This window comes from Aquila chrysaetos, chromosome 2, assembly GCF_900496995.4.
Source record: "Aquila chrysaetos chrysaetos chromosome 2, bAquChr1.4, whole genome shotgun sequence".
Lineage (NCBI taxonomy): Eukaryota > Metazoa > Chordata > Aves > Accipitriformes > Accipitridae > Aquila > Aquila chrysaetos.
In genome coordinates, this window is record NC_044005.1 from 22,739,689 (window position 1) to 22,811,777 (window position 72,089).

The following is a 72,089-nucleotide window of genomic DNA, read 5'->3' on the forward strand; positions in this document are numbered from 1 at the left end:
CACATTCAGAAGTTAAAGCAAGTGCCTGTATCAGTAGGCATTAGAGGTGAATATTAACCACATAAGCAAGCCTTGTAAATACACTACGAAGATCATTAAAAGTTGGCATGTTTTTCCTTGCCCTGGTGACTCCCGGCACGCAGGGGAGCGTCCCCGAGCGTAACCAGGCCGCCGCTCCACGAGGAGCCAAGCCAGGCCCGGCCCTGGCCGCCCGCGGGGCGGGAGACCAGGCAGGCCCTAAGGCGAGGCCTGCCGGGCTCGGCCGCTCCGCACCGCTTTTCTCGCCTGCTGAAGGCGGCACCACCCCACTTTCCCCCTGTCCTCTGCCGGCTGTAACACCTACCTGTTCTCCCGGAGCCACGTACTCTACACCCTCGCTCCTTTCCCGGGACTAAACCTGGGTGCCTGCTCCTAGTTTTCTTCACAGAACGGGGCGACCTGCTGTGCTGGGCCCTTAAAGGCCCGCTACCCCCTCTGCGGGGTGTTCCCTTCCCGCCAAGCACAGTGGCCTGGGGTATGGTGTAACGAATTAAATCATTAAAAAAGGAGGAGCCCTCTAAAAGGGATTATAATGAGCTATAATCACTATGGAAAACTTCAGGCTCAATGATTATTTGCTCAAGTAACGGTATCCTAAAAGCTGAATAATCTCTTCCATCCGCACTCATATGGAACACTGGATACCGAAGCCATCGTGGCTTTTTCTAAAACATGAGGAAATAGACGGAAAAAACCCAACAGATTGCTTGCCATTCGAGGGGGGTGGATCCCTGAGGTAAATTATTAAAAAAAATAAAAATCAGAACCTTTATTAAAAAAAACATTTCAGGGAGAAATCCTTCTGGAGACAGTCAAACTAAATAAAGAGCTTTTTCTTCTTTGACTCCTGATAAAGATAATAGAGCCTGTATTACTATTATTGTTATTGTTCCTGTTGAAGAAAATAGAGGCTCAAAGTGAAAATTAAGTGTCTTTTCATAAAGTGGGTAAGCGTCTCTGTTCAAAATATTTTGTACTTTGAAAGGAAAAATAAGGTAGACAATGGCTAGAGGAAAGGAAATTTTATTATGCTTATTTGCAGAGAGAAAAGTGATGCACAAAGAAATCAAACTCCTTTCTTAAAGTCACAAAGGAAGTTTATATTAAGGAACAAATGAATAGAAATCACGTGAGTTACACTGGAAGGTCTTTTTCTCTTTACAGTAAATGATATGACCAGGAAAAAAAGTAACTCTGTCACATGCACCCACTTGACTTCCACTGCCCATATAGCTTTCCCTAGCTGCTGTAACAAGGTAAAATTTTCAGAAAATTCACATCTGAAGTTTTCTAATGTTTCTTTACTTGTATTTATTTTATTTAGCTAAATTATGAGCAAAAAAAAAGTCCTGTAAGTATTTCCAGAGAACACACACTACTCCAAAAATAGAGGCATGCTTAGCTAGCTGCATAGTTTACTCCTGAAGAGAGGAAAAATTTTCCTTTCCATTTGTCAGTATTTTTAATGGTTTTGCTTCAAAAAGATTCAGCAAAGGTTTGCAGGAATAGCTTAACCTGCAGACAACTGTCTGTGTTTCAGAGTCTTGTCAGTTTATCAGAAGTCCTTGAAAGGCAGATTAGAAGATTAGTAATGCCCATTTTGGCTATTTGAACAGGCAAATTTAGAACAGCGTGTTCTCCATCTCACTGAGTTTCATAGCTAGAGGTGTATGATGGATGTGCATCCAGTAACAGAAGCTCTGTATAGATAAGCACCCCAGATTTGGACATATCCCTAACTTTCTCAAAAGTTTGTTTAGAAATCAGCCTGGACCCTCAAATTAAAGGTTTCCCAACATCTCTCAGTTTTTATTAGTGAGAAATGCAAAAGGAGATCTTATTCTATTTTTGGTAATACTAATCACTGTTCCAGACACAAGCAAAGAGAGAAAATTAAAATAAAACAAACAGAACAATGTATTGAAGTTTTTGTGAACAGCAAACAGTCATCCTCACTTTCACTACATTTGAAAGACTAAGCTTATCTTTATTAACTGCAGATTAATAAAGCATCCTTTCATTTTTTTTGATATTGTGCAACGCAATAGTTGGGACTATTCATACTGCAAGAGAAAGTACTTTCCAAAACTGACTACAAGCAATATATGAGGGGGTTTTGTAACTGGGAATTATCCATAAATAAAAAGATGTGGTCAAATTACCCATCTGCCTTATTCATATTATTCAAAATTACCTGTTTCATAACTTTTTTGTAACTTTTTAGCAATACAGAACAGTATAAATCACATAAATAAAATAAAAATGGTAATACTATTTCCTGAAAGAAATACCTCTGATTTCAGAAATAATTTTATTTTCCTGAGCTTTCACTATAATCAAGGTATTTATTAGCATGATTTGTTTTGTCCTTCACCAGCTAAAAGGGCAAAACTGACAAGGCTAGTGACAAGACCATTAGTTTATTGTTTCTTCAGCTATGATAAACTGTAAGTGGAGAAATTACACTAATCTGAGAACTTAGTTTTCCTCAGCCAAAAGTTATAATTTCAAAATGTTTTGATATTGACATACCTGGAGTTTGATAGTCATTCAGGGTGAAAAAGGTCATTTACCAGATGCAGCAAAATGATTGTTTGACTATTAATATTCAAAAATGACCAAATGAAGTAGTAGTCCTTTGTTTTTGCAGCAGGTTGTTCACTGGTTTGTTATTTGTCACTGTTACATAGTTATAACTTTAAATCTTTTCATTAATTGCTGGCAACATGGATAGCTAAAAATGAAATAAAACACAATATGATACTATTCATTCATTCTGTGGTACTCAGGTGGCATGGACTAAACAAAGATATCAAATAAAGATTATTTAGTGCTCTCAGCACCAGAAAGTTTAAGCTGTTGAGCAAAAGTGTGAGCCAACTCTTAAGGAATTTCTTCCTTGGACTGACTGGGTGAATACATTGGCTGGTCCAGCTACAGGATGAAGAAGAGGACTATAGATAATCAGGATAGAGACAGATGGTTCATAAGTCGGGATGAGTCAGGTTTCTTAGTATCATTAATTTTACCCTTGATTAACAATATGTAGCTACCATATTTACTCATCCATCTGCCTGCAATACAATCAAGTAATCATCAAGAAAAATAACATGCTACGGGACATTGTTTATTTTTATTAAAGTGTCAAAGATCAGTGCTCTGAGTGCATTCTGGGGGTTTGGCTGCTTAGGCTTAGGACTGAGTTAGGTAATGGCACAAGTGTCCAACTTTGGAGAGACCTGTGTGAGAAAGGTCAGCTAGGAAGTCATAGCAGGGTCACCCCAATGAGCAGATATAGGAAATTCCCCACGTCTGTGTACTGAACAGAGGATGTGCTTGGTTTTACATACGGGCTATACAAAAAAGCACAATGTCTTGTCATATCAGTTGCTTGTGAAATGTCTGTATCATCCTTTGCCTGCTTATCCTGTGCCACAGTATCTAGAGTTTAGTTTTGGTGCTGCAAGGCAGTGTGGCATAAATGTAATTTTAAATGCACAAAGGTTTTCATGGACTTCAACAACACTTTTCATATTCTTGAAATCATACACATGCACAATCAACTTATTAAAAGATGGCATTAGAAATTAAATTATTACATTCAAAGGTAATCCCAGGAATGTTAAACTTAAAATCTGTAGGAAGAAATTTAAACCCTTCCTAATTACCAAGTCCACCATGCCAGCTCAGCAACCTTTGAGGAAATCCAGCAACCTTCATAAACACTGTGTTCCAGCAACCTGAGGTCTTGTTTTTTCTGGAAGAAATTTGCCAAGCTCACGGAAAATTGCCTGAATAGTCATCTTTTTAAAACAGAAGGATAAAATGTAATAATAACAAGGGCTTCCTGTCCCCTCTTCTATATATTTGAGTTTTATGGCGTTAAAGCTATTTAGAAACAACAGCAACAAAACATTTGGGCAATATATGCTTAACTATGCATATATTCAACTGAAAACATGTAATATATGGATGGGATTATAGAGTTCTAAAAATGCTGGAAGTAGCAATCTGGTAGTAGAAAATGTAATTTTCCTAGACCAATATCATTGAACTGTGGCAAAAATGGATGTAGACAAATCCTAACATTTCAGGCCTGATTCAGGATTCTGCTAAACTGAGCTGCTGGTCTGAAAGAAATCAGATAGATACAATCAATCAGGTGAATTCCAGCTTTACATGGGCTTTCTTTCTCCTGGGGGATATAAGCAATCCTTTTGCTCATATTTGTAGCTGAATCCTAAAGGACTGAAGCAATCTCACTGTGAGGAAACAGGCAACTCAGATGAATTTAATAAATTGAATTGGCTTATAGCAGGATAGTAACACCTTTTCTAGAGGGTCTTTCCAAGGACAAACAAAGCAATTCACATTTGGCTCAATAACATTCACTTAGATAGCAGGAAAGAATAATTACCCTATTGCAGGAATGAGAGGTGAAGTTCAATAGTTTAAGTTATTTTGTGGGTCAAATAAGATGATCATGGTAGTTCTTTTTGACCTTAAAATCTATGGATCTGTGTTTTAAGCTGTAGAGGCCCCTCTAGATTTTTTATATGTGGACTAAAAGTTGAACACTGTTTGGAAAGATTAGAAACATTGTTTTTTTCCTCTCTAGTAAAGACATGGTAGGATGCAGATGCTGATTTTACCCACCCTTTTAAAAATCTCTGATTTCATTTCAGACACAGTGTCAACAATTTCTTTATCCCCTCAGACTAATTATGATTTTAAAAAGCTTCTACGATGTTTGACTGAATTGTTTTTCAGTAGATTTAAAAGTTACATCTAATGAATATAAGTATGTATCATTCATTGATCTTTGCAGCACATACTGTATGGCAAAAAGTAATGAATACAAGACACTAAACAGTATTTCATAGGTTCACATCAGATTAGTATGATAACAAAGAAATGCTGAATTATGCAGTTTGATTGCCTACAAAACTGGGTGAAAGGAATGATTTTCATTTCCATGACAATACTTCAAGAGCTAAGTGTAAGTGGTAAAGGGCTGACTTGTATTCTTTCACTCCTGTGAAAATACTTAGCGGCTCTCAATTTCTGTGAATAGCAAAAGAAAAAGCAGAGACAATGGGCAGATTGTGTTTATTTTTATGGATTAGTTTTCCAACTCAAACTGTCTGCTGTCTTCCAAAAGACTGTAATTTGCTAGAAATATTTCCATAGAATAAAAGTATGAAATACAAAAGTAGTATCACCCAGTGGTCAGGACATATCTTATTTTTATGCTCAAAACAACAAATTCTTTTCCTGGGAAATGCCATACTTCTTTTGGCTGGAGTGTAGTATATTCTGTTTCAATGAAAGGACTCATCTCTACTTCACCAGCATTATTCTTCATAATAGCTTTTGTTTTTTCATGCTCAGTAATTTTGCCATTGATTTTGGGACAATTTCTTTCTGTGAGCAAAGTGGTTTTGAGCAAGCAATACAAGTTCTTGGTTGTTTGTAAGGTAATTAATTCCTTAGAGGACACATCTAAAGAAAAGGTTGCATATAAAGAAAAAAAACAAGTTTCCCTCTATTCAAATTTCACATTTTCTTATCCTTAGCTAAAATAGGATCTTTGGAAATCAAATGATTCAATGGTTTACAATGCTGATGTGACTTCACTTCAGTTTAGCTCAGTTTCCTACATAGCTGTTGTCCCAAACTTCCTCTACCTTACCAATGCATATTAATCTATACATATGAAATCCTCACCAAAATCTTGTGATTCTTGTGGTGAAAATTGCTGACACAGCTTACAGCATAGTTAGAAACCAGGTGGATCCTTTGCCTTAAGTTGCTTTTCAGCTCTGGGTGAAGATAAACTGACAGTTCTCCAGTGTCTTCCAAATTAACTTTGTATCACCGAGTGTGTTCTTTCACCATTCACTGCAAAAGAATTATGGAGCAACTGAACACAGAGACCCATCCTCCAACAGTAGCTGGTGAAAACAGCTCACCTGTAGGTGAAATACAAGAGTCAAACCTGGTGAGTTTATCAGAAGGATGGGATCAAACAACAATAAAAAAAAAGGAAAAAAGCTTCTTTTTTTTCCTTTTTTTTTCTTTTATTTGACCTGTGCTAAATATGATAACAACTATTACCTCCCACATTATCATAATAACTGATATTATGTATAAAAGCCAGCAATCAAAATATTTGGGGGAATGCCTGACTCCACAACAAGGTGCTGTCATGGGAAGTTTTATACTTCTTTTTAAACACAACTAGGATTTATCCCAAACAATAGTAGCTGTACGTGACAGTTCTTTAAGTGAAAACACTATAGCAGCTATAGGTGTTGCCTTCTTCACTACAATGAAATGGTGATGTATTTTTGCCACATCTTGCCTTTAGGTCAAAACCCTTCCTATTTCATCAGCATGACAACTAATGTTACAGGCTAAAACTAACTGTATTAAGAAGGCCTTTACAAAACCTCATATGAGTTATACTAAATCAGAAAAAAACTGAACTAGAAATAATTACTTCCATGAAAAAATTAAAAGTATTTATTTACCTAAAGTCTGCACATGTCCTCAAATTTCATGCATGCTTTGGAATGTTTAACATTTTCATTGTAGATTGTACGAATAGTGAAACAAAAGTCAGGAAAGAAGCAGTCTAGTGGATTGTTTGAATTTAAACTATGGTGAATTCCATTTATTTGAAAAAAAAAAAAGGATACTACCAATATTAAGCAGCTAATTATTTTGGGTTACACTCCACTGTTGATCAGTTTGGTAATCAGTATGCTTAGCAGTTCCTATTAGTCAAAATATGTCAGATAAATAAAATAAAAAAAATAATAAAAAAACCCCCACAGAACTCCAAATTCAATTGAAATTACAGTGAAAAATATATGAAAGCTGAAGATATTTTATGTCCAGTTATTTTCAAGTATAATTAAGAGACATGCAAATAAGGTAGAAGGGAAGAGAATTATTTAAAGCTGTGTTCAGATTTGGCTTACAAAGCCATAAAAATATGTATTACAACGACTGCATTTTCAACTTCATCAGAAGAGCTCAGCACCATTACAACTGGCTCATGAAGGCCAATTCAGTATTTGTGGAATAGAAACAAACTGTCTACTTAGTGCTTTTCTGCTAAAACATTCTGTCCTGCAAAGGCAAAAAACTAACTTCTTACCCTGCTAAATATGATAAGCAGCATAATTTTTCAACAATTATAAATGACTGCAAATGCTTGTTAAATCCTTATTCAGCTCTACTTTAGGAGACAGACTGTACCCTTACAGCAGAGCTGTCTGCCTTTGAGACTAATACTCTGCAGCCAGCTCTAGATTAGCTCCTTTCCCCCTTCCCTTCCCTTCCCTTTCCTTACAAGCCAGTGCACCAATCAAAGTAACAAGGACATTTTTTCAAATATCTTCCTCTGTGGATTTAGCTCTTCAGATTGTGCTATTTGATTGTCCACTAACATAATTTATAAGCATTTGAGAGAACCTAGACTGTATTTGGTTTTGAACTTTGTATCTCCTTAGTACAGAAAATAGGAAGTAATTTCCTTTCATAAGTGATGATCAAAAGTGATGACAAAGTATTCTGGTCTTTTTATCCTATGTATGTTTCTGAGATGAACCTGGATGCCATTTGACTACATTATTTTGTGTGTTTGAGGAGAAACTTATTCTGGAGACCATTTCACTGAAATTAACACCAAAACTAAACACAGCAAATATTTGAAAATACTGTACAACTCAAGCAGATGACGAACTGAAGAAAGAAATTACATGCAATTAAAGCTGCAAAACGTATTTAGCCTGATTTCAGTGAGCTAAAGTACTTATAATTCTTGGAAGAAGGTCATGGGATTTTAACATGCTTAAGAAGTTTGTTGTGTTTATGTCGTGGTTTAACCCCAGCCAGCAACTAAGCACCACGCAGCTGCTCACTCACTCCCCCCCCTCACCCAGTGGGATGGGGGAGAAAATCGGGAAAAAGAAGCAAAACCCACGGGTTGAGATAAGAACAGTTTAATAGAACAGAAAAGAAGAAACGAATAATGATAATGATAACACTAATAAAATGACAACAGCAATAATGAAAGGATTGGAATGTACAAATGATGTGCAGTGCAATTGCTCACCACCCGCCGACCGGCACCCAGCTAGTCCCCGAGCGGCGATTCCCCGCCCCCACTCCCCAGTTCCTATACTAGATGGGACATCACATGGTATGGAATACCCTGTTGGCCAGTTTGGGTCAGCTGCCCTGGCTGTGTCCCCTTCCAACTTCTTGTGCCCCTCCAGCTTTCTCACTGGCTGGGCATGAGAAGCTGAAAAATCCTTGACATTAGTCTAAACACTACTAGCAGCAACTGAAAACATCAGTGTGTTATCAACATTCTTCTCATACTGAACTCAAAACATAGCACCGTACCAGCTACTAGGAAAACAGTTAACTCTATCCCAGCTGAAACTAGGACAGTTCATCACAGCCTACTAGAACATGAGCTTACCAGTTAATTCCCGCATAAGGCTGTTAGTTATCAGAACAATTTCGCTTCTATTTTTTCTCATTTCTGCAGAACTGAAAACAAGTTTTCTGGAAAACTAGATCTTAAGAAATATATCCTATTTTTTAAATGAAGAAGATACATTCAAATGTAATACACTTGCTAATGTCATGAATCTTGCTATTGAAATGACATTTCGAACATGTATTATTGATCTTAATATAGAATTTCCATTTCAGAGGTCTTTGCCATCTTGGTTTTCAGAGTTTGTGGAAAAAATGTTAGAAGGTGGAACAGTATTTTGTGAGATAGCTTTTCCTGGAACATGTCTTAATAGAGTTCAGATTCCTGACCAAACAACAGAGCCAGTCAGTCTTTCTTGCTTAGCTGGATAGTAAGTGATAATAAACTTTGTAAAATTAAAATGAAATGAAATAGAAATTAAATATGAACAGGATGGATTGCATCAAATATGTACTGCACTGTTCTGAGAATCTGAGTTCAAGCAAAGTTCAGTGGCTTACTGCTTTGGTGAAGAAAAACATGGGCATGGAATCAAGCTTGCATTAGCAGAAACCTATCAGAGGTATCTTCTGGCTTCTAAACTAACATGATTTAATATATGTACAATACTAAAAACATGGGCAGTGGATATGAGTTCTACATCTTGCTGAGTGCATTCAACTCCTCCACAGTAATTTAAGACACATGAAGATAATTCTGAGAAGAAAGCTTTTCAGACCAGAATGTGTTCAAGAATGAAGACAAAAAATCTTTTGTGCATACTAAAAATAGTAGATTCGGGTTCATATAATTAAAATCCACATTGTAAGCTAAGCTCAACTGACTATGTCTATATATTAACTATGTTTAAAGAAATGTTTAGAGAAAACTCAAAGTAGTTCAGTAGATCCATTTGTTTGGAGATTACCATCTTCATCATACATCCAAACAGAGAATAAGTACTATTTAACAAAGAATAAATAAATAAATTTTATAAACTGTTTTTACCTTGCTTTGGAGAAGTAACTTTCAATGTCTCAAATTTCTAACAGTGCAAAGACCTATTCTGGGCCTCAGAAATAGGAACCTTCAAGAACCACCTTCAAGTCTGTGACTGAGATATTGTTGCAAATGTTTCAGTGATAAGCTGCCATGTATTTGGTACTTAAAATTGTAATTAGTTACTCTATCCCCTTGTGTCCCAGAAAATAATAAAAAAAAGACATTCAGCAGATTTTGAAAGTACCACAAAGCTTGTTCTAATTTACACTTCTGTAACAATTAAAACAGGCTCTGGTTCATTTCATCACCAGTTATGACTGATGAATCCGAATTCCCTGCTGTAGCTTTAGGGGGAGGAATCAAAACCTTATCTGAATGGTGTAGAATTGCCCCTCACCAAAGCAAGCTATCATCTTCTATGCTAATTAATGAACATTCCTCTCATCCAGGGCTGCCAGAGGGATTTTGTTTAGAAAAAAAAAACCCAACAATTTATTACAGTCTCTTCACCCTCCCTTCTGGCTGCAAATTCCTCTTCTCAGACATGCTCAGCAGTCCCTGATTCACTTTCTTTTCATTGTTCTGTAAATATATTGATGATGGCTTTAAGTGAAGCCTTTGAGATGAGGGTTAGTCACAGTTTCTATCCCTCTTCAATGTGTTAGAAAGCCTCCTCACAAGATGAAGTCAAGCAGATAAGAAGTAGTAAGAAGAAACTGAATGGAATCTGTTGGTGAAAAAAAAATCAGTAAGTAACAGGGAATGGCAGTTGACTGAGGGGAGCAAGAGGTCAGGAACTCAAGGAACCTGGAAGGAAAAAGACATTGTGGTCTGATACACTAAAGCAAGTGGGAGAACTCTGTTGAACTTTTATCATGACTCCTGGCAAAAACTCCAATGACAAATACATTCCAGACAATATAAGAAAGGTTCAAATTTCCACATAATGTAGATGTAGTTATATAGTCATGAAAAATGATTCAATGCATTTTTCTTAAACCATTTATCTGTCTGTTGTATGCATGCTTATAGCATATGAACATACGCATGTATTTAACACTTGAGACCTATTGTTACTCTTTTTAGTAAAATTTGTCTTTAAAGGTGACACTTTGCAGTGTTTTATATGTGTAATATTCTGGTGTTCTAATCATCTAAGGTCAGATTGTTTTCTGTCCAAATGACTAGAATGAGTTAATTCCAGAAAGGAATTTTGACAAAAAAGAAGAAGAAGGTGAGAGGGAAATACAAAGTCAACTTTTTTACCTGAAAGCTTATTTCAAATTTTTGTTTCAAAATTTTTATTTTGTTTCAGAAAGCTGAAAAAAGTAAAATAGATTGTAAAAAAAATGTGTGTTCACATACTTCACATTTTCTTTGCCTTCAACTATGCTACAGTAATTTCTCTGATTCTTTCCATCACAGGTCAAATAACCCTTCCAACAACACCCAAAGTTACCTCCGGCATCATCAAACACACTGTTGTTGCTTTTGATGATCCAGCATTCCAAACAGAACTTCTAAACTCAGACTACATTTTTTCTCAAATAATAGAGTTCACCTTATCTACCCATCTAAAAATTTTCATATATACTGAAACAGAACAGAATATCCATGCAACTGGAACCCTTCCTATACCTTTTGTTAAGGGCTGAATAATTTTTTCAGAAGTTATTAAGCTGGAACTGATAGATGGAAAAACAGACTCTGGAATGAGCAAAAACACTTCTTTAAGAAATCAACTTTAAATGATCTCTTCCCTACAAATGGAATATTTCACTAAAAAATAGGAATCTCTATATTTCTAATTAAAAACTTTTTTCTCTAAACGGATTATATTCCTGAGAGAAGAAAGCACAAGTACTTCAAAACTACATTTGGAACAAAACTGTTTGTTTCAAGAGGAGATAGAGGTTTGAACATTGCTTGATATGAAAATTTTGCATTTAAGAAAAAATATATAAAGTATAAATGAATATTTATTAATACATCTATGGGAAAAAAAAAGGAAATAATGTTTGCAAAAGCACTTACATGACTCATTTTTATTCTCATTCTCTTTCCTCAGTGGAGAGAATCACTGAGAGTATATTAAAAAAAAAAAATTGTGAGTACTTCAATTTAAACTGGCTTATTCTCCATTTTCTGTTGCGGGCTGGGTCAATATATTTATGCTTGAAAACTGTGTTCTACTGTTTGGGGACAGGTTATTCTTTTTGTGGTAGAACCATCTCGCCATCCATCATTATGTCAGTCCTTGGCTTTACTCAGCTGGTGACTATTTTCTTGCCTTATTCAGGAGAGTGAGTTGACCCATTTTAATATGGTTTCAAGGGAATCCATCAGCTGTTTTCTCTGTTGTATTATTAATGGGGTCTATAGGAGTTTTTTACTGAAGAGCTGAGTCTTTACCTACTAAATAGCTAGACATTCATTGGTTTTGCTGGATACAAGAGTGACTTCTGCTTACTTTTCTGTGCTTAGCTGTATTTTTATTATGCATTCATAATCTTCTTTATTGTGACACTGACTTAACAAAATGTGCTCATAATGGAGCAATCTGCTTATAAAGAGGAAAATTTTTTATTATTTTCATCTATTGAGATCAGCATGAGTTTTACTTGTGACTTCAACTAAAGTAGACCATCTCTGTCTGCTAATTTACTATTTTTACTTGCTTTAAGTTAAAACAAAAAGATTTACAGAAGTGGTAAATTTGTTACAATTACAGAATTGCCTCATTACATGGTACTGCTATGGGGAAATGTTATCAAAGATGCTTTCAACAAATACCCTGGGCTGATTCAGTATTTAGCACTTTTAAGCAGTCACCCTTCTGTATCTTTCTATCTACTCTCAGTTCGTAGTATGAATGAAAAAAGATTGAGGCCTTGTAATTATAGCTCACCAAAAAGCCAACATTTTCAGTCTGGAGGGATGCAAATTCCCTTTTGTTTTGATTCATATGGTATTTCCTATCTTGGAGTTTGCCTTCAAGCTCTCAACTTTAAACAAACTCAAAAGTTACAAGTGAAATTCCATGCAAATCATCAAGTTTTGCCTCTATAAAAATAAAAATATTAAGCTCGCTGTTTTTCTTTGGGGGAGAGGATTTATATTATTATAGCATAAAATGGTCATGTTAACTTCATTGTTGATGCTGAAATGGAAATTTCTACCTAACTCATCTCAAGCAAGGGAAGTAGACACAGGGTGGGAAATTAACTTTAGACAAAATCTTGTGTCTGAATTTCACTAATGCTTTACACAATGCCTCACACCACATGACTGAATTTAAATACCCCAAACTTGGAAGGAATGTAATTTCAGCCCAGCCCAACTTTTTGTAATTCTAACCTATTTTAAAACTAGATTGTGAATCGGGTACTAAGGAAAATGGATACTGAAACATAGTATATATTGCATGTTTTGGCATTTCTTTTCCAAACACTTCCACACAGTTTTACTGGAAGTAAAATTTAAATTTTGCATATGAAGAAGAGAGTAAATGAATTTTCCAGCAATGAAGAACCTGGGAATGATGGAAGAGAAAGTGTTCTGTCACTGAAAGTGGAGGAAAGCATAGTGACCTGCATTATGTAATTATGTTGCATGTGCATGGTATGTAAATCCTCACTGCATATCAAACTACTTTTTAATAAGAAAACATGAGCCTCTCTACTAGTTGCCCCTTATCACTGTCATTCCACAGTTGAATCTTTGGTTGTGTGTGTCTACTGATGTAATTGATGATTATTCCATCCAAAGGCTGCTGCAAAGACAATTATCCTTGCTTCTTGTTTTAACTGTATCATACCTTGTTTTCTCTCACTATCTTGGCCGCTATTTTGCTACCAGACCAAACACAGACTGTCTTTACTTTTCAAAACCCTTAATGATCAATTCTCAGCCTCTGTATCATCTCCCATTCAGTATTATGTTGTTTGCTTCTGTGAGTTTCTATTAGGATTCCAGCATCGTTATGGAATAAAGATTTTCATCCTACATTTTTTTACTTTTACTCCTGATGTTCCTTTATAGATGAGATGATCTTGTAAAAAGGCATCAAATTACTTTATTATCTATTGAGTGCCTACAGAAAACTGCCCCGGGAGTTGGTGCGCTAAGACAATGATCTGTCAGAATGACTAGCATTATTCATTTGTGCCATCTCTCAGTAATCACTTTAGTGGAACAATTTGGCAAGCAAACTTCATGGATGAAGAAATTTTTTTTTTTTTTAATGTTGTACTTTGTGCAACAGCTAATTCAACAGAACCTCTAAGTCCATATAGAGCTACCATGATACAGATATATGAATGATAATAGTCACTTTAAAATCAATTAGTCAGTGATTATCCAGTCAATATTAAAGCTGCTAAATCTCTGATCACTAATTTGCAACCTTTAAGATGCTGAAGTGGCAGAAGTTTATCTTAGTAAATTTCAGCTTTAAGGTCAGTGGCAGTACACTCCCCTCAGCAGGAAACGAAACTTCTCCAGGCAGGGAGAAAAGAAAAAAAAAAAACCAAACCCTGGAGGCCACAGGTTGAAAGTTGGATTGGCCAGTCGAGATGTGCCAGGTACACTGAGGTGATATTTAATCCCTATTCTTAGCCAATAGGGATTAAATGACCACAGGTCAGATTCGGCAAGGGTATAAACGGGGTCCCGCTGGAGGACATGTTGGAATCAGCCCTCCTTGGAGCAGCGGGTCTGCATTTGGGGACTCCCCCTTGGGTCAGGGCACCGCCCAAGGTAACTCCTCGAGGTTGAGAGCCCACAGCTTTTAAGTGAGTGATATGCCCGTTTTGAGTCATCACTTTTAAATCTCAAGGATTCTTAAGTTGGCTCTGTAGTACTAATTCCCCTTACATCATTGAGCCTGTAGTTCACTACTGTTATCGGAGTTCTAACTAACTTTTTACTGAACTATAAATCTGACTTTTAACACCTGTTGGATTTGATTGTGCATGCCTCCATAACAAGGTCTAACAGCCACCAATTTTTGTTCTGAGCCAGTATGATTTTTTTTTTTTTTTTAATGGTTGCAGGACATAATGGCAAACATCAAATGTTTTTAAAGCATGACTCAAACATTTTGCTTGTGTAATGTCAATAGCATCTTTAAAAACTATCTCATAAAGGAAAAATTATCATTTGTTTTGTGACTTTCTCTAATGAGTGCCCTTGGGTGAATGTGCATGAGACTTTTACTTAATATTTCTCTTAAGTCATTTTGCAGTGCTTGTAACTACAGTTTGAAATTTCTGCACTGTGACAGGAAATGTAACTCCAAGTTTAGCTTCAAAAACAAGATGAAGAATTTTTACAGTCTGATTACATTCTGGATTCTGGTGTAAATTTCATTTACATGAACTGAGATATTTGAAAAATACTGAAAACCTCTCTGTTACTATCCATCATCTCATAAAGAATAATTCTAGTAAACTAGAAACTCTTAAAAATCTGTGGGTTCATCAATTGGTGTGAATAATATTTCATTTCATAGCCATCAGCTTTGTGTAGCAATATGTTCACCTTTCCTACTCAATTGGAATATAAATGTTAGCCACTGCAACTGAGTCAAACCATGGACTATTACTTAATGCATAGGAATGAGACTAATTGTTTCTGTGTTTGAGTTTGTCACTAGCTTTGTATCTGCCTGCACAATTCACTTAACTTTTTGATTTCCCTACCTGCCATTATGAAAAAAAAAAAAAAAAAAAATTAGAAGGTATCTCAGAAAATAATTGGAGTTTAACAAATTTAACAGAAAGTAAATTTAAATCAAGGCAAAAATCTCAGCTATTAAGCCATGAAACTGTTCTTTCTTTCTCTCTCTCTCTTCCTTCAAAAGATATCATGCATTCCTAGAAAATAAAATATTAATACCAGAAGATGTTGTCAACTCTCAGCACTGGAATACTTAATCACAAATTAAGGATAAGGATAATCTGGGGAACTGACCCTCTGAGGAAAAGGGGAGATCTGAGCTTGTATCTCTCATGTCCTGAATGGAGTTTTGGACAGAAAAAGGGCTTATTCCTCCAGCTGGTACATGAACCTTGCTTTTGCTTGTCCTGGTTTGTCTTTCCAAGACTTTAAAAACATAATGTCTCAAAAATACCAATACACTTTGTTAAGTAAATGTCAAAATGAACTGTTTTGACATTTCTGTAGCATAAATATTTTGATTCAGCCAAAAGTAATTGCAAATTCAATCCAAACTTATGACTAGCCTTACTAAAACTGCTGATTTGCCAGAAGTAGGTTGCTCAGTTCCACTTGTGCCTCTCAAGTTTTTAACAGCTTTTGTAAAATTTCTTTTAGAAACCTGGATGAAGCCCCTAGTTATATGGAAACTTTTATTGTTATTGTTAGTCTCACCATTAGTTAATGAAGTTTTCATTTTAGTCCTTGACATCTAGATGTAAAGATGTCCCTTTGTTAAATGCCTCAAGAATTCACAATCTGTAGAGTGTGTAAGTCTTGTGGAGATACATTCATCACTTAAGAGTTTATACTATTTTTTTTTTCCTAAAATAATTTTGTAAGTGCATCTGGATAAGATTTTTTTAAAAAAATCTGTGTTTCCAGTTTTATTGTCTTTCATTTGAATCAGACTAGTATGTATCTATACAAATAGGTATGTCTTTATGTATTATGCATAAGCCTTATGGAACTATACATAATGCATAACAAACATGCTGAGTCCCATTCAGCCCTTACTGTAGAAAATTTGTCTTTGAACCATATTGTTAAAGTTTTGGTGATATTTCTTTCACATTGGAATCAGACACCACTTTGTAGGGGATTTTTCATAATGGCACCTCAGAGAAGCTTTGGGGCAATTCTGCAGCTGTTCCTCTGATGATGTGTAAAATTTAATTCTGTTTCTGTAAGTGGCTGTAATAGATACCAAAGGATTAATCACTTGTTACACACTGTCTAAGAATCTATCACATCCTCATTGTCATATATTGTGGATTAAGATTACATGAAGACAAGGTGCTTTATCCCTCAGAACCTGTGTACCTCAGTAAGAAGAGAATGCAAGTTAGCTGGTGGTGCTAACCTTTATTTCAATAAAAAAAGAAATGGGGGAGGGGTGCAGGGAAGGTAGTTAAAATTCTCCTAACTGACCTTAGTATCTTTGAAAAACAAATAGCTCAAATGTGGAAGCTTTAGTGGGATGATTAACACTGGCATATGAAATAGTTGCATTACTATTTTATGTTGCCATCATCTTAATTCTCAGTATCATTCATCAGTTTCATTAACTGAGTCTGTGAAAGAAATGGTAATAAAATGCAGGACGATTCAGTGATGGAGCCCATAAAATGTTACAGTTTAGTATTCAAAAGTTAAGAAAGAATGACAATAGAAGGTATGGTATGAGAAGTTTGAGACTGAAAACTATAAACTAGGGATGGACATGTAAATTGCCCAGCCACTTAAGTAGAGAAATCAGATAGAAATAACCAGAGTAACCCAGCAATATGGCTGAGAAAGTGGTCATTTTTCATTGTTATGCTTCTACTAACATCACTAGATGTTTCTAGTTCTGCATATATACACAGTTGCTTTACAAAAGGAAGTGTGTATATATACACACACAAATACTAAATCAGAATTCATACTTCAGAGATTTGTGTCTACAGTCCAAATCATGCTGTGAACTTGGAATCATAAATCATGATACCAGTGTGGGTTTTCCATTAAATGAAAAGGAGATTCATCCAGATAAAAGTATCAGCCTATGTAGAATCCCAGCAAAACAGGCCTGTGGCTGTGATCATAGGCCATCTAAAATGCATTCAGATATCTTTACTGTATTTGGTGATTTTGGATCAGTCTTATGTATTTCTATATATGTTCAAGTGCAATAATATGAAACAAATGGCATGTGGTACGTTAGGGGACACTGTGAGGTCAAGTAAAACATCAGACTAAGTTTTACAGAACTTGAAACTGAATTTTTTCAATTGCTTTCATTTATCAACTCTAATGGGGAAAAAAGTAAATATGTCTCTACAGCAGGTTGCAATCCAAATTAGGCAGTCTCAGGCCAGAACAACTCAAAGTGAAGATGAAAATGTAGACAGACTGGAAGTAGTCAAATACACTGAGGAGAAATATGCAATGATGCTTTAAAAAGACAGAAAATAAAAAACATACAAGAAACATTTTTCCTGAAGCTTGTTCCTTTTTTGAACAAGCTTTTGGTTTTATTTAAACTGAGTTGCATAGTTTTCTTGTGGTTTGTTTTTCAAAAAATATCATTTTGTAATTTTCACTTCTGTAAACGTTATTAGAAAGTATGAATTAGTTAAGACAGATAACAAGGCAAAGAATGACAATAAAGTAAAATAAAGTAAAATAAAATAAAATCACCTGCCTTCTAAACAGTTTGCACTAGACTAAAAAGGCTGTGGGTCTGTGTGTGGCTGATTACCATGATGCTATGTGCCTTTTTCCTGGCACAGGAAGTTTGATGGTGTTTTTGTCTGTCTGGTCTCTTGATTTTTGTCATCACCATTTTAGATTTTAGTGCAATGTTCATCTAGTCTGCCGTTTTATTTTTAAGAGTATCTGGGAACAGCAGCAAAAATGACCATGATGTTAACTATGTAGACATAGCTGTAAACGTCTACATAATTCCTATTCCCAGTGTCATACAAACACACTGCATTTTTAAAAAACACAGCTTGGTTATGCTTTCCATATCAATTAAAAAATGGGATTGTGTGATTTTTCCTGTCTCTGCAGTGTGCCAAACAGAATGTCTAACTTTTGATATGAATTTCCCTCCTCATTTTACCACCACAGTAAATAGACCTCAGAATTGAGTTTGCAGAGTGATCAGTAGGTGGGGATGTCCTCAATTTCTTCTTATACAAAGTGGGATCATCCTGTCATATGTTCATTCTTTCTTAGCTGTTGAGCTTCTGGATTTCATGCAACCACCTGAGCTACTTAGGGAACTTTAATTTCCAAGACCTGGGCAGCCTGCCTACCTTTTCACACACTTAATAAAACCAGACAGAACAAATTACAGACTTAAAAGGGAAAAGGGAAAAAAATGCTTATGGAAAAAGTAACAGAAGGTTGTTATTCTAAAGAGGGTTCACATTTGTTTCCAATATGAACCTTGAATATAGCGTGGAAAATGGAAATAGTATTTTTCTTTGAGTGCTGCACCAACACAAAAATGAATGGAAAGTGTGATTCAGGATTGCAGAGAATACCCAGCATACAACAATTTCAATATGAGTAATTTCTAAGAAATTACTTCTCGCTCCTTTGTTTCATTTTCTTGGGGTAAAATAATTGCCTCAGCATTGTTTGCCTCTTTTTTTTTTTTTTTTTTTTTTTTTTTTAAATTATAGAGGTTTTTTCATCCCAGTGTAAAAGTTAATGCCACTTCTATCTTATTAACTGCCTGGTTTTAAATGTTATCCAAAGGGTTGGAGTAACCAGTAATGACAGGAGATAAATAGAGAGTATGACTTCTTTAGCTCAGGAACAAATAGAACTCTGTGAAAGGACTCTTCCAAAGGATTTGGAATTGGCTTATATTTATTTGTTTACTTTCGCTCAGATTTGTGTGAGTAAGGCACAATAACATGCAGATTTAACTATACACCAGATGCAAAGCAGCAGCCAAACCCACCCCTGTCAAAAATTATGATATGACAACTTTCATTAGTTCAGTACTTAACATGCAATAACTTTTGCTTTCTCTTGCACTTCTCACCATCTCTGGGATACTGCACATCAAAATGGTTAATCCCTTGCTCATTAGCTTGATGCTGCATCCCTGCAATTTGCAAACAACTCCCCCTTGCCCTCAAGTTTGGCATTTGTTTCTCAAGACTTCCTTGGAAATACTTTAATTATTTTTAACACCTGTGATGAGAGATAAGAGCAACGTCTAAGCCTCAGATGGTATAACTGAGAAATTAGACATAAAGATAAGGATTTCTTTAGCAAGCAATGTGGCTAGACAGCAACCCAGATGCCTTATGTCCAAGGAAGCCAACTCCAAATATCATGGAACAAATAGAAATGTAGATTGTTTAACTGCATTTCACAAGTTAAAAATGAACTTTTTGACCTTGTTTTCTTTTGTTCTCAACTCACTACTGTATATAATTGTTGTATTTATGTTTTATTTATTTATTTTATGACACTTAAAAGGGAATTTCAAGATGACTGCTCCTACTTAAATTCAACTTCACATTGTCTTCTAGCAAAATAAATTTGGACTTTTTTGCACATTCTTGATGTTGAGCACTAAGAAGATACATCCAGTTCTACTGAAAAGACAAGTCTTCAGCACAGAGGAAATGGCTCGTATTGTTACTGGAAGCTCCTATGATCTTCAGTCCTTGTTCAGAGGACTGTTGTGTATGGGTCCATGGTAATGGGATCACTTGGGTCATTATGCTATACATGTATACCAACTTGTCATGAAATATCAAAGATGAAGCATCAAAAGTCTGTCACTGAACTGCTGAACTGAAGAACCATTTCAGAACTCTTACCAATCTGCAAAACTGTTTCTCTCCTCCACCTTAATGGTAATTTGACTACTTATGGAATCTAAAACCATAGTGGAAGAAAAGCTTACAGGGAGAGAAAATACCTTTAAAAATACTGATACAGCTGGAAAAAGTGCACAGTCTTTCTCACGAAATGTCCTTTCAGCAAGATACTGATCATTAAAGCTTGTCCACTTTTTCTAACTGTATCAGTTTGTCCACCAAAAAAAAAAAAAAAGCCTTTTTCTACAAATCTTAACTCTCTTCCCCTTAAACCATCACAACTGTAGTAACACCACGAAGCCAAGAATATGAACATATGGCTGTAAGTCCTCCTTAATAGGTAAAATTTCATTTAAAATACACATTCCCATTGATAATAATGAAAGACAGTCCAGGTAATTTCATATTTGAGCAAGTCAGAACAAGATTTCTCCCTGTCATAAAATAAAACTGGAAATTTGCTTGCAACAGCATTAGTTCATAATCATGACAGCTTAGTAAGCTACTTTTACTAAATATGTTTAAATGTCTCCTCTTTTTCTGTTTTTGAATTGGCTAATAACATACGATGATTTTTCAAATATATTTGCTATTTAAACTATTTTGAAGATTATTTTATGAGAATAACATTTTGTCTGTAGCTTGCCTGCAAGTGGTTTATGGTACCACTTTTGAATGTATGCCATTTTGTTTAAGTATTTTCATTTTTATATCTACTATCTGGACATTTATCCATTTCTCATCTTCCTAAGCATAAATATTTTTGCTCTCTTTATCCTCTGTGTATTGCTTTTGCCAGGATGATGTTCAGCATTTCTCCCACTCTTTAATCAGACACAGGTGTTTTGAATATATCAGCCATTTATTACGCTGCAGAACTAACCCAAACTTGCAGATTGAATAGATTTCTCTCTTTAGATATGAAGGAATCAGAAAAAGTGTATTCTTGGTGAAAGATGGTACGCTTGTTTAGAGATGGAGATAAATTATTCGCAAAAGTGTGTCTGTAATCATGTACATATGATCAGGTTGGCATCACTTCAGAGATCTTTCTGGCATACTCTGTTATGCAGCATAGGCGTAATTATCTAAGTAAGTATTGTCCCACGATAGGAATGTGGACAGCTTCTTTGTATCCTCTAATAGACAACAATACTGAGTTTATAGCTACCTCCCTGCTCTTTCTCAGCAGCTTATATAAAACTTGCTTGAGTTTTCTTAGGGGTTACTGACCCGTGGTCAATCCAGTTGTGTGGTCTAGGTGAACAAGAGGGTAAGCGACAGCCTTAGAGAGAAGTGCTTGGACTTGTTCTACACAGAAATACTTACACCACATGTACATAGGTTCTTAATTAAGGTACCTTTCTAATGTGTCTAGGTGGAGAAAATTCAAAGAGATAGACTATTTCTCCCGCTCTTTCAGACAAAGATCCTAATTCTCAACTTCTGGAATGTGTTATGAAGAGGTACCTCATTTTGTCTCAATTAACTATGTAAGAATCAGCCCCCTGATTGGTACCAAAAGTTAGATGCTGAAAACAAAACAATATAAACAGTGCTCTCAGCAACCTTTCAATGAAAATTGTATAACAGTCTCTTCCATGCTAGAACTCTACAGATGATCCCCTAATCCTTTACCAACAAAAAAAGTTGAGAATTTGCCACATGTTAACATCAAGCACAATCCTGGAGAAGAGTTCATTGTAATTTTAAGACACTAGTGAGCTGAGATAAGCCCAATGGAAGCTTCTTTATATCAACCTACTAATTCATCTGTGAGTGGCTTGTGTCATTTTTCTTTATCTAACCTTTTGTTGGATAAACATTTTTCTTTTTAGACACATACTTTCTTCTTAGTTATAAAACTGTGTGGGGAAATACTTGTTCATCGTAATGCAGGCTGAGTCATCATGCCACTGGCAGAGTAAAACAAACTAATCACATTTGTCACAAGCATGTAAATCCTGATGTGAACAACCAAGAGTGGGAATAAGAGATCTGTTTTTTGCAAATAATTTGCAATGTGTGCTGAATTTATGCTGTTCCTAGTGAAACCTGTTTGCTAGAGTATTAATGGGAAATTAATGAAAAAAAGGGCATAATCACAGTAAAAGTGAACTTATTTTAAACAAAGTGTGGATTTCGCTTTGCTTAGCCAGTAGTAACTGAGCTCTCCACCCCCCAGCTTTCCGTGTTAGTAAAGTTGGCAGAATTTATCTTTAAATCAGTGGTGGTCAGTGAGAAATAGAACTTAGTCCTGTGTCACTAAAGTAAATGGTAATTTTGCCTTTATATGTGGTGGACACAGGACCATGTTCATCATATTTTGCTTTCAACAACATTTTTTTCACATCCACAGCAGTTTACAAGTATTAAACACAGTCTCCCAGCATGCTCTGGTCTATGTAGTACCAATTTTATACCTGTCCTCTCTGGCAAAAAACTCAACTTAGTAGAGAATTTGGATCATTAATTGAATAGTGGGTAATTATGTAAGAAGATATTTCCTAAGAGTATTACATAAAAAGGAACTGGAAAAGAAAAAAGGTAGGTATTTTCCAAGATAAAAGAAGTTACCATAGGAGCAGGATGCAAATGATTCTGGAAACAAGATGCCTGACACTGGCATCCTGAGTGGGCAATAACACCTTTTAATCTTCCCATTCAGAGGGTCTAGTCACTGGCTTTTGGAGACATCAAGATAGTTTTCTGGCCCTCTTTGTTGCTACTTATGTCTATTAGTGTTTACCAAAATGAGGAGTGAACAAAGTACAGCTGGGGGATCCTAAGGATTTAGCTCTTGTAGAGGCTCCCTGAGCATAGCTGGAGTATTTTAACATTTAGAGTTTTCAAACTGTGGACATAATTCTCCAGCAGATCTCCTTTCATGAAAAAAAAAAAAAAATAAATCTGGGCTTGTCTGAGGCTGACTTTATTAATACTTCTCACTGCAGACATTAGAGAAGAGAATAATGTGGTGTGTACATTGTAGGGATTCAACTGCTCTGACTCTCATGTGCTTCATTATGATATACTAGCATCAATGTCCCTTATGTATTTCCATCTCTATCAAACCAGCGCTGTAGCTTGTTTCAGCAGATGCAGTTGGCTTCCTACTGTTCACTGAATACATCTTCCCTTTGGTAAGTGCACAGTAGCCATAGTGCTGAGGATGATGCAGATGATAGAAATAACTCTCAGTCATGCACGCTTGTCCAAGAATCTATGGGGGCTGATTGCTGTCATGTTTAGAGTGTATTACTACAGTTGATTCATTCTGGAATATGTGTGAATCTTCACCTTCTGATTTGTCCTTTCAGTTCAGACTTCACTTTAGAAATCAGATTTTTTTTTTCTGTTCATGAACTCATCATTTTCTATACAAATCTCCCTTCCCACATATCCTTTCAAAAATTATATGCCTTATTTTTTTTGTCCTTCTGAACCTTCTCCATAATTATAATTATTATTTAGGTTTGTACCCTAGCATGGCACAAGTCTAACTAATTTAGAAGACACAGATTTAGTACACGTAGTAAAATCTTCAAGATGTTTTAAAAGCTTTCCCAATTTTTCCCTGCCTGTTTATCAAAGAAACAGAGCCTTTACTTGTTCCTGACAGCACTGATTTATACTCATCTGAGAGAATCTTTTGCACCTTATGTCTGCAGTCTGTTTCCATGCTTTGGGATGGCTGACCTGAGGTGAGGGAGGAGTATCAGAGATTCACTTTCACCTGCCTCTGAACAAGGAACTTGTTTGGAAAGAGGAAAGAGCTCTAAAGGAGGTCACCGCTCTATTCCTTTCTTCACTTGTATTGAGACTGCCCTAATTCTTTGCAATGGCTTCTTACCATAGATGTGAAAGAAATTGCAAATCCATCTCAACAGCAAATATAAAAGTTGTGAAGGCATGTGAGAGAACTGAAGGTAACTTACATATTTTGCTGCAGCTGAGAGGCTAGAGAAAAAGATGGATCTTCTTCCAAACATAAAATTACCAATCTGAATTAAAAATAATTTGAAATTAATTTTTAAGACTGGGATTCCTAAAAATTGTAATGATGACAACACAGGAGCACTATGCAAAGAGAAAAAAAAAAAAAAGTTATGTCACCATAGAGTTTCTAATCTATGAAGCAGTGAAGACAAGGTGTCAATATTTTCAGGAGACTGTAAGGCAACAGACATTATTCCTTAACATCATAGGCATTGATATATGGCCAGCAGAGGTTGATCTTTATCAAGTCAGTTTAAAAGATGATGGCAAGGTTGTTCGTAGGCATAAACCAGGAGAACCATCACAACAGATGAGAAAAGAAAGGGAGAAATCAGCATTGTATTTAAACTTTTTTACTAGGAGATGGGAGAAAATCATTAAAACTGCTAAAAAGGAGTAATCTCCAGTACCTCTCCTGAGAGCATTATGCTACATAACTGATCCTGAATATAAATAACAATAGTAAATATGCTCAAATCTTGGAGCAGGTCATGTAAATAATGAAAAACAGTCCAGTACTGACAGGCAGCAATTTTTACTGCCTTATTTCAGAGTGATGTTGGAAAGTGGAAGGCAGCTGTAGTGTTCTTTGGGGGCGTTGGATGATAATAATACAAAGGCTTTTAACAGAGGTATTGAAAGACAAGGGGCAAGGGGAGAAATAGTTACCATATTTTCATGTGAATAATCCACTTTCAGACAACCTCCACTCTTTTAAAAGAACTGTTTCTTGAAAATAAGTCCATAGATAACCCACAGCTACTGATAAGGTACATAAAAATAGAAACAGATCAAAGGGAGTGGCACATGTTGGTAGAAACAAATCTGACAGCAGTGTATCAAATAAAGGGCATGTTAAGAAAGAGATGGGCATTATATGGGATTAGAGGCTGGGAAGTAAACAGTGAAGAGTGTTGTGAGATCCTGTACACACATGGAATTCACATTGCTGCTCAGGGTCAAGATTGTTTTTTGTCTATTAGTTTTTTAAACAGAACTATGACACACATGAAAATGTGGCCAATAACACTGTTAATATATTTCTGTAATACCTGAAAATACCTTTACAAATAGTAATAATTTTCATATCAACATACCACATAGTATGTAAATAGTATCATCTACCTTTCAAAGAGTGGAAAATTGAGGCACAGAGAGACAGACTGACATGTTGAAATCATAGTGCACCTTGTTTGTTTAGAAGCAAACATAAACCCAGATGTCTGTATATCTAATTGGTCAGTCAAGGTATCTTTTAATTCCATACCTTTTCTTATGAAAATGTTTTATGTTTATGATGTAAGACAGACTTGAAACAAGTAGTTTGCTGAAGTATGTAAAAGAAAGTAAATGCAAATAGAAAAGACAAAACAGTTTAGAAAATATTATCCCAATAAAAAACTTCCAGAATTTTTCTGTTTTACTTTTGATGCATATATACGTAGTTATACATGTATGTGCTGTTATTCATTTCATTATGTAAGAAAAGTTGCCATGAGACACCTTTTTTCTATTAAGGATGCAGACCCTAGTTCAAAACACTAGCCATTATATTAACAGGTGCATAACAAGAAATCTAAGGAGGAGAATAAGGAAACTGCTTAACAAACAATGAGATATAGGACTTGAGGTAATAGTGGCTATTTTATGATCTGTCATGAACCAGCTGAGTGATGATACAGAATTATAATCTCCACTGGAAACATGAAGGCAAGGAAACATGTCAAACTAGATCAGACAGCAAGACTGAAAGCAGAACAGAGAATCTTTTCAGTGCTTATCTGAGTTGGAATGTAAACCAGGCTGCTAATGAACTCCTACACCAAATGATATGTAGATTAAAGTGAAATGACTTGACAATTTCCATGCAGATTTTTATGGTTATGGGCCTGCATCACAAACTCTGACTTTGTAACTGGTGTTGCTTGCTCCCAAATTAAGGCAGTAAGTCCAAGTTGTAAAGGTGTGTGGTCTACACACATACATAGTCCTCTTTGAACAAATTACAGACAAATTTACATACAACATAATGACTATTCACACAGATTTGTTGCTTGTTCCACTTCATGTCAAAGCATAGTTCAGATGCTTAGCTTTTTCTTTCATACAGCTACTGCATCCAGAATTAATCAAATCTAGAAAACAAAAAAAGAGAAGAAACTTGACAAGAAAGTTGTCAAAAGGTAGAAACTATCTCAAGATAAATGTTTCATCTTTTTCGCAGGACTAAACATTTTCACCTTACCTATGAAACAGAAAATATTGTCAGTGATCCATAAGCCAGATAAGTTCTACATTAATTGTTCTCCCCACATGTTTCATTTTACACATATGTACACATATTCCCAGAATAGAATGAAGTTGCAAGCTGTCACCTTTCCTATCGTATTCTGGTTAATGTCCATGCCTGATCCCCAGAGTGAATCTGTCTCAAAGAGGAACTCCTAGCAAAGGCCATAGCAGAAATAAAGCCACCCTGCTACCCAGAATGCTCTGGGTGACTAAAACTAACAAAGCAGTATTGTAAAAGGTGACACATTAGGTTGGAGAGCTTCCCCCCCTTCATCTGTTACAGGACAGGCCAACTCCTGATTGCTTCAGTTGTCAGCTCAATGTAAGAGCTCCTCCTGCTGACCCCAACCATCACAATATCATCCTAATGATGAGGAGTCTTAAGTGGCAAACAAACTGCTTTACCAAATAGCACTGAGTCAGGCTAAAGAGTTCAAAGACAACAGAGTGACATATAAAGATTACTTGAAAAGGGCATAAATATGTAAGCAGACTATGGAAGAAATATTCCTAGCACACCTTTGAAGAAATATTCTTAACACCAATGTCTGTGTATTAAATTTCCTGCATAGGTGTGGAACTCTGGAGGCTTTCCTTATTTAAAAAAATTATTGGACACAGCACTGAAAAGGATTTGCTGCTTTGGGAGATTTAATAGTTCTTTCTTTGTTTGGAAAACTCAGAAAAACTGTGAAAAAAACCCAACACAAATCACTAATAGCAAATGAGGCTAAGGGAGTACCAAGATGTAAACAACATAGGAGCATAAACTCCATTGCGATAGTCTCTCTATGACTTAGGATAAATACTGTTATCACCTGTGCTATACTAAAATAGGAATTAGCACTACAATGCCTGTTACTGATATGTCATAGCAGCCATAGCAGCTTAGACGTTCTTCTTTTCTAAGGTTTACTCTTGTGCCATCCTTTAGAAACAAATCAGTCTTGTGCACTAAGGTGGAAATTTCCTCTGATTTCCTGCTCTGCAGTCTAAATAGCCCTGTAGAGTTAGGTGATGACCACTTTGTTAATGGACTTTAGCAGCCACACACCGTTATACCACTTTAGCTATGCTCTGCTTATTAGGCTGAACAATGAATAATCACATGAACAACCAAAAATTTAGCAGTGCCAAAATAGCACCATTTCACCTTCTGCCTTCTCGACAGTTTTAAAGAGTCTATTATCAGTGTAATTTAGCAATCATGTTATGAAGTAAGACACTGCGTTTTTCTTTAAAATGACAATGCTTAAAACAAAAATTATTGTTGTCACCTCTTTCAGACTGAATTTAAACTTCAAGCAGGTATTTCCTTCCATTTTTCTCTTTCAGGAGGAAAGCTTGTTGGAAACACAGGGCCGATGACAGGCTCTTGAGAGTAAGCCAGTGAGTTATGATGACAAGAACCATTCTGAAGTGCTTTAATGGTGGATCATCCAAGGGGAAAAAAGAAAGGTTAGGGCCTTATATCTCTAGTGGGTACTTCAGTTCACATCTGACCTACCGGATGCTGGTAAACGTAGCTTATCATTGTTTAGAATGTTGGCCAAGCTCTCTCCAAAAAATTGAGGTACTATTAGTGGGATATCATGATATGAGCGGGAAATGATCCCATCAATACCTGCTCTTTGAAGAGGTTAAAGGTTTACCCCTTTCTGTGTTGCCTTTTTTATCTTTTCTTTTTAAGCAGTTTTAAAGCTGGATGACATAATTATTGCCCCAGTGATATTGCAGTGAGAGAAGCCAGCTGACAAATGTTGCAGAAAGATTGCAAAGCTGCAGTTTGAAACATAATCTCAAACATTTAAACACTTAAATAAATCAATAAAGTAGCCAGCTGAATATCAGCAGCTTAAAGCTTTGGCAGAAGAATAATGAAATGGTCATCTGAGGAGATGTGTGGGTAATAGTTATATAAATCTTTGTATTGTATCTCTCCCTATGTCTGGCTAACTCAGAATCCTGCTCCATTTGTTGGCTTCTACACTGCTATTTAGCATTGATTTGGGCCCCTGTGCACAAGGCCTGAAGGACCCTTGGTCCAAGACTGGGATTAAGCAAAAAGAAAGGAGGAAAGATTTCCTGGCTCTCTTCACTGTATTGCTTAGTATGACTTAGCTGTTGCAAGCAGTTTTCTAAACACCTTGAAGAAAGATACAGCAGTAGCATCTCCTGTTATACTGTCTTCTAGACTTTCTGATGGCATACTGACTATGTAAATTAGGCTTCTCCAAAGATGATACCTCTTTCTAAACATCAGTCCCACCTAATCTAGCTGACATTAATATTGTACATTTAGATTACAATGTAGACAGCTTGATAACTTTATCTCCAAACTATGCACAAAACTGAGTTCATCCATGACTGCAGTGCAGTTATTGTGTCTGCAATCACACAGTTTCAGAAGTGCCCACTGCTACTAACTGAACTGCCAAGAGCTTTCATTGGTAGTAGTCCATGGTGACAGTCCATTGTATTTGGCCTAGGAACAGTCACTACCCACAGCCTAGTCACAGCAGAGTTAAATACAATGGCTGGGCTATACATACAAATTATAAAATAATATGTCAAAATAAATCAAAGCCCACTAAAATTATCTGTGTCACAGTGAGGCCTGATGTGTTCAGTAGCTGCAACACAGCTCTCCACAAACAATTAAAGGAAACTGCAGGAAGCCTGTGTACTAATCCCTGAAGCAAAGCAGTTTCAGGAGACAGAATCTAGCACAAAAACTTTCCTATTACTCTTCATCCCTTGAATTGATGCCACCACTGAATGCATGCCAAGTTGTTAGTGAAACTCGTGTGTAACAGACCTCGTGTGCATTGGAAACATGTGAATTATGTCAGCCTGACTCTGATTGGCTTTTGTCCAGAAAGGATATCTGTTTTGATTCCCTGTATCAGAACACAATAGATGAAAATAGTTTACAGGAAGATGGAGTAAGTGAGTGTCTGGATCTAAAATTCACAGCTGTCCAGCTACTTCTTTTATGCACTGAACTGAAAATCCTAAGTGTGGAAAAAGTTTGAATTCAGAGCTATCCATTGAGATTGGGAGGATGCTACCTTATCATTTCTTTAGTATATGGCAATACAGGATGTCTCTGGGAGACAAAGGTGGTCTAGGTGGTACTTTCCACATATGTTTTGCAGTTCAGTTAAAAACTTAGAATCTAAACACTTTGGTAAGCCTTATTCCCTCCTCTCATCCAAATCAAGAAATTTTAGCTGGCATTGCTGATTTCAGCTAAAACCTGGGGATTTTGAATATTTGACTCTAAAGATTCTTATTAAAAGTGGCTACAATATATTCTGTAGAAAACAGAAACTGTTTTTCAAAACAGTTAACAAAGTTGATCTTAACTTTAGTTTTATACCCTGAGATAGTTCTGGCAGATAATTTCAAACACACCAGAAAGACTTTAGCCCTTTAATGAAGCTGGATCTGTTCTTGTGGATTGTGCAAGCTGGACTGGATTGTCCAGAAGGCTGTCAAGACAGGGAGTCATCTTCAAGTACAGAGTCATAAAGCTGTTGTACAAGAAAATTGTTACATATTAAAGTTACATGTGTTATGAATTTAAAGAGTATACACTGTCAGGAAGAAAAAGATGGGGGTTTTTTTATTATTTCTTCTGGGACAAAGACACTTCCAGCATGCCCCAATCACCATCTTCTTCACCTTTAAGATGAAGGTGACCTTCAGGATGTAAATTCTTCATGTATCAGGTCTAAACCCATCACTCTGACAGCTGAGAGACTCTGAGCTTTAAGTGACTGCATTTAGAGCTGTGCTCAGACAATATCCTTACATGCTGCTGTTCTGTAGATTAGTGAATCACTTTATTTTTCCATACAGTTCCCTCTTTCTGCTAGTACTGTTTACTCTGCCAGACTCCAGCTACGTCTGCACTTATTTAAATGCCACTCCTAAGCTACCAATACACACAGCAAGCCTCTCCCTGGAAAAGGCTTAAAGTGCCGCAGAAATTCCATCTTTATCTAGGCTACCCTGAATCAGGTGGCCATGTGACCGGCAGCACTCTACAGGGACCTAAGGAGTGTTGACCTATCTTAGGAATCAAAGCCTGAAAGTATGTTTGTAAGAGAATGAGAATATTCTTGGCAGCTAAGTCTGTGGAAATGCAATCCCACTATTCCAGACAGCCATGATGTGGGGATTCAGTCCAAGCTGCTATATCATAGGTGTGTGTATTAGAGGTATGTGCTATGTACCCTATACAGTAGCTATGAAACGCAGCTCCTGCTTTGAGCTTACTCAGACAAAAGCACCCTGGAGGCCATTAATAATGTGTAGCACATGTTAACTCCTACATCCAACACAGTCTTTCTGGACTGGCGTATGGCACTATTAGCTTTCTCCCCTTCATGTCTCTTTCTGAACTCCCTTGTTGCAGCATTCATAGGTAATCAGTTAATGAGTCTAAAAAAAATTTACTATATGAAGTAATGTTCAAGCTAAATAACAGCTATACTTCTGTAGATATGCTCCATTCTGAAAGAAACAGATCCGTTAAATAATGTACCCCAAAATGAAAACTAGTCTAGGAAGCATATTTTCTATATTGCTCTTTTCGTGTAGTCATTTTTCTTTTGCATGAATAAATGAGTGAAATATATTTTATGTGTGTGTGTATAAACATATATATTTTCATATATCTGTCTGTCAAAGTTCTCATATGTATCCCTTGCTATCTGCTGGATGCTATAAAATCCCACTTCTCCTTGGAGGGAGAGCCAACTGCAGGACGAGTGTGCAGAGACTGGCAGTGTTTTATGAAACCTGGCAAACGTAGGTGTAGTAACGATAGACGTGTCAACATCCAAATGTCAACATCCAAAGTTTTCTGGCCAGACATTTAATCTTTTATGACCTGGAGGTACTTATTACTCTTTACAAAGATCCCCCAATGACTATTAACAGATGCATTGTATTTATATTTATTTATCTAGTGCTATGGAAGTGAATGACACTGTTCGTCAATAAAGCAACAGTGAGAAGAAGCTATATTAAATATTGAAAAAGAGAGAGAAAAGGCAGAGAAAATCTCTCTTACATGAAAAGATCTTCCTACAAAATAGAATACTTCTTACAGTTGTTTATATTCACATCATAGCTGCACTCCCTCTTCCACCATTGTCTGTAGTGGGACTGAGCCAGTGTCATCATTGGCTTATTATGGGCTCTGATTCTGGGCTTAAGTTCACTATCCTGTCAACAGCAAGTGTGACCATTTGCAGGGCAAGGACATGTCAGGACACCTGGGACATATTTGTATATACAGCCTTTTCCTGCTGTATGTCTGCCTGCCTGCCACTTAAACTCAATCCCACCCACATTCCACTTAAAGTCCACAGTGGAATAAGGACAAGAGAAAGGAGGGGAAGAACATGGGGGTGGGGAGAAGAGAGAAAAGTATTGATAAGAGAGTACAGTGACTGGAATGTATAAATTGGGAGGGGGGGGGTATTAACATTAGTTCTGTGAAGAGGCTTCTTTAGAGGAGCAGGAAGAAACAGCAAAGACAGAAGGAACTGCTTAAGAAGAGTTAAGACATGATTTATGGAGAAGACCTGATTTTACCTATGATTCTTAGTTATTTCACATTTTAATAATTAAAGTATTGTAAATATATTATCTATTCTTTATCTCTATACTGCTATCTCTTTGCATTTACATACATGTATGTATCTACATGTACATAGACCAGAAAACAGTTAAAATTGTGTTTCCAGCATAAGTCATGTATCTTCTTTCTCACTACATCTAACTAAATAAATTCAGTTCAGCTGCTCAGGGAAAGTAGGGATACTGACTGTCATTTCTTGTTTTGGAATAATTTGTACATATGCATTGTACATTTCATTCCTTGTACATATGCAAAGGTTGTAACATAGTATTTGACTTTCAGTTCTCATGAACTGTCAGAAGCTTACATTGATCTCTCTTTAAAAGTATCTTCAGTGGCACCATCACTTCAAAAACACACAGTGCAATACCAGCTTCAGGATTCATAATACTAATACCAATTCAATGTGACTAATTCTTTCAGATTCAGGGTCTTTCTTTAAGTTCCTCCATTCAAAACTGACCCTTGAACATGGGAATTCTAGTACTGCTAAGGCAGGAAAAAAATGTGTTGTGTGATAGAGAATGGGATATCACAAATGGGTCTGTGTCAATCCATCCTGGTAGTAAAGAGGACAGAAAAGGAAGCAAAGACCTTGTGTGTGAGTACGACAAGATGTGGAATAAATAATGTAGTGATGTTTAGGAATGGAGAACATTAGAGCAAAATTTGCAGTAATTCTTTTTATTTATGAATAAGCCACTCATGTAAAATCTACACCCTGTGGAGTAACTGTAGGTGCCTAATTGACTGCCTGTAAGCAAACCATTACAACTCTATTACTCCATCAGCTGCAGGGAGGACACAGTGGGAAAAAATAACTTGTAAGTAAAGTTTTCACACCCCTGCCTCGTGGTGAACTCCACAGCTGCTTTTCACATTCTAAATCCAGAATGTGTCTCTTCTCACAAACTCCCTATCTTTGTAGTGCTGGCATACACAGCATGCTCTGCTATGGCAATTTTGCCAGATAATTAGAAACAAATTTAGCCCTGGTATAAGCATGCACACAGTTCCCAACAAAACCACTGCCTTTATTAAGAAAAATTTCATGGTAAGAAAGAAGTTCTGTGACACTTATATAAGTGTGAATGTGTCATCATACAGCATCAACAGATCTCTAGCTCTTCTTGTTTATCTTCATTTTGTCTTTCTCTAGAAGTAGCCTAAGAGTGATGACTGCAACAGAAGGTGGAAAAAATTGGAAAGCAAAGGATGGGAGTGATTAAATATATTATTTTAAACATATATTTTTGTTAGCAATGAATATTTTGTGGATAGAAAATCATGTCTATTATTTTTTGAAGAAATATGAGAACAAGATCATAGATAAAATCCTCCCAGAAGAGTCACTGTATTTATTAACATTAAACTTTATACTGCTTCCTTCAGCTTTCCTCAGCTTAGCTACTGACTTCTAGTTTCAGGCTACAGAAATGGATAATACATAATACAAAAGAAAACCAAAAGCTAGTTCACTCCCATCTTTTAATCTGCTGGATATCTAAAAAGATCTCTCAACCAGAGTCAATGTAAAGACTACTAATAATTTGTGCAAAAAGATTGGTGCACTGTGAGGAATGCCCTCCTCTGACCCAAGCAGTACTCCAGAGACCCAGAGGATCACAGTGGAAATGCTCAGGAAATGCAGTGATAGCAGACTTTTCTGAAAACTTTTTGAAACTTCCTTCTTCTGTTTGGATAAGATATACCAAGAGAAAGGCCAGTTGGAATTAAAAAATGCAAAACTAAAAGTGGATATGAATATGTATTTATACATATGCATATAAATCTCTATATATAATTTCTAACAGTTAAACACTGTCTTAAAAACTCCAGGAAAATTTGGAACTGACTTGACTTCAGGTTTGAAGAAGTTTAAATAAGTTCTTTTTTTATCAGAAAGATTCTGTCTACCCCACCCATCTCTGTAGATTAACTGATTATTGCCCATAATCCACAAATTTCACCAGACATCAATAGAGGTACAAAGAACCACACCTTAAAAAGGGTCAGGGTTGATCCTTGTGCTTATGATGTGTCATGTCTTATCAAAAACAGTGAAGAAGGAGGACAGAGCTGCTAGTCAGCAGCCTTTTATAATCTTCATGCTTCTACATGGTTAATATTCATCTCCCTTATGATAGAGGTAGAAAATCACAAGTGATTACTGTTTGTGGGAATTTATTGAACTGGGATAACTCAATTGCTTGCAATCACATATTCTTGCCCTTATTTGTTTCAGCATCTGCTGTATTCTGTCCGCTGGACACCATCCCTGTGAACCAAGGGATCAGCTGAGAGGTTTGAGGTTTTTGAGATCTGAACACATGAGAGTTCCACATGGCAAACAATTCAAGGTACTCTAACTGCACTTAATGACATTGCATGTCTTCAGCTTAGTCTTCAAAAATAGACAAAGGAAAATCAGAAAAAAAAAATGGACTGAGACTTTATGTGTTGAATGAAGATGTTCAACTTTATTCAGAAGCAATTACACTGAGGAAACCTGGCAGTGGAGAGAATTAGTAATTTCTTTTCCTGGGAAAGAAGTTTACAGGTATGTCTGCCTCTTTTTTACTACCCAGGTAGCCATCTTGTTAACCTTTAAGGATTTACCCTTTGTGCTTATAGCCTTTGTAAAAGTTATAAAGATATTTGTAAGAGTCTCCGGCATATGTAAGGCCATTCTTAAGCCACGGGGAGAGCCAGTAAAGTTTCTACATTTTTCTGTACACTGTTTTCTTTCTTACAGGCTTCCTTCTTGTCAATATGCTTTCATGATATATCTCAGAACAATACAATTCTACTGTTTACCTGCTTAGACAGTGACAACCACAAAGAATGATGTACAGCACCTGAAAGAAAAACAAACAATGAAACAACAAACCACAAATCAACCCCCCCCCCAGTAGGATGTACAGAAACATCTCAAAATTAAAAAGGCACAGCTGTTAAAGCTGAAGGTCTAGAAAAAGTATGGGTTTTTTCCCCTACCTTTTCTGTATATCTTGTTATTTGGGGTAAAAACTAGGCTTATTTAAAATTTTTATCAGCTTCCAGAACACAGAATAAAAATAATTTTCTCAGATCAGGCTTTTTATTCCTCCTCTGTTACATCTCAATGCTAGTTAGAATCTTGAAAAGTAAAATTACAAAAACTCTTATGCAGGGGCAAGTTCCAAAACAATCCAAGGTGAGATCCAAAGCAGCACTTAGGAACCTACCATACAATCATAGTGTAATTTAAACACTTATATACAGAGAGTGATCTAAAATACTCAATATACTCACTTACATGTCTAAGAGTCCATAGACATCTAAGTTTTCTAACTTAACGTGTCACTGCACACATCCAGTTATGTCACCCTCTCAGCTGAATGAAATACCTAAATGCACATCCTCCCCACTCAGTCCATCTGGGATGCAAAACAGTGTGTCCTTGAGCTATGTCCGCCCAGAGGCCCATTTCAGTGGGTATGCTCTAAGCTCACTTCATGCATAATGACAGCATCAACTTCAGCACATTGCATAGCTCCCACAGTCACTTTCATTTGAAAGTAGGTCAGGAGAAGGCGGCAAGTAGTTTCATAGCAAGACTGTTATGCAAATTGTGTTTAGTAATATCACCTCCTCCTCCTCCCCCTTCTCGCTGGCTATCTTCTGAAAGAGAAGCAGGAGACAGTTGTCTTTGCTGACACTTCATATGACTTAGAGAAGTGCAGGCAGAGTTTTGGTTGTAAATCTTAGTTCCACAGAACCTAATTTGGACTATGGATAAGTGCCTAAATTCAAGAGAAAGACAAAATTTTAGATGCTTCCTTCTCTTTGACATTTTCAAATATGTAGCTTAGACATCCACCATCCAAATATATTGGCTGATATGAATCATGTTTGAGGGCTGTACTGGAAAGTTTAGATGTCCCACGCTGCGCCATGAATTCCACTTCTCAGACTTGCATCTAATTTTGAGGCACTGAGTCAGTGAGCAGTCTTCCAGTACTTTTTTTTTCTGATTTGGGCCTTTCACCAGATTTTTGAAAGTTCAAGCTAAAGCCTATTGAACCTTGCCCCATGGATGTCTGTGTCCAGTGCCTTTCTCTTCTGAATATCTAAATGAAAGAAGTTAGGTCTTAGTGTTGTCAAATGGGCACCTAATAACTTGAAAACTGAAGAAACTGAAATTCCCATAGTTATTCCAAAGAGCTCCCAGTCAGTGCCAGAAATTAAAGGACATTGGTAGACCCAGAAAAAGTGCTATTTAGCAGATGAAATGTAAAAATAGAGGATCAGTCCTCTTCTACTCTAAACTCTGTGAGCCCTCCCTGCCTCTACCAGCTTCAGCAGGAACAGGAAAGTCAAAGCAGCACAGATAGTTTGGTTTGTTCATTTTATTCACAAAGATTACAGTGAACTTGACATCTCTGTGCAAGATTTCTGTTTCACAAAGCTACCTGCAAATGAAGCAAGGGATGCAGTGACAAGACAAACCAAGAATAGTCATTTTATTTGTACAGACAGTTCAGAAAAGAGCAGTTACATGTTATAAGAGAAAATTAAATCCTTAGTTAATATAATTTTCCTGATAGTCAAGTCAGTGTCTACTTTCTCTATCTTCCTTGCAACCCTATGGGCTTGCAATCATTTTGCAACTGCTATTGCAGTCTAATGTGGACAATCACAGTCACGCAGAAGTCCAAATACGTGCTCTTTGGAATACTGTTTTTGAAATGCAAGTAGCTGTAGTATTGGGAAATTTTTGGAAAGGCGTGAATGAATTAAATTTCACCCATGAAATTTAGATTCTTCCATCCTTCTCTCTCAGATCTTCCCTGTGAACTATCTGTCAGGTAATACCACAGCCAGAATTACTGAGCTATGAAAACACAGGTTCTAGTCCACCCCACTCATCCTACACAGCTCCCTTTCAAATACTATGTGGTATTTTCCCATTTTAAGTCCCCTTCAGAAATGAGATATTCAAGTTTTCTGAATCAAAACCCTTGACAAAGATTGGTTCACAGCACGTATAGGTCAGTTTTGTTAGCCTTGTGTTAAGGGTGCTGGAACAGAAAGGCGGGATAAATAACCTTATGGTCACTGAGTGAGTTAGAAATTAAATCCAACATGAACTTTCCTGCTATGGCCATCAGACTACACTTTCTGCCTCCCAAAGCTGTCCCGCTTTTCCAAGATCTCTTCTTGTAATGCTCAAGGGGACAGACTTAACTGCTTTATTTTTAAGGAAAACTCTGTGTGGTCAGTGGGTATTAACTTGTACTAAAATGTTTGTCAAGGTCCATGCTAAAGGCTCATTGACACTGTCAAAGATACAACAAGCATGTTGATCTGTGTTTTCATTTTGGTTTTGTTTTTGCATTTCTAGATCTGTTCCTGCCCCTCAAAACACTGAGCAGGGCTCCCTGGAGCTTTTTTTAGGTATCACAGTGTAGGTGCATGCATATCATGTAAGTGCTGATAAACTAGGCCAGGTATATTTTAATAACCTTTGATGTGGAAGGTATTTGTGCACCACTCTTACACACAGTCAGTCACTGTGTATCTTGGCAAAGCAGGATCCATTTCTGAGGAAAGAGAACTATTTCCATCCTTAATAAGTCATTCCAAGTTTCCTGTGATGTTATAAATAATCGGGCAAGCAGCCAGCTTTATTCTCCCTAATTTGATATGGCAGACTTGGAGAGCAGAAAAGTTCAGTCTCAACATAAGCTCTAGAGTTGGACTTTGACCAAGATTTCCCCTTTCCCTCTCCTAATGAGATAAAGTTTATCATAAAACTTGCTTACCAAGGCAGCTGAGACAGGGCCCAGGCTTCACATCTATTTCCTAGGAGCCCCCTGCTCATAGTCAGTCCTGCGTGCTGCGTGCATGAGGTCACAGTGTGCTGGGTTTGCTTTGGGGAACTGGCAGCTAGGCTGACAGTCTTAGCTAATACACTTGTCATTTGGGAAAATAAAAAAGTGCTTGCAAAACACAGCTTAAATTAGTTTGTGAGTAATTGGAAAAGGAAATATAAAGTCACACTGGTTTATATGCATGTCAGGAAGGCAGTGAGGTGATGCATTGAGTACCTGGGTTACTGGCAAAGGTCAAGCACCCTCATGACAGGCTGAGATCTTTTCAAAACTTTGGGGAGAAACAGCAATCTTCACAGAACTTTCAAGAGCTGCACAATGCAGAGACATGAGGAGGTTGCAGAGCTTATTTTTATGCATGAAAGAAGGTCAATTGAAAGGACACGTTCCTTCATAATTGTAAGAGCGACAAGAGGAACTTGTGATTATATTAGAACCTGAGAAAAGATTTTTTTAAGTCTGCCTCTGCAAATGACGCTTTGCAACATTTTGGGAAAGTTATTCAAGCTGTTTCTAATTGTCATTCAATTGTAAAAGAAGTTAAATAAATAACTCTCTACCTACGTCTTGGAAATTCAGGAAAATTAATTAGATAATGTTATTGAAATTGCTTATAGGCACTCTATAATACTACTGCAGGCCAAAGCAGTGCATTGATGTTCATTACTTTCAAATACAAGGGAAAGGGTTTTTTTGTTGTTCAAATGCCTCAGGTCATATTTTTAGATCAGCTTCATTTCCACAATGCAACCCAGATGTATTGTTATGGTTTTTAAAATAAAATTATTGCTTAAAGGTAAAACATGATAATAGGAAAATTAACTTGTTCTGATGAGTCATAACATAAAGTAATTTCCCTTTAAAAACAAAACTAAACCCTCACTTTGCTCCCTTAACCCAGATGGTATTCTTTCAGAAGAGGTAACATATCCAGCTTGGATCTCTTATGCTTCCTAAAACACTTTGCATTCCTAAAAAAAATCACTATATGGAAATTAAGGATATTTCCTAAAGAGGTCTACTCCCAATTTTAAACTCTGTATTAAGAAAATTAAGGAACTGTTAGCTGAGTTATACTTTCCTACAATTCGTATGACTTCTTAAGAAAGAGTACCCAAATACGTCCTGTGGTCCCCTCTCTCTTTTTCTGTCTTTCTATTCATCAGAATAAAAAGAGCTCTCTCAAAGACTGAAAAGTTCTTCCTGGGTAGTGACATAATGTTCTCAGATAGAATGGACGTTGGAAAGATGCAGAGAGACTGAACAGTTTGTTTGGGTAATGAGGCAACCCTGTTGCCTGGAGCAGAACAGTTTCTGCTTCTGCAGCAGCAGGTCTGCACAACACAACCTGGCTGCTTTCTGGAAAATGTAGACCTCAATCTGATTGCCACAAAGGTTGCTTCACACCACTCAGGTGGTGGAAAGGAGGCTTAAAGTGAGTATAAATCATATTTATACCTACTACAAGGCCTATTTATACGGCTAAGTCACTGGAAAGTTGTTTTGGTGTAAATGCACTTTAGGCCCTCATACTTTTAATTTGGCATAAAAAAGGAAAGAAAAAAAGAGAAAGAAAACCCTTTCAATGTCCCAAGTTAAGGTTGGATAATAGCCATACTGTAACATAAGCTAGGATTTCAGAGGTGTCTCAGGAAACAGGTCTCCAGCTTCCATTCACTTTTCAAGGGGGCTGACTGACTCACTTCCTTAGACCTGTTTGAAACCCTATCCAGAATGATTACTCTGTCTGCATACGACTAGATTGTTTTCTAATGACTGGCTGCAGTCTGACAGACCCACTATCACAAAAAGTCTACTTTGAGTCCAGCAATAGAGCTCTTTGTTTTTAGCATTGGAAGTCGTACCTAGCAGTACACATGTTCAAGCTGTAGCTGGCAAAGGTATTGTTTTTTGCCTATGGCGTCACTATAGTGCCACCTCAGAGGAGCTAATCGGGATGAGGTTTGGCCTCTGCTTGAATGCTTACATGGCACGTTCCCAAGCAAAACACCAGGTGTTAGTCATTCTGTAGGTCTCACTAATCCCTTTGAGGCAACAGTGAACCATTGCCCCAGAATTTCAAAAACAGCCAGCAGCAGAATTACCTTGTGACCAACTGGTGACTGCAGGGTCAAGGGTTTTTGATCCACACCTACAAACGTTGTTTGTTCTCATGAAATGCCAGGGGCACTTGCAAAAGTTAGATCCCATTCTGTTAGAAGAACAAAGATGTATGTGATGAGACTGGCCATGCTTCCATTCTGAGTAAACAGGCTGAGGAGTTAGAAGAAGACAGCTCAAAGAGAACATCACGACAAAGAGATTTAGAGTTGGAATAGTTTCTGTGGTAGTTAAGAATCTAGTACAACCTCAGCTAATCTAACTTCAGGTAGCTGTGTAGCTTTCCCCTTCAGTCAGTGGAGAGAGACAGGTGCCTGCAGAAGATGGTCCCTCTCTTCTCTGACATTATAGAAACAATAAGGATTACTCATCCCCTGGAGTTACCTTTTTCTGTCCATTGATAAAAGAGGTGTCTTAAAGGATGAATTTACATTAGATAATTCCAGTTCCCTTGGCCTTAGAGCTTTAATCACAATATCATCAAATTTGTACATACTCTAAACACAGAGTAAACTGTTTAGCAGCTGATGTTATGGTGTATACCTTTAAGAATCTTATTGATTCATGATAGAGCAAATAAATGGTGAGATTCATATATAAAGAGATGCAGACACACACATGCATATGCATAGGTATTGTATATTCAATCAATACCTGAAACTGTCACCAATGTAAAACAGCCAAAAGTCCTTTCTGGAAAGCTGAAAGCCAAAAGTACAAGGTGATTAATGATGATGGATTTTATTGATTTTATTAGCAAACAAGTCCTCAAATAACTGTTCTTTGTTCTATGAAGGCAAAATTCCCAGCACATTGAGCATCTAAGTATTTGCTAATTTATGATGTGTAAAGCAAGGTCACGGAGTGCATTGGATTTTTTACTCCTCAATAAGAAGTATTTGAAAATATCTCAAGTCTTAGCTCCTGCAGGATTTTTGCAATAATAAATGTCAAAATCTTGGCATGGCCAGATTGATTTGGAACATCTAAACTGCAATTCACCCACTTAATTTTTAATCATTAGTTTGAAACCAGCCCATGATGGTACTAATTTGCAGCCATTTTCCACATTGACTGTATAATGTTAACTATCTACATCTTTATTTAGCTATCATGGTATTGATTTGGATTTAGTACAGCCTTTGCAAATTACAAACCTCTAATATGTAAGAGACCCAATATAGATATCCAGGGAAGATCCTTTGGACTCTCAGATACAAATCTTGCTTTCCTGTAACCATCTATGCATTAAGCATCTGACCTAAGCTACCTGCTCTGGGTCTCTATATACTGAAGAAGAGAGACAGACTCCTGATGAAGGTGATTAATTTCTCTTAGGTTAGTCAGGACATTAAGAAAGAAGAGTCAGAGTCTGGAGGTGTCTACCTTTATTCAGTGACTATAAATAGAGTCTTGGTAAATAGCTTATACCTTTACATGGCTAAATTTAGGAAAGACTAATCCCAGTCCTAATGACTACTAATGACTCTTCAGTAAATATCAGTCAAATCAGAAGTAAAGATTTTGTACCTTAAAACAGAACAGGAGACAAAAGTCTACAGTAGAAGCTGACTTCTCATATATAGAATCATAGAATAGTTTGGGTTGGACAGGACGTTTAAAGGTCATCTAGTCCAACCCCCCTGCAATGATCAGGGACATCTTCAACTAGATCATGTTGCTCAGAGCCCCATCCAACCTGACTTTGAATGTTCCCAGGGATGGGGCATCTACCACCTCTCTGGGCAACCTATATGTAACTATATATATCAATATATCTTCCTCGAACTTGGAAAATAGTAGTATGTAGTAGCAAATTTGGCAACTAGAAACAGGACTCCATCTGAAAGAGGGACTAAATATATCTCACTGTGTTTTAATCTGCCAGATTAGTAGTCTGAACTCCTCAACTCTCCTGATTTGTATCAGCAGATACAAATAAAACCCATAAATAAAACCCATGGATGATTTGCACCACTGCTCTGGCAGAGCTCTACTCTGTGGGACTTTGTGCTGTTCTTCTAATATTTGGTTTTTGAAGCTGTCACACCATTAAAAAATAACTAAAACCTAAACAAATAAACAAACAAATAAAACCTATCTTAAGGAGTAGACCTAATTACAATTCTTGGAGCAAGAACCATACCCATAGTTTTTCAAAGTTAGAGGCCCTGGCCCGTGGTTTGAGATCACGTTCCACCTCTGTTAAGAACACAAACCAGAAGACACTTTTAAAAGTCCCCAGACATAATGTAGACAGCACAGCACTCCCAACCAACAGCCAGGCACGTGGCTCCAGCCGGCAGGTCTGATGAACAAGATTAGTACCTGTTTTATGAATTAAAATTTGAAATAAAAAAATAGTGTTTCATTTTCTCAGCAACCTCAATCTAATTATTACCAGCAGGTTCAGTTGGCAAATTTAAGTATTTTTCCTCCTTTCATTTGTAACTGAAAGATTTCAGCCTCTTATTTATTTTCATTCTCCTCTAATGCTGTTGTAGTTCCATGCCAGCTAGTTCTACTATTTTCTTTTTTCCCCTCTTTTATAAGGTTTCATTTTCCAGTAAAATAAATATATAATGTATGAATTGCTATAAAAGCTCACACTTTTGCATTTGTTTCTCCCCATTGTTAGCAATCCAAAGTAGCCACATGTTCACAGCATGTCCTGTCTGGCAGGAGCACCCGTTGCTTAATTTCCTACCACCACCCTCACAATCCTGGCAGGATCTGGCCAGTCAGATGCATTTGTTTTCCCTAATTGCTTGATGGCATTTTCAGAAAGCCTTTTCATTGAGAAGTGAGTGATCATAGGAGACTTCCCCGGACATAAGAAAGACTGATAGTCAGCAGGCTGAAGGAGGTCAAAGAGTGTTGTTGGAAGACTGTAATGAACTTGAAGATGTCTTATTATTAACTGTTATTTAAGCATCTTATAAATCTGATAATTTTCTCCATGAATTCTCAAAGATACTGTTGCTCTCAAAAGTGAGATCTGCATCTCGAAAGACATTCAACTGTTAGTAGCTTCAGAGATCACTGACTTAGTGAGGGAATAAAGACCAGAAGAGTAAGTCTGCACACATGTTATTTGGAAGTTATGATTGTTAAGATACAGAAAATAGAACACATTTCAGAATTCAATACTTCCAATAATGCAATAAAGCATTACCTACTAAAAACTTATTGAAGAAAATGTCTCCAGGGAAATCCGAAGTATTTCCACCCATTTCATATCCTCCCTCCCCGCTTTCAATGGGGATCTTTATGGGAGAAGGGATTCAACTAATATTACCGCAGAGACAGCTATCAGTCCTATTTCTAGGAATACTCTCTGTATACTGTCACTGTACAATTTAATGACTGAATACGTTAAAGTGGGACGGTCTGAGTGTTGTCAATTCAGGGAAAGACACCAGATGCCTCTGTTTACTTCATCTTTAATTTTAACAGCTCATACAACTAGGTGGGAGTCTGGTAAACATTTAGTGCTGTAGATTCAGTTTTGTTTTGGTACACAGATTCTTTCATTTTGATGCAAGGTTTCATTTGTCACAGAATTGTTTCATAAGGGAAGATTTGCATGGTGTAGAGAAATGATTTTTTTTTTTCTTAAGGCAGACACAAAAGAAGAGAGGATCAAACCCATCCCTTCCAGCGGTGGGATTGTTAACTGATTTTACCCTGTTTTGAACAAAGCTGTCCCCCCTGGATAAATGCACTACCCTAGGAATGCCAAAAGGGAATTAATTTATGTTACAAGAGTCACCATCTTGGTTTTTTTATTACTCTCTATTTGCCAATGGATACCTAATCTGTGCATAAACTCTCCTTTTTTTCCTGGCAGCCCTTTTTGCTTTGATGAGCAGGACAGAATCAGAGCTTAACAGATTCTTTTGCATCCCACGCATTTTTGCCCCACATCTTAATCTTCTCCCATGAATACTAAACATACATTTCTAGGCAAGAAAAGAAGCAAGGAAACAGCTAATCAACCCTACTGTCTCTGCACAGTAATATCCTACAAGCAGCATCTAACCTTTAGTCTGTAGTTCTCTCTCATGATTTGTGAGTGTTGCTATTATGCTTTCCTAGTTATGATTCTGTCAGTGGTATGTGAAGCATGCAATGTACTCTCTGTCTGTAATAGGAAAATTTGGGGTAATCATAAATGTAAAGCATCTTAACTGATTTGATATGAAGAAGCTTAGAATGAAATGGCATAACTACAGTCAGAATATCTGACTGCAGAAACAAAGCCTTCCTACAAAATCAGTAGATGAGAATTGAAATGTCTTCCTGAAAAGAGAAAAGAAAAAAATAAGGAAAACAACAGCACCAAAATGTACTCTTAAATGATCCATTATTCATGCCCTAATCTAGTTTATGACATTATCTTGAGGAAACAATTATTTGCCAAATTTTCTTCATTTCAGTTGAAGCCTTGAGCATTTTTTAGCTTTTACTTGTATTTTGAGTCCTTTGTGATTTCAAAAGGCATAGACAGGACAAAGTAGATTTCAGTTTTGTTTTAGTATCAAAGAAACATAATGTCAGCAAAGAAAAAAGGTGCAAATGGCATTATATCTAGGTGGCAAAACTTCAAGCACAGACATTCCCCAAGCAATGGTGCAGCCACTGAGACACTTCATTGTGGGGTCAGTGACAAATGTCTTGTGGTTTTTGATGGTGTTTCCCTCAAATTACTTTCCATAGTATACTTCTGTATGGAAGATCTTGCTTCAAAAACTTTTTCCTACCTACCTGGAAATAAATAAATAAAGAAAAAATAATAAATCAATACAATAAAAAATGCTACTACTGGTTTTGCTGAGTGAGTGTTCCATGTGTAACCAAGCAAATCCATTTTTACATACTAACATTATTACGGTAATGGTCAAAAGCCTCACAGTTTCAGTTGCTGTTGTGCTTCAGCCTTTATTGATACCCAGAGGGAGGCTAGTTTGGCTATGAAAAGTTCAGAATGGAAAAGAGAAGACACATATAAAAGGAAAGGAAGAATGATTCTTTCCATAAGCTTCAGTAATTTGCATTATTTCTTTTTTTCCCTCAGAAAAAGTAAAGCACTGTATTTTGTAAATTGTGGGGCAGATGGCTGCTATCAAAACATGTATGTTGCTTATAAATGCTTTCTCATTTCATCAACACATATGTCTAAACGTCACTACAAACTGAATTAAATCAAAACTCATGGTCAATTACTGCACATGGGTACAGCCAGACACTAACCTAGAAGTATGGTGAGATTAAACATACGGAAATGGATTTTATCTATTTCTACTATAGGTTACTACCTTTTTGTAGTACCTACTCAAATCTTAATTTCTTCACTTCAGTATTTTCCATTACATGACTATTATGGCAGCATTTTCCTCTCTGGGCTAACCTACACTATATGATCTCCAGCCTTGGGCCTCAAACAGCTTAAACTATTATCTTCCACATCCTCATTTTATGTTACCTCATGCAAACTTCAGGACAGTTACCCAAACTGGCTACAAAATATTTGTACAGTAACAAACAGAGAGACATCTGAAAGTCTTATATTTTGGTTTTTATTGCTGAACTTGAAATTACTTCAAATTTTGCTCTTCACAAATATTCACACACAGTCATCTGGCACAGAGCCACGGTTTAAGCTTAAATAGTGAGTTAGTAAGTGTGGCCTAGCACTGATGACTTATTTTTATGGACAGTCATGCTTCTTAAAGAGAGGGATGCCTAACCTGTGTTACTGCTCTTCCACTACAATACCTATGCTGCTAATAAAATCGTGTGCAGTGGCAGTGTTGCTTTATGGTGTGCCCATTCTCCCTGTCCAGCAAATGTGACACAAGCAGAATAATGCAAGTCTATTAATTCTAACTGTGGTACTGAGGAACATAGAGGACTTCTCTGTATATGACGGTTCATACTTTACTTCAGTCATCTTTCAGCCATTGGTTATTTGAAATTATATTGGAAAATTATATAGACTTTTGGTTCCAGCCAGAGCTCAAGATACAAATCTCTTTAAATGTTATCAATCAGGTTCCTTGCTCAGAGTCACATTACCATATAAAAATTAATTATTAAAGTGAACAAGAAAAAAAATTAAATAAAACATAGTAAAAGGAGATGTTTGGATGAAAACTGATTGCATCTTGGGCCACTTCTGTGTACTGTTTAGGTCCCAATACACTTTCCAATACTCTTTTCTATGCATTTAAATTTAATTTCTTGGGTACATTAATATTTTATAGATATGGTTTGTGACTGGGTGGGATTAGGGGTTTTGTTTACAAACGCTTGAGTTTTTTATTGAAACTTCATGTTTTCTTATTTCTGCTAAGATGCCAAAAGGCTCTGAGGTCTGGACACCTATAAATTAGAATTTATTATAATTATGATGATTACTAAAAATATTGTGTTAAGTCCCTTGGGTCATGGCTGCAATATAAAGTTTTAGTAGAAAGGAAATCAATCTTTTATACTGCTATCACTACAGTGTAACAGATATGAACAAACCTTTCCATGTACAGGAACAATAATAATACTTTGCACTTAAACAACTTTTCCAATCTGATTATCTCAAAGCACATTACTATCATGAATTAAATAACTTAGGAGTTCTTCAAGTGTCTGTCAGGATCAGGAGTAGAACCTGCAGTCAATTTTTTGCTTAATCCCCTAAAATAAATTGTGAGAAACATTAAAAAAATAAGGTTTTATGTTGTTTATTTCATGGTTTATTTGCTTTTTACTTTCTCTGCTGCTTTATAGTAAACAAATGTCCCCTTTTTCCACCTGGACAAAACAGCAGGAAACCTTGGAAATTAAAAAACCTGTAAACAATATAATTACAAATAATCACAAGAGAGAATAAATTGCTTTTTTGGAAGGAGATGGTGTATATTTTGTCAAATGAATAAAAAAAAAATTGCCTGAGATTTCTCATTAAGTTTACCTAACATATGTAATTATTATGATTGGTAACACATGGTATTCACAAATCAATTCAGTCTTGAAAATGTGTTTTTCCAGTGGGTAGCTATTTTTTGTGCATGTGTGAAGGATTTTATTCTTAACTGTATTCAAAAGTCTATGATACAGCTGGGTTTTCCCTATTGTTCTCAGGAAACATATCCCCAGCTCAAGCAATTTTGTATTGCTCCACTGACTTTACCAGAGCAGTGCCAAATTACTCCAGCTGGGTGCCTGGACCCTTATGGTGAAAGGAAACCATTGTCACTGCAAATCTGTAGTCTCAAAATTGAGGAAGATTTCATATTCATTTTGTTTCTAGATTAAGAACTACAGGCATTGTTACAAAGACATTCTTACCTGGGAAACATATTCTGTAATAAGTCTGTCTGATTTGTCCTTTAACAATTGTTCTGGAATGATTAGTGTTGCATAGTTTATTATTAACAAATAAGAATGTTCCATTGGTTTAACTCTGTACATTTACAGGACAGGTGCCAAAAACTTTGTCCATGTTCAACACACTTGAATCACTGCAATTCATTTCTGAATTCGCTCAAGACAAATGGAGTTTTCTGTTGTTACAGTAGGAATTCTAATTTATCATTGGAGAACAAAGTTGTATATTTGACAATTGGAATGGTAGTCTTTTAGTCCAAATTATCTAGCTCAAGTCAAATTCATGTTTACTTGTCATGGACACTTGGAAGCACAGCATGAACAGGAACACTTGTTCTGGTTTCAGCTGGGATAGAGTTAATTTTCTCTCTAGTAGCTGGTACAGTGCTGTTTTTTTGATTTAGTATGAGAATAATGTTGATAACACACTGATGTTTTAGTTGTTGCTAAGTAGTCCTTATTCTAAGTCAAGGATTTTTCAGTTTCGCATGCTCTGCCAGGTGCACAAGAAGCTGGGAGGGAGCATGGCCAGGGCAGCTGACCCAAACTAGCCAAAGGGATATTCCATACCATAGGACATCATGCTCAGTATATAAACTGGGGGGAGTTGGCCAAGAGGCCTGAATCGTGGCTTGGGGGCTGGCTGGGCATTGGTCAGCAGGTGGTGAGAAATTGCATTGTGTATCACTTGTTTTTCTTGGGTTTTATTGCCGTCTCTTTTTTGTTATCTTCCTTTTCATTATTATTATTATTATTATTATTGTTGTTGTTGTTGTTGTTGTTGTTGTTATCATCATCATCATTATCATTATTACAATATTTTATTTCCATTATTAAACTGTTCTTATCTCAACCCACGAGTTTTACTTTTTTTTTTTCCCAATTCTCCTCCCCATCCCAGCGGTGGGGAGGAGTGAGCAAGCGTCTGTGTGGTGCTTAGTTGCTGGTTGCGGTTAAACCACAACAACACTGAATTTTTCAATCGATATCTCAAGGACTGGTGCTCTAACTAGTGGGGTATTATATAAAAAACCCCACATTATTATCAATGTATAGTAAGCAGGTAAAAGTCACAAATGTATTCGTGATACCTGATATCATGATTACACGTAGGATATGTCTGAATACTCCTAGAATACTTGGCCCTCTGTATTTAGGCAGGAGAATGAGACAGATGTGCTTGCAAAAAAGTTGCTGTAAGCTGGAGTGAGCTGCTTCTGTGAAATTGATCTCAGACACAGTTTTATTCCATAGAAAGTGTGAGGATGCTTTCTGTACTTTAATTGAGAGTTAGGTTTTCTCCTGTTTATTGCAGAGTTAGATTATAAATATTAGGATCTACGAGAAAAACACAATACTAAGAAAATCCCAACTCCCTAACTTTTTTAAGCAGTAGGTACAAGTCAGTAGACCCTCTCTCTTTTCAACCTGTAATCTATAGCAGTCTAAGTTTCCTTCTTCACCACTTTGTTGCAGATGCCTTGACTTCTAGCCTTTTATTCCTTTCAACTTTTTTACATGTAAAATAAAATGGATGTTCACCTCCAATTCACGCTAATGTTTGTCCTTGTTCATTGTGTTAATATGCTTAATGGCTGGCAGCAGACAGGCTGAGATACATCTTGTAAACTTGTGCATACTCCCATCAGCTCAGACAACAACCACGAAACACATCCATTTAATTAAAGTATGAATAAAAATGAATGGACTTTTTTAAGCTTAAGTGTAAAAGTGTAAAGCCTTTCCCTTTTTCACTTCCACTTTTTTGAGTTGGGGATTGCTGAGACTAGCAGAAGGAAGGACGTTTATCAAAAATATTTTAATAGTATATAGAAAGACTAGTAATGAATCAAAATGGATTGCCTGAACTAGTCAGCATATACTTCAGCCTGTATACATCTTTTTGTTCAGATAATACTTCAGGAAAATGGAGTTTTAACCCTACATGTCAAGCTAACCTGACACGATTTTAATTCCTCCTGGCCTTCCCCTCAGAATAATAATCGTAGGATCATTACGCCTAAATCATAGGACAATTCAGATCAGAAGAGTCTTCAGGACATCTCTAGTCCAACCTTGTGCTCAGAGGTGGCTCAGTTATAAGGCCAGAGCAAGTTGCCAGGGCTTTGTCCAGTCGGGTCTTGAAAACTTCTGAGGAGGGAGATCAGACAACCTCCCTAGGCAACCTGCTCCAGAGCCTGACAGTCCTCATGGTTAAACAGATTTTCTCTGCTGGTAAGGGAACTGAATCCATTGGATATTAAGACTCAGAGGATTTCTTCTCTACAGTCTGTTTGCTGTTGTTCCCACTTGTAGGTCTGTTCAGTAGCAAGGCTCAGCATGTTTCCAAAATGCGCACGCAACCACAGACACATACAGAAAACCCCACAGGGTGTACACACTGCCAGCACAGAGTGTACACACATAAATAAGACCAGTGCACACACACACGCACACACAGAACCCTCACCCAGGAAAATACTTAGGAACAGAGATTGGTGAGACGATGGGACAGATTGTGGTGATCATGCACAGGGCTTGGCCAAACAAGGGTACTCATCAGCAGCCTGTTTACATGTGATCGTCCCTTCCCCCCCCCCCCCACCCCTTTTCATTTACCCACTCTTCTTCCTTTCTGATCCATCCTGATCCCTCCATTTTTCTGCTCTTGGCCCTTCCTGTAAACATTCAACAAGCCCCCTCAAATATTCCCTGAGAAGTTTGTAATTTCTCATGAGAGCCATGGTAATCTTGTTTCCCCTTTTTACCAGTTGTAAAGTTCTGTATGAACCTCCTCAGGGCTTTCATTAGTTCCTTCAGTGTCTTGAGAGCTCTGGGCCTTGCTGTTGTTTCTGATATCTACTGTTCCTTAGGATATGTGTCTGGATGTTTAATGTATTACTTCCTTTGTCTCTAGTCCCAAACTGAATGTCTTTGTATTCCACATATCCTTACATGTCTATCCAGGCACAAGCTCTCCTGTTTCAATTTATGCTGTGTTGCATCTTCCTGCCTCACACCATTGTGTGTCTCCATCTTCTTGATACACTCCTCATGGATACTGGGGGTCTGCTTATAGGTCCCACCAAAGCAAGCTTTCCTTCCAGGCTGAGCCCTGGACCATCAGCTTCTTCTCACAGAGCATGTCCTCTGCTGTCTGACCATCTTGGTGACCTGTGCTGCATTTCCTGAAGTTTATCAATGACTTCCTTCCATCTGGGGGACCCAAAAATATATGCAGTATTCTCAGCATGGTTTAATAAGTGCTGAGTAGATGGGGATAATCCCTTCTCTCAGTCAGCTGGTTATGCTATAGGCCAAGAATGTTGTTGGCCATCTTTGCTGCCAGAGTATACTGCTGGCTCACATTCAGTTCACTGTCTACCAAAAGGACTTACTCATCTTTTTTAGCCAAGCTGCTTCCTCAGTCAGTCAAGCCTCAGCCTGTGTCATTGTTCTTCCTTCCCATGGCATGATTTTGCCTTTGTGCTTGTTGAATTCCATAAGGTTCCTCTCAGCTTATTTCTTGAGTTGGTGTAGGTCCCCCTGGATGGCAGCCTTTCATTCACGTGTTATCAACTGGTCCCCCAGTCATGGTCCCCTGATCTTGAAACTGAGATGTACTAATTGAAGCAGATACGAAAGGACGGTAATGTGTTTTTTACAGAAACACTGCTCTTTGAAATCACTATATTATCCTCTTTCTTTCTAGTTTTCAAGTAGCAAATACATAGCACAGTGAGTTAGCTGACAAGATGAAGGTTCCTGGGTGCAGGACTCTTTCACAGGCCAGGATAAGGACTTCTATGGTGTTTAAAAAAAACCAACAAACCAACAAAATAAAAAATAACAAGTTGATTAGTCTAGAAATGCTGTTCCCTAACCATGTGCACTGTATGTTTTCCCTTCTGTTTCTTTTCTACTCAAAATGTTCCAAAGGTTATTTTTTCTGGAGGGTTTCTTTCTAAAATGTGGCCTAAAACTTGACAAACAAAGTTAGTATTCCATATTAGCTTTCTAAAAATACTATGATTGGGAAATCAATGGCTAATTATTTTCTATTATATCAAGAATATCTATTGTTAATATATTAAAGCTTTTACTGCGAGGTAAAACCAGGAAGTATATAACAGACAGTAAATAAACTTCCAGGGTAACAATCAGTAAATTTTAAGAATTGTAAAGTAACTATACATGTGAACATGCAGTTTGGCTTTTCTCAAACAATAATTCTGATCTTCAGTTCTTTTATGGACCAAACTCACTGTGACTTCAGGAGACACTCTGAAGATATAATGCTTAGAACATTTTGATTTGATGAAAAAGATGAAACAGAAAGCATGCTTAAAAGTACTATGTGGGTTGGCATGGAAACCAGGGCTATTAATCACAAACAAAGTGAGGATCAGACAGCACAAGTGCCAACTTCTCCTAAAATATACAGTGTAAGCCCAAAATTATATTTAAAAATTTGTGTAAAAATACTGAACATGCAAAACACATGCCTCCAGAGAGACTACTATATATGATGAGAAGGAAATTAAGTATCTTTGACCAGTTCTATCTCTTGGGGTCATAGTAATAGTGATATTGATTCATGTAATCTGCGTTGACGTTTTCACGAATTTAGCCAACTAAGTCCTTTTGAGGTAATCATTTGAGGAAATTAGAAAGGCAAAAGCTCAGCTAGAACTCAATCTGGCCACTATTGTAAGGGACAACAAAAAATGTTTTTACAAATATGTTAACAGTAAAAAGAAACCCAAGGAGAATATCTATCTTTTAATGGATACAAAACGGAATGTTGCCACCAGAGATGAGGAAAAGGCTGAGGTACTTAATGCCTTCTTTGCCTCAGTCTTTAATAGGGAGACCAGTTATCCTCAGGATACTCTGCCCCCTGAGCTGGAAGGCAAGGACACGGAGCAGAATATACCCCCCTTAATCCAGGAGGAAATAGTTAGTGACCTACTACGCCATCTGGACACTCACAAATCTATGGGACCAGACAGGTTCCATCCAAGAGTACTGAGGGAACTGGCGGAGGTGTTTGCCAAGCCACTCTCCATCATCTATCAGCAATCCTCATCAACAGGGGAGCTCCCAGATGACTGGAGGCTTGCCAATGTGATGCCCATTTGCGAGAAGGGTCAGAGGGAGGATCCAGGGAACTACAGGCCTGTCAGCCTGACCTCGGTACCAGGGAAGATTATGGAACGGTTTGTCTTGAGAGCACTCACATGGCAAGTCCAGGATAAGAAGGGGATCAGGCCCAGTCAGCATGGGTTTACGAAAGGCAGGTCCTGCTTGACCAACCTGATCTCCTTCTATGACCAGGTGACCTGCCTAGTAGATGAGGGAAAGGCTGTGGATGTTATTTTCCTTGACTTCAGCAAGGCCTTTGACACTGTGTCTCATGGCATACTCCTTGAGAAGTTGGCGTTTCATGGCTTAGACAAGTGCACTCTTCGCTGGGTGAAAAACTGGCTGGATGGATGAGCCCAGAAGGCAGTGGTGAATGGGGTTAAATCCAGTTGGCGGCGAGTCACAAGTGGTGTTCCCCAGGGCTCGGTGTTGGGGCTGGTTCTGTTTAATATCTTTATCAGTGATCTAGACGAGGGGATTGAGTGCACCCTCAGCAAGTTTGCAGATGACACCAAGTTGGGAGGCAGGGTTGATCTGCTTGAGGGTAGGGAGGCTCTACAGAGGGATCTGGACAGGCTGGATCGATGGGCCGAGGCCAATTGTATGAAGTGCAACAAGGCCAAGTGCCGGGTCCTGCACTTGGGTCACAGCAACCCCATGCAGCGCTACAGGCTTGGGGAAGAGTGGCTGGAAAGCTGCCTGGCGGAAAAAGACCTGGGGGTGCTGGTCGACAGCCAGCTGAATGTGAGCCAGCAGTGTGACCAGGTGGCCAAGAAGGCCAACGGCATCCTGGCCTGTATCAGAAATAGTGTGGCCAGCAGGAGCAAGGAGGTGATTGTTCCCCTGTATTTGGCACTGGTGAGGCCACACCTCAAGTACTGTGTTCAGTTTTGGGCCCCTCACTCCAGGAAAGACACTGAGGTGCTGGAGCATGTCCAGAGAAGGGCAACCAAGTTGGTGAGGGGCCTGGAGCACAAGTCTTATGAGGAGCGGCTGAGGGAACTGGGGCTGTTTAGTCTGGAGAAAAGGAGGCTGAGGGGATACCTTATTGCTCTCTACATCTACCTGAAAGGAGGTTGTAGTGAGGGGTGTGCTGGTCTCTTCTGTCAGGTGGCTGGAGATAAGATGAGAGGAAATGGCCTCAAGTTGTGGCAGGGGAGGTTTGGGTTGGATATTAGGAAAAAATTCTGTACTGAGAGGGTTGTCAGACATTGGAACCAGGCTGCCCATGGAAGTGGTGGAGTCACCATCTCTAGAGGTATTGAAAAAGCACGTAGACAAGGCACTCCAGAACATGGTTTAGTGGGCGTGGATGATGGTTGGACTCGATGATCTTGAAGGTCTTTTCCAACCTAAATGATTCTATGATTCAAAGATAATGTTTTCAACTAACTAACTACTAATTTTGGCTAAATGAGATAATAATGATAAAGTGGATGTCCCTGGAATATTGCTACTAACTCTGAGATATAGAAGGCTTAGTGAGTGGATATTTAGTAAGGGTTCCTCTTGGCTTTCTATTGGTGTTGGATAATCCCCTGGCTAACTCAGTGTAATCTCAGGAACTTGATGTTTAAGCAATTTGACAGGTTTGTTGAAGGCCAAATTATCTTCTTCCCATGCAGTTAATCAGCTGATAGAGGATATAAAACTCAAACAGTGCTTAGATTAAAAAGCTCATGGACTACTTCTGCCTACATCCCAGGAGTAAAAATATGGTTTAGTTCTGCACAGAAGGGTGCATGCTATATAGCACAGCACTGTGCCAGAGGGACTTTCGCAGTGTATGGGGCTTTCCACTGAGAGAGTGGAAGGTGGACTGAGAGGGCATCTCGCCCCTTGTTTTGGCCTCCTCAACCTCATCCCTATTCCTTCCCTTCTGGTGACTCCAATGTGATTGTGACACCTTCATGTATTGCAGGTTTAATCAGATTCAAAAGCCAAGAATTTCAAGAGAGGAAATGCAATAAATACAAGGATGGAATCGGGGAGAAGGATGGCATTGCTATAGTAGTGCTGGATTATAATCATGCACTTAAGGCTTTACTCAACTCTGTCTGAATTCAACAAGAATGTTTTACCAAATTTCAGAAGAGTTTGTCTGGCTTTTTTTCTTATATAAGGGTTTTTTGGGGTTTTTTTTTGTTTGTTTTGTTTGTTTGTTTGGTTTTTAAATCCTAAAGAGACGATGGCTGCAATTATCCAGAGGTTTTTTTACAGATATACAGCCTGTAATTAATTTTTTTTTTTTGCCTAGTAATGGTGAAGATGAATGCTAAATTCAGCAAGTTTGGGTAGGAACCATGTGAAATATCATCTGAATCTTCAGAATTCAGATGAACTTGAGGGCTTTCAGTGACGTGTCTCCTGTGATCAAGCAGCAGGTCCTATAGGAAACTGGATTAAAATAAAGGTAGATGGAGGCATCTAAAAGAGACATTTCATTATTTCTTCCATTTTTTTTAGTGACTTGATGTGCAGTCAGCACTAAATTACCTCATTTTGTTTCTTAGTTTCCACATCTGTAAAGCTGGTAAGAAGTCTCCCTAAATACCTCTTTGTGCGTGTGTGTGTGTGTGTGTGTGTATGTGTAAAGATTTATTGGTTTATAAATAGCTCTTTGAAGCATTTACACTGCATAGATACTATGCATTACTTTTTTTGTTGTTTTTGCAAAGAACATGCTTGCCTTTGCAGCTCTGTGCAACAATTTTCTGTGTCATGCAGAAACAGTATGTGCTTTCCTTTTGACATCCTGTATCAGCACAGCATATTGTTTCATTAAGTGCCACTTGTTCAGTAAGTGTAACAAAATTAAAGCTGAAGAAGATGAATCATATATGAGGGCAGAGATCAAGGAGATGTTTATTTTACAAATGTCACTAATAGGCATATTTTTTCTTTAAATCGAGGAAATATTTGACTCATATCAATGGAAGCATCAGTATAATAAAAGGGCATCTGTACTTTTCAAGGCTTTGTGTATATAATTGATTTTCAAAAGAAATTTCATCACTGTCATTCGTTACTTCTGCACTACAATATTTCTTAAGTGTCAGTGGTTTGCAACTGTAATAGTCAAGAGTATGATTCATAAATGTGAGTTATTTTAAAGACAAAAAGATAGAAAGAAGCGTCAAAGAACTGCTTATCTGTGGTTCAAGAAAACTTTGTAGGACTGTTTTAAATTATCCAGCAAGGTTTATAATCTAAGCAAAAGACTGCAAGTTAAACTTGAAAAGGCTTCAGATAAACCACTAAGCATTCTGTCTTTTATATATTTATTTGAATTCACAGAATATTTAATATAATCATTACTATGTGAATTCATATGTACATTATGTGGAAACTCTGTAAGAACTGCATTCATAATCACCCTCAATGACCATGTTTATGTATTTATAGCCTATGCCTGTCTCGGTTGATGTAATAGAGTGAGTCAAGGTAATGGCTACTGAATCATCTGCTTTGGAAATCATTCTGGTCACTTCAGCATACTTCATGGTGTATGGATATGTTATATGTTAGACTTACATTAGACACATATTATGACCGAGGAAGGTGGAAGAAAGAGGAATTGGTATTTTTCTTTAAGTTTTACACCTTGTTTAGGGTTGCAGCATCAGTGGCCATTTACCTTGCAATTTAAGGATATATTTGGCTTATCTTCCACTAAGCTTTTGCCACATTAGTGCAGGTAGGAATTAATTTCTAAATGTATCAAATGGTAAAAATTCTTTGAACATTTTAGAGAATGTTTATTATTTTGCTCTTTACTTTATAAAAGGGCATAGTAGGCACCTCTTTAGTACCATTCACTGTGTTTATAATAACAGAAAACTCTCTGAAATGTTCCCCTTGTAGCAAGGTGCTTCTCCTGGATGCACTTTGTCTAGGTGAACGCAGTGATTGTGACTCAACTGTAGAGCAGGTGTTTTTCATGCAAACCCTACTCAGCTGGTTGGTCACCCAGTTGTCCATTGTGCTGGATATCCTTGGAGTGCATCAGAGACTCAGAGTGATTTAGATAGTAAGGGACCTCTTGCAGTACCTGTGGTCCATACCATTTCTCAAAGCAGGACCACTTGGAAGTAGATTTGCCTTTAGAGTTAGATCATGGGTCCATCCACACCTTAGCATCTAGGTTCCCTTCCAAAGGAAACCATGGTACATGGATGCACACTCAGGTCTCACATAATATGCACAAATGAGTTATGGCTACACAGACATACAGGCACTAAGAGTACAGGGGACATTGTTGAACACACCTGCTTGTAGCATAGACTAATTTTTTGGGCTGTCACTGAACCTCAGTTATATCTTACACAGCAGAATATGATATATAATAAATGCAATGACAGTTGCTCAGCAGAAGTGTGTGCTTGGAGATATGAGTGTGAAGAAACGTAAGGGAGAGCTCGTCACCAACTTTAGAGAATTTATTGCACCAGAGCTGAAATCCATATCCAATCCATTCCTAATTCATAACAATACAAATAGATGAGGTGAAAGAAAAAGAAAAAGGAATGTAATCGGAAGAAAAGACTGGATGAGAAAATTTGGGAGGATGACTAGTCCAACCAATTCTAAGACGTGACCTTCCTTCTGTTCCACTGCCTCTGTACTACTGTGGGGTTAATATCTGTGTGCAGCTGCAATGAACAAATATTATTTGTAATTAGCCACAAGGGTAGCTGCACTCATAAATAAAGAAGGCACATGGACTCTGATTTATAAAAAACCCTGACATTGTTAAAGAATGCTATATTAAAATAGAACACCAAACACAATCTCTTTTACTTTTACACTTGTGAAACCAGCCTTAAGCATTGTGTTTGCAAGGCATAATTTCACAATGTTGCCAACAGAAAAACTGTAGTTTTGGGGAAGGAAGAAAATGATGTCTGCAAAAGATCTTGTTTCCAAGCAGATGTCAGTAATAAAAGAAAAGTGAAATAAAGAAAATCTATGAGGCAGAGGCAAGAAGGTGTTATCGAGTTCAAAGTTTTTTTCAAGTTTTTCACTACAGCTATATTTCAGAGGGCCATAAGAGCCTACACTGAAAGTCTGTGAGGTCTGTAGAAGTGATTCACCACAACACTAACCTTTGCTGTTCAATTTATTGAAATTGAAAGTGAAGACCTCTGTTAAAATAAAAAGGAAAAAAGAAAAAGAAAAAGGAAAAGGAAAAGGAAAAGGAAAAGAAAAAGAAAAAGAAAAAGAGGAAGAAAAAGAAAAAAAGAAAAAGAAGAAAAGGAACAGTAATGAGGAAGATCCAGCACCTCAGGAAAACAGAATGAACAGGAAGGCAAAAGGGAATCTGTTATACTACTCAGGCAGCTGAACAGGCTGCTGAACTCTGGCCCAACGATGGCGCACGTCAGAAACCTGCCATGCACATTTCCTGTTTTGCATTGTTTCATGAATCCCAAAGCAGCTGCTATGCCACTGAAGTCAGGAAAAGCCTCACCCAGCTTATTGTTTTGGACATTATGACAATAAATATTAATGATGTAAAATTAGAATTCTTCATGCCAGGGCCACCAGTCTGTCCCATGGACTTTACCATGGCCAGGAATTTATGCTGATCTTTGACTTCCACCTTACAGCTTTAACCTTTAAGATTCTAGAGAAAATTGTATATTATATTTCTATATTATGTTATGTAATGTAATGTAGAATATTGTAATGTAATAGGACAAACAAAATCAAGGACAGTCTGAATTTGTGTCATCTAAAGGGATATCATGATAGAAACATAAAAACTAAGCAGATGAATAGTTTAGTTTCTTGGACAGGAAGCTTTCAAAGAAAACTAAGCATTCTCCCTGAAAATCCAGTGTCACTAGAGAGTTTTAAAACATCTTAGTTCCTTTTTGTCTCAGTATGATTATGTAGAAATTTTATTAAAGTTTAAGGATTAAAGTTTGTAGATATTTTCCTGAAAAAGCAACTTAGCTGCTATTCAAGACCTGACCCACCTTCTGTTGAATTAAGTTAAACATTTCCACTGATCTTAAAAGAAGTTGCATTAAATTGTGGCTTTATTTGAGTGAAGCGACTAAAGAGGTTACTCGGATCTTGCATCTATGCTTATTTTTGAGCAAACCCAAAATTCAGACATAAAATCCCGTGTTTTTACAGAATCATGGAATAGTTGAGGTTGGAAGGGACCTCTGAAGATCATCTAGTCCAACTGCCCTGCTTAATGCTGGCTTATCAAAGCAGATTTTAAAGATCAATTACTTATCCCTTGATGTATACAATGACATAAATTGAAAAAGTTCTTCTGAGACAAGATATCTAGAAACACTCTTTAAAAACTGATGCCATCTAAGGATTTTACCTGTAATGTACACTACATATCTCTTTATTAACATGTGATTTTCTCAGGCATCCCCTAGGACAAAATCACTATTTAAATTTATTTATTTTTATAAACATATACAATCCCCTCTCCTTCAAGAAAACAAATTTATAGTGATCAATTACAACTAATGAATGTTTCTCTGAAGCTATAAGAAACAGCAAATACTAAAATACTCTGTACATAAGTATCAGTTTGTAATGCCTTAGTGACAGACATTGCAAAAAGCTTGTCATGCTGTGTGAAAATATTTCTTGGCCAGAAGGAAAACCATCCAAAGATTTTCTTTCCTTTATTCATCAATTTTGAGACTTCTGTCATTATGAGGTTTGTATTATTCTTGTCCATTTGGCAGACTGTCAGGAAGGAGACAATACTATTAATAGCAAAAGCTACAACAAAATATCAAAAGGGAACGAGTCCTTTAATAGACTGAGACTGCTGTGTTTATAATTAGTTCAAAATCTTTCAGAACAAGAACTCATACCACTGAAGTACTGGATATAAAAGGGGGGCTAGAAACAGAATGTTTCTTCTGAAATAGTGAACATCAGATTATCAAAGTACCCAGTATCAGATTTTGTGAACATGCACAGAACTGTCAAGGATTCAAGCATCTGTACCCGTTTACTGCTGTAAAGCATTAGAGTTTATGCTTTGTAGGCACTGCAGTATGTAAGGAAAACAACAGTCAGCAAAAGACATCCAAAAGAGAAAACTGAAAGGAGCAACCTTTTCTGATTTTTTGGCAGCTAAAAGAAGGAGCAAACCATGAGTAAAATATATCTGCAGATATTCTGGAGATGTCTTTCAACTATTAGATGCAATAAGAAGTGAAGGGTATATCCTGGGAGTTTTTGTTATTCACTTACCATATTTTTACCCTTATCAAAAACTGCCAATCCACACAAGAACAAAATGAACTAGAGACCTCATGGTAGCCAGCTCTTTTAAGACTTTCAGCATTTTCCAATAGACTGGGCACCACAAAATGTCTAACTTCTTTCCTGAATTTACTCTGATTTTTTTTTTTACAAAGTTGTCTTCAAAAAGCAGTGACTTGGATTTGCCTTACAGATGGAAATTGCAAGACAATCAGGCTGAAATAAAGCACAGCATGCTTAGAGCAATTATCTAGCAACTACAACACTATGGATGAGTTAGATACCATTATGCCTTACTTTATGCACGAGGTCAGCCAAAATAATCATTCTGGTCTTTTCATTATTAAGATCTACTGTTCTACTTCATCTCCTCTGCTCTTTTATTGCTTTAAAATGAACATGAAGCCTGATCTTAGAATCCCCATTTCCAAATGTTTCATAGTTACTGACCTGGAACTGACTCAGACTGCCTTCTAAAGGTGAAACGCTTTACATGGCATGCTGATTTTAACAGTGGGCCTCACTTGTACACCAGGGAAGTGCTAGATCTTTGAACAATACGTAGAAGTAACTGGAAGTGCTACAAAAGTTTACTTTCATAAGCTTCTGATATCATGCTCTTCATTATACTTGCTCCCTGGAATTGCTGTTCAGTCCTTTAAAACCCTAGTGGGTTCATAACATCTAATTGTTATCTCTTAGTTTTATTCCAGCCTCTCTTCATGGCGTGGGAAGCCAGTGTAGCAGTATCCTTCCACTCAGCCCTCTGCACTAGAACTATTCTAATTTGGAGAAAGGGACTAAAATTTTTTCCTCCTCAACTAATGTGGGGAATTTCTCTAGATGTGAAATTCTATGTAGTGGGCACATAATTTAATCCTAGGTCACCCTCTCCAGACCACTTCAGCAGAAATTGTGACCTGTAAATAGTTGGGACCAGAGAAAGTTCTTTATGCCATGCCATTAAGGTACAGAGATTTTTCAAATGAGTGGGAGGCAAGGCCACAATGAGTGTAACAACTTTACCTAACATTCACAGTGGGAAAAGTAAGAGGAGAAACTTGAATTACATACAGCACAGTCTCAGTTAAAGTCTGAGTTCATGCAAAGTTGAAATTCAGTGCTGTGGTTAGGCTTGTAAATGCCTAATGACTAAAACTGCCAAGATCCATCAGACAGTGTTGTTATTTTATTATAGAGGTTTGGGCTTTAGATATATCCAGCTGGACTATGGTCATTTAGAATTCACAGCTTTCTAGTGTGAAACTGGCATGGGACTCCACTGCATACCCTGTATCATTGTATTTTAATTATTTTTTGTAAATCAGTGTATGAGTTTGAGGGGCCCTCCCAACAAGGAATGGCTGATTTGGCTTTAAAAACAGTTGTTGACTGTCTCAAGTTAATCCTTCCCTTTTAACTCCCCTCTCTTCACCAGTACCACAAGCCCCTCAGTTGCCAAACTGGACCTTCGACCTGTGTTTAAAAAAAAAAAGAGTTGGGATTTCCTCTAAGGCAGATGTCAACTGCTACATGTAAATCAGCCTGCCAGATGCAATGCCATTCAGGGAATACTTGAGCAGGCAGCTTTTCCTCTGAGGCAGATAGACATCCTCTTAGCCATGTGACTCAAGGACAAAAGGACAAGGCAAATGCGATAACTCCAAATGTAATCTACCAGCAGTCTAAACCCTTTTAATAGTTGGAAGCTGCTACATATCCTGGGGCAGTTTTGTCTCCTTTTCTAGTTGGCAAAATCTGTTGATAAGGCAGACAGCTTTGCTATCATGATTTCAAACTAACCAAGAAACTTGTAATAAAAGGGAATGTTAAAATATTTTTGGGGGCTTATTCGATTATGTGTGACTGTGGTTAGTGCATCATGATGTCTGTCCTTTTTTTTTTTTCCATCCCCCGAAGAGAGAAGAAGCAAGTATTCCATTCAGATAGAGCACTGATTAATGTTCACGGCTCTCAGCGTTTGCTGGCTTCAGGAGTTGTTTATTGAAAATATGTAGCTGAGTCTCAAAGCCAACAACATTCCCCCAGGGTGCCCATTAGGCAGAAGGGCTGCACAGTTGTAAACAATCTATTTTGTAAAGTCAAAGAATTTGATAGAAAAGACATCTAAGTAATATTTGGTAAATATTTCATATTTTGCAATGTGTAGTTTGCAGGGAGAGAGAAAAAAGGGGAAGACAAAAATTTAAAAAGAGTTACTCAATGGAAAAAATATTTCTCTAATGATAATCTAATAATGTTTTTTTACAAAGTGGATACATCATAAATGCCCCATCTGTGCCAGCTGATGTGAGTGGGTTCTATAGGTTCGGATGGAGAAATAGCTACCTGAAAACAACAGGCCAAAGAGTGGTGAAGTGTGTACTGGGAAGGTAGTGTGTGAGAGCTTCCTGATGAGTGATAAAACTCTAGAGATGATTTCTTGTGCTGAACCCACAAGAACTGATAAAGTCAGGACATGAAGAACCTGATGCATCCGTATGAGGTCACAAGCACAGGTGGGCACCCACAGTGGCTCTGTACTATACAGCTAGTTCCTGCTGTATGCAGTTGAAGACTACAGGACTGATTATGTGCCTGGTGATTATGTGCCCCTGAGGCCTCTCCTAACACCTCCCTAGAAGCCCCTGGCACATCACAGCCAGCTTCACTGCTTTGGGGGAGCTCCCCACTGGGGCTCACCCCACTGGGGCTGCCCTCCCTGCTGCTTCCTCAGTCTGGTAGCTAGGAATGAGCATGTGAGGGTGCAAGTGAACTATGTGAGTACATAAGCGCACTGTGTTATCTTCTGTTAAGAGTAACAGCTTGATTCCATTATTAATAACAGCTTAATGAATAAAAGGTGTTCTAAAGAAATATTGGCTGTGATCTGTTCCTCCTTTCCCTTCTAACCCCTGAGTAGGCAGGGGAATTTACAACCAATACGTGCTCAAAAGAAATACAGTGAGGAGGAAAGGCAGCAACATTAGGGCATTTATAGGTGCTACAGGGTCCAATATACAAATTGTGGGTCTGTAAAAATTAGGCAAGCAAAGATGTTTTGAGAAGTGGATATAGATAGATGACTGTACTTTATTTGTAAGAACAACAGGCTCCCTGAGACTGGTATATTTCTTTCATAAAATGTAGAATTGTAACCTGATATCCTATCATATCTTTCTCCTTCATCCTTTGTGTGTCATTCTCTCTGAAAATTCTGAGAGCAGAGAGCTTGTCTTTGTATTAATATACAATATATTAAATTAATATACAATATATTAAATAAAATAAATAATAATAATAGCTGATTGAAATAGAGAAAACCTGGAAGTTTTAAACAGGAATGAGTGGGCATCCAGCCTCAATTTTGCATCACCTTGAAGGCTTAAAATTGAATTTTATAGAATCCATGTTTCTTCTGTTAGTTTTACCACTCTGTCATATGTAGAGCTCATCAAAGTATGTTAAATACCGATTCATTAAGGAGAATAATTTGTGGTAAACACCTGTAGCTTTAGAAATCTCTTTAAGAATAATAATTACGTCATAGAGATATAACTTAATTGTCTCTGTTTTTAAATGCCTCACTAGCCAATTCTTATTTGGTGAAACACACCAAGGTGAAATACTCTCATTTTATTTCTAATATGACTGATTTGTTGTTGTTGTTGTTCCATATTATGTTGCTTCTAAGCAGAAAAATAATGAATGACATTTGTAAAAAATTTAACACGTCTTTAAGCTTATAATAATATATTAACAAACTTTCAACATCCATAGTAATAATTGTTTTAATGATTAGAGCTAAGTAAAATTAACATGAATCCACCTACTTTAGCTTAGCATTATTGTTTGCTAAAATGTGCATGCAGCCTCCCTTTTACTTTCATGTCCTATTTTCAAAGCACAGAATCTAACAAGCTTTATTTCCTCTGTCCTCAAATTAAAAAACAACAACAACAACAAAAAACACAGCCAAAACTTTGAAAATGTTCTCTAAATTAATTGTCCAATTTATTAAACATTCAGATAATGAGTTTAATTTCAATTTTGGAATGAAATCCAAAATCAGTGTAGTTTCTCATTGTTCTAGGTTTCATTGCAAATTTCTGATATTTTAAAATGTAAAGTATTGCATATTAAAAATTGACAATTGTTGTTAGTGTTCTATTACACAATAATGTTGTATCTGAAATTTAGATACAGTTCTTAGAGTGTTCATAATTAACCCGACTTCAGATTTTCACTCCAACAATGTGAATTAAAACAACTGCCTGTAGAGAATTCTTGTGAGGAAAAGAAGTATTAATCTCCAGCCAACAAGTACTGGTGGTGAAGTCACTCAAGAAGTACCACAAATTGGCTGAAAGAGGGACGTGAGACTTTTATGTCCCTAATGTGTACCAAATATGGTCTGGACTTGGTCTCAGACCAGAATTTTCATCCTGGACCTGAGACTATGTTTTTGCAATCATGATGTGCAGATCTCAGTGTTACTGGATAATCCTAGGCTCTCTCTACTCTACTAATCCAAACAAAGGGGCAAATCACGGGTTCAGACATTGGTACATATGTCTTGCTGTTTGTTCGCATACTCTTTTGCATGGTTTTAGCTCATGCCAACTAGTTCCTGGACACCAGGAACTGTTCTCATAGAAAGTACAGATGAGGCAAGTGAGTCCAGGAGGTTGCTATCTGTGACATAGACTTTCTAGGAGTGACAAAAAACAAGCCCTGGAGCATTTTATCTACTAACATAGACATAGCCTATGTGATACAAATTTGGTCCAGATCATCAGGACATTTCTAGCAAATTACTAAGAGCACATTGAACAGAGTTTATGCCAGATTTCTGATTTTATGCCATATGATTTTATGATATTCTAACAGCTGGGAGAGGCCACTTGGTACCTAATCCCATACAGGTTGTAAGAGAAAAATGTCCTTTAAAATATTTGAAATGCAATCAATAGAGCCGGTTTGCACCAGTTAATATTCTGTCACATGGAAAGACCACTTCCTACCCAGTACCAAATGCCCTAAAACCAGGGGCTTATTTTGTTTTGTTTTGTAAACTCATAGCCTAAAGACTTTTTCTAAGTGAATATTATGTATGTATAAATTCTGGGTTTCTTTTGGTCTCTTCCAGTACTATTTTCCAGCTACGTTATTACAATAATTTCAGCCAAGTGCAAAAATGTACACAACAGCAACCACAGTGCTTTCTCCTGCAGTCCAAAGAAGAATTTTCCAGAGGAAAGATAGATAACCTGTGGTAATTATAATGCACTATACCCTGTAGTGTTAAAAAATAAAAAAAAATAATTAAAAAAAATGTGGTAAACCAAGGCACCAGGAATATTTTTATAAACTGAATTTTTCTAAAAATATAGGTCTATTATAAGTGCATCAGTATTCAGAAAACCACTCCATGTCTTATATAGATGGATTTTGATTATAGTTTATCATTCCAATTTACCCTTGAATAAATAACCATGCAGGAAGGTAGGAGCCTTGAGGAGAGAGTCCCCACCACTTCAAGCTACAGTCACCAGAGTCTTTTAGTCTCTAAATATATATTTTATTAAAACATTCAAATAATTACCTAAAAATGAAATAACTCTTTCAACTGAGAAAAATCAGCACTATTAAGCAAGAAAGACTGAACTCAAGATTTAGCAGCAAACTTCCCACCTGTCCATCTGCATCTTCAAAATAAGTATCCTTTCAGCAAACTTGGAAAGTTATCCAGGGTTAAGGCAGAATGTTTCTTGAGGAAGAAAGTACTGAGTAGGTGGGTTTTCATCTAATGACTTACCCAAGTTTTCAATTAAATTCCTAAATAGACCACTTACAATCTGCTTTGAAGGTAGCAATATGATAAACAACTATGGGAAACATCATATCTTTAGAGTCATTCTTGTTTCATGAATTCATGAATCTCAAGGGTATGACTAATAGCCAAATGTGAAAAGAATTCTTAGGTGAGCATGGCTGATAACTTTACGTTTAGAATTTGGCAATGCTTCTCCTCAGTCTAATGATAAATAAGTTGAAGTGTCAAAGAGAAAGCATATAACAGATTTATTACCATAATTATTATTTCAAACTCTATTAATTCATCTTTCGCTATCGCTTCATCCAAGACAAAATATCTTTTTTTGGTTAGATAAAAATTCACACTACAACAAATATTAATAAATTAAATACTGTATTTGTGACATGAAATTAACTTAATCAGAGATGACATAAGACATATGGGAGTTATTAAAAGCCTTTATATAGGAAGAAGTTACTACGGAAACATTATTGCAAGGTGCAGTAAAGATGAGAAGAACTTGCCAATACATTTGAACCTGTGAATGATGGTTGGACAAATTCATGTGCCAATTGCTATAAGAATCTGTTTACTTTTTCTGCTACTTCTGAATTAGTGCAATGAGCATCTTGGGCCTCATCTCTGGTGCTTGTTGACACAAGCGTCAGTGTTCCATGAAAAGGTACGGTTGATGTGAAATGTGTGTCTTTTGCTACTTTGTTTTGACATTTCTACTGATCTGGTTTGTGCTTCATAATGCAATTAGAAATCTGAAATAACTGTAGGAGATACAAGAATGAGTGGCAACTACAATAAATTACTCTGCTTGCTTCATGTATTCTGAATATGCTTGTTTGCACCAGCTGGTAAAGAAAGCTGTGGTTAATTTACCCATCATTTACATCCTGTTCCAACACACATTGAGGTCAGGTGAAAGACAAAAAAGATTATTGCTATTCTACCAACACATTTAAGGTAACAGAAGACCTAATGTATTGTTCTCATTTTTTCTTGAAGTGTAGGCTCTTAGAATCAGGTAATTATTGGGGAAAGATCAGTTTTAATTAAAAAAACCTCAACCAAACCACCTCCACCTATGTAAAAGAAAAATAAGGCTAAAAAATTAGACAAATAAGTGAAGGAAACCCTAAGGACATTAATTTTTAGCCAGCCTTTTGGGATTAGAAAATTTTTGAACACTTGAAGTTGTAATTGCGAAGTATATATTTAAGAAAACTGAATCTACACCTTTTGTTCCTTCTCACTTTCAATCGAATTTGTAGAGTTTGAAGTCATTGTTATTTAATGACTGATTTACTCAGTGACAATTGGCTTAGTATCTCCTTTCCAATCAGCTGACACAAACAGCTTTCTGTCTTTAAGATATTTAGCTTAATATAATTATTAATTCATGAAGTGCAATGTTAAAGTAAATCTCCATTTCTAAATAAACACTAAGTAAGCTAACTTATTAATAAATATAAGATTGCTGCAGGATTTTTGGCTCAGTGGAAGCCATTGTTTTAGAATGACAGTTTCAGAACATAAAGTTTGTTTGAATAAAAAAGATGTGTTGCAATGATCTGTGAAAACCACTGTTGGTAGCCAAGTCCCAAGTATAATGGGAACTGGCAGTCATGTTGTTGGTGATTTGGCAAATCCAAGGGAGGATAACCAAGACCCCTCAAATGGAAAATTAAAGGTTGTCTTATCTAGCTATTTTGGTAAGCATTAAGGACTTTTTATGCAAACTTGATTCATTCAAACATGAAAACAGAGTCATTTACATTACATGAGTAGCTTAGGACACCTAAGTGTCCTTTGAGAGTAGAGCCGATAGTAACTGGTTGCCAGTAATGTCAGGCTGGGAGGCCAACTGACCCTGAGAGGAGCTGCCACCTTCTGCATTTCTTCAGGAGCTTTCCTGAAAGCTCACAGCAGCAAGTCGTTCTGCTACAGTGCAATACGGTTTTTCTCTGCAGAAGAGAATATCAGGAAATACAAGTGTTCGTGAATGTCAAGCAAGATGACTGCAAAGCCAAATTCATGTGCTATTTCTTTTCTTAAAAATGTATCAAATTTCCGTTGATGTCTCTTCTTAGAAGCCATCTGAATGGGTTAATTTGGTTTAGTAATTATTCAGTTCATAATTTAAAAAGAATCATGAACAATTAAAGGCTTGGTGGCTGTACTCCGGAAAAATGCGATTAGAGGCATTGTTAAAATAGTACAAGTCTAGGATACCCACATCATATTTTCCTAATACTAAACATTGCTGTTCTACTGCAGATTTGCCAAATGGAATATAAATTCCTTCACTGACTTGTATGTACTAACTTCAAACAAGTGGCTGTGGGGACAGGAGGACAATTATTGTCCTTCAGCTGGAATAAATAATGTTGTATGTATTATTAAAATCAATAAAAATAATATTTAAAAGCCAAAAAATACAAGTCTGAGGCAAAGTAAAAGTATAAAGCAGTATTTATGGATTAATATAAAAATGGTGTTTATGTTTATCTTATTAAAGAATTCTTTATCGTGAAATACAGAGTGGCACCCAATTACTGTTTCTTCCCTGTGTCCACTTACCATAAGTTTTGCAGAGGCATTAAATTGTTTCTTAGAAACATTTCTGCTGAGCTTTGCTCAGAATTCTTAAGCAGCAAATAAGGTTAAGGAGCTGCAATTTTTTTTTTTTTTTTTAATTTTTTTTTTTCATTATTGTTATCTTTAGCTAGGTCTAATTCAAGTCTGTTATCTCTATGTGGTGGGTTGACCCTGGTAGGACACCAGTTACCCACAAAGGCCGTTCTATCACTCCCCCCTCCTCCTCAGCTAGACAGGGGAGAGAAAATATAACAAAGGGCTTGTGGGTCGAGATAAGGACAGGAGAGAGATCACTCACCACTTACTGTCACGGGCAAAACAGACTCAAACTTGGGGAAAATTAACTCACTTTATTACCAATCAAGCAGAGTAGGGTAATGAGAAATAAAACCAAATCTCAGAACACCTTCCCTCCACCCCTCCCTTCTTCCCAGGCACAACCTCACTCCTGGATTCTCTACCTAACCCCCCAGTGGTGCAGGGGGACGGGGAATGGGGGTTACGGTCAGTTCATCACACGTTATTTCTGCCGCTTCATCCTCCTCAGGGGCAGGACTCATCACACTCTTCCCCTGCTCCAGCATGGGGTCCCTCCCACGGGAGACAGTCCTCCATGAAGTTCTCCAACGTGGGTTCTTCCCACAGGCTACAGTTCTTCACAAAGTGCTCCAGCATGGGTACCTTCCACAGGGTCACAAGTCCTGCCAGAAAACCTGCTCCGTGGGCTCCTCTCTCCCTGGGTCCACAGGTCCTGCCAGGAGCCTGCTCCAGCGCGGGCTTCCCACAGGGTCACAGCCTCCTTCGGGCACCCACCTGCTCCGGCGTGGGGTCCTCCACAGGCTGCAGGTGGATATCTGCTCCACCGTGGACCTCCATGGGCTTCAGGGGAACAGCCTGCCTCACCACGGTCTTCACCATGGGCTGCAGGGGAATCTCTGCTCCAGCGCCTGGAGCACCTCCTCCCCCTCCTTCTTCACTGACCTTGGTGTCTGCACGGTTGTTGCTTTCACATGTTCTCACTCCTCTCTCCGGCTGCCGTTTCTGTGTCCCACTAACTTTTTTTCCTTCTTAAATATGTTATCACAGAGGTGCTACCACTATCACTGATGGGCTCGGCCTTGGCAGGCGGCAGGTCCATCTTAGAGCCGGCTGGTATTGGCTCTGTCAGACACAGGGGAAGCTTCCAGCAGCTTCTCACAGAAGCCACCCCTGTAACCACCCCACCAAGCTACCAAACCCTTGCCACACAAAGCCAATACAGTGTACTATCTACTTGATTCCTTTTTAATTAAGAATATCTATCTCCCAGTTAATTGTCCTGGGAAAACTTAACTTTTGACAAAACACACCCTATCTTCATCCTCCCATTAAAGCCCTTAATTAACTTATTTTAAATTGAAAACAAAGAGATTAATTCAATGCAAATTCATGATTATGTTTTCCATCTACAAAATAACTTTCAGTGAAAACTATTTTTACTTGAAAAAAAGCCAATTCTGTCCACTAGTGACTTATTTTGTCATTTTCTGCTCTGTATTGATATGTTGTATTTTGCAACTGACATTATAAGTAGAACAGGACAATGAACCTAAATTATGTAATGTACCTTCCACTTGGACATATTAGACAGTTACTAGTTTATGTTTCCTGTGAACTTTGACCTCTTTGAAAAATATTACAGGGAGGAGTGGTGCTAGTATGTCAGTGGGCAATGGAGTATTCAAACTTACTAACCACATAGAGATAATACTTTTCCATTTTCATGTATCCAGGCAGTCTATGCTGACTGTGGCCTAGATGGTGATACGCTGAAAAGATTTTGACAGTAGTATAACAAGTCAGAGTAGAGATAAAATGTGCACAATTTCTAGTATGTTTGTTCAATGGTGGAGAATGGTTTGTGCCGTTAATTAAGTAGGAATATATTTACCACATGTATAAATGTTTGCTGTTCCCATTAATCTCTACACTCTTAATGTAGTAAATGTAATATTAGTTAAAGACTTGGTAACTTAGATTACTTAGTTTCTTCTGGTTTAACTTCATTCATTCAATGGTGTCTTGTCTTTGCATATTTTTCCCTCTGGATTTATTCAGTATGTTAGTCATTAATTCCCTCTCTGAAAAATCTTGCAAAACTATATAGTTGTAAATATGACAAACACATGTCTTAACTGTGTTTCTGGTTTAATGTTCATAACATCATAGTAACAAGAAATCATAGGAATCATAATTACATGACATCCCCTTAAATGTACAGAGTTGTGTTCTCAATGCTCATTGTTTGAGAAAAAAAATGGATTTAATGGGCTGACAAGCCATTAAAACTTGAGCGCATTTTAACAATTTATTTCCTGGAAACTTTATGGTCAGTGTTCTTAAAAACTAGTAGATTTGAGTAGGGATAGGCAAAACTAGCTGCTGTGATAACGTAAAGAGCCACTGAAAACTAAAATACAACATAACAAATCTGGAGAGTTACCTAATGGACAGATGTTGCTATTGTTCTGGCTGATGCCTCATAGATGTATTTCACATCTGGCATTCAACTGTATTTTCACCTTGCTTGTTTCTGAAATGTGAAAACAGCTGTTGAATAGTGATTAGGATAGAGATGTGTGTGCTTGGCAAAGGTTTCTACAACTGAAATATCTGGCCCATACAGCACAGATCTGCTTTGTATAGATAAGATAAATTTATTCCACTAAATTTTGGTTATTTATAATCAGGAGCAACTTGCTCAAAAGTGTATGTGCTTAAAAGATGGCTGAATTTCTTTCCATGTTACTTAAACAAAGTTTGAATAATACTTCCTTACCAAATAAGACCATTCCTTCTGCACTAAACATATTTTGCATAATTATTTTTTGTCAGTAAAAGACAGATTCATATGTACTGAGATTACCTGACTTAACTGATTCACCAGACCTATCATTTCCCAGATTAACCAATACATGTATGCCTCTTGTATTTTTAGGAAAAAGTAGCTTCATATGCTAAATCTATTAGCTAACACCAACCTTTTAAGACGGCATAAGAGATTCATTTTCCCTATTAATTTTTTTTTTTGTCTACACTTCTTTTATATACACTTACTTTGGTAAGTTCTAAAGCCACCACCTTAGACTATTTTTATACAATCACAAGGCAAAAAAGCATGATTTATTTTGAAGAAGTTAAGAGATCCAGATGATGCCTTCATACTTTGAAGACAGATTGTGCCACCTTCCAGATTTAAGGAAAAGACATGCTTAATGGAAGTAAGAACCAACAAGGAAGTTCTGAAATTTCACCATGTCGAGAGATACCACTCCATATACAGCACAATGAACCAGGAAAAGAAGCTGAGTAGATGAAATGTTTTATTTTTTAATGGTGGGCTAGTCAACCAAATTCCCCAAAGCAAGAATTTGTTGATATAGCATCTACTATAAAGTATAAAACACCTGGGAATAAGATGAAACCCAAGTATAACCACAGCCTGAAGCCTTGACCACAGATGCTTCGCTGTGAATACTACAAAGCTAAGGGGAAAAAAAAGAAATAGAAATTTTTTTTGAAACTCTGAATATTCAGAAGCTGAGAGAAAATAGAAGGGATGATTCTGTTGTCTCTTCTGTGTTCTTACTGATACTTTCTTTAATATGTATGTAAAGAAAATAAATATTCTATCATTTAATTGTCATACCTAAAAAATAAGTAACACAGTGAAAATAACTATTCTGCCTAGCATGTTTCCAAGTCCTTTCTTCCCTCCTCTTTCTTCTTCACCTTTAAAGCATCTAATTAATATTTTGTTCAATATGAGTTGCACTGTTTTTGTGATTCCACTTTGTTTTCAAAA